General features: G+C 42.4%; 1 protein-coding gene across 2 annotated transcripts; it reads left to right on the top strand.

The window, feature by feature from the left end:
• The first annotated feature begins 17,340 nt into the window (after positions 1-17,340).
• LOC307004142 (E3 ubiquitin-protein ligase TRIM47-like) lies at positions 17,341-39,829 on the top strand. Of its 2 annotated transcripts, XM_079623116.1 has the most exons (6): positions 17,341-18,217; positions 19,986-20,072; positions 20,160-20,393; positions 23,991-24,150; positions 25,505-25,552; positions 37,584-39,829. In XM_079623116.1, exons 1-6 carry the CDS (start codon positions 17,648-17,650, stop codon positions 37,727-37,729), a joined length of 1,245 nt encoding a protein of 414 aa, XP_079479242.1. In that variant the 5' UTR covers positions 17,341-17,647; the 3' UTR covers positions 37,730-39,829. The 2 variants fall into 2 exon arrangements, with proteins under 2 accessions (XP_079479242.1, XP_079479243.1); XM_079623117.1 differs by lacking the exon at positions 25,505-25,552.
• Positions 39,830-61,436: the final 21,607 nt, after the last annotated feature.

Below are 61,436 nucleotides of genomic sequence, written 5' to 3'. Positions count from 1 at the left end.
ATCGGGCTGATCTTAAATCTCCTCCTTATGACTTCATACGGAGGAAATGTTACCTCCCCTTTCTCTGCTTTGCCCGCCCAGAGAATATTTCCAGTCCATGAGAAAATGAGCTAGGAAGTAGGAACGCGTGCACGCGATTTTAGTTTGTCCACGAGAGATATCATGGCTTTTGAGCGAAGCAAAATAATTGCTCAATAATTGGATGTACAAATGAACACCGAAGCCTTTTTTTAGTTACTTCATCCAAGCCCCAGAAGAACCAGTGGATTAATTTTATTTTCTCTGGAAATGCGCCGACACAACTCCCCAAAGTTTTGCATGTCTGCGGCATACATTTCACCGACGACTGTTTCCTCAACTTGGGCCAATACAGAGCTGGGCTCGACGAACGTCTGAAAATAAATCGATCGAGCTAACGTTACCAAGCAACACTTTCTGATGTGTAATTGTTCAAGTTCAGACAGGTAATCTTTCTCTCAAAATCGTTCATACTGCTGTTTATGCATCAGTAAGTCAAGCCAGTGACTAAAATATCAACTTCACATTGTTTCTTTAAGTAGGATGAACATAATCTTATTTAAATTGTGAATAAATTATATACAGAAAGCGATCAAAGAACAATCTTTCCACACAGCGCGATCGAGTTTATCTGGACACTTGCCAAACTCGTTATGAAATCAATGACGCACGTTACACTGCATATGAAGCTCTTACTGTATTTACATCCTCGTGTTTGCATTGGTGAAAGCAGAGAGTGCAGAAACTGCGTTGCAATGATAAGATCTTCATAATCGCGATCAACAACAGACTGTCATCTGCTTGCGCAATGCTCATCACGGCAACATTTTATGTGATGGGAATAGATCTAAATACTTTAAAAACTTCTGACGATTTCTTAATCTCGATAGCTGTAATGGTAAAAAAGTATAATAGCTGTAGTAAAAGTATTTGAGACAGTTTCACATGTAATAAGTAGCTATTTCATATGCAAGCATGTCAGCCAATCACAGCAGTGGCCGGTTACACTAAAGTCTCACACAGACACGCCCCTTCAAACAGAGCGTTCAAATCGGAGGCTAAAATCGGGCTAGGAAAAATGCCTTTTATTTCTAAATAACCCCATGTCATGGGACCTTTAACATTTTATACAGATTAACACATTTATAAAAAGACAATAATAAGGAAATACAATTAATACCAGTTAACAATTATTTCAATAATCTAGTGTAACAACATACACTCGTCACATCCACCCCCACTGTTTTACACTAGATTATTGGACAGACCAACATCTTGACATATCAGTGATGTCATTTCATATAAACCACCTTATGTTATACAGCTTTAAAGCCATCTTGTTAAAGATGACTTCCAGGCGCTGCTCTATGGCGACCGGCAGTGTTTCACGTGCACCGTTTTTTTGTCTGTTTGTTGAGTACGTTTTGTTGGTTTCATATTTTCTTTTCTTAAATTGACTACTGACGTGGTGTATAATTCGTAACAATGGAGTTTCATGGATGGATTGTTGGACTTGTCATCTGGATTTTAAGTATTAATTTAATCAATGCACTAAATGCTGCAGACGGTGTTGTTCGGTACAGCCGGGAATTCTTACTCCAGTGCAGTAAATACGCATAGGCCACATCTTATCATCGCATACCAAATTATCTGCAATCTTCCCAAGACAAGATAACTCAAACTAGGGCTGGGTGATAAATCGATTAACTCGAATGTGTAGCTTACGTCGATATGTTTGAATGAAAATCTTTTTTCTCTTTAATATCCGCCGACGCTCCCATCTGGGCTCCTGTAGTTCGGAACGGGCTCAGCGTGTTTGCCATAGAGCTACACAAGCATGGCAAATGAAAAAGACCACGGCAGCACAAGCATACCCGCCAAAAACATTTACAAACTGAATCTGCAGGGCTGCCAACTCTCACGAATTCACCATGAGACTCATGCAATTGTCACTTTTTACACGCTCTCACGCCACACATCCATTTTCTCACGCAGAGAAAATAGCGAAGCAAAGAGGACACTGACACTGATAGAGAAGGTTACGGTACCATTGATATGAAACAAATTCTCAGCTTTCAGATTCTGTCAATTTAACCCTCTGGGGACCAAAAACGCGCCGGCGCGTTTGCCTCGGTTTTTTTCACATAGCAGCAAAATAGACTTAAAATACTCCCGTCATTTTTTGTCATACAGGCTTAAGAAATATGAAAAAATAAACTGTTAAATGTCTTCTTATTTATGTATTCACTTAAAATCGAAATAAAACATTGTGCTTTTGTAAAATAAAGAAAGTAAACAGGGTGTGGTTTCTGCCTCTCCGTCTCCGTGAACTTTTTTTCAAGACCACGTCTCTAAACAAAACTCAGCGAATACTATTCACTCAGACATGAGCTATATATCTCTATAATCATTTAAGTGTGTAGTTTTAAATGATCTAATTCAAAACTAAAACAAATATTCTCTGTTCATATAATCTATATAAAAAGAGAGAGAGAAATCAGCCGTTCTCATTATCGTTCTGGCACCTCATTACTCTGCTAATGTGACACGCCCATGGAGAGCGCGCGCTATTCAAACGCAGATCTGAAGCAACACATGCAAACCAGTAGACGCCCACAACAGCTGGATAACACACTGTAGTGAAGAATAATAATATCATGATAATCCTGGAAATTTTACCTCAAACGTGCTGGAGTAGCCTAACAACGGATCCAGCTGCAGATCAGTGAGTGCTTTGTTCTAATCGCGATATGAAATGGTGTCTGTAAACCGCAAAAGACTGTTTAGCTAAATTTGAATCGCGTTTCTGTGTTTGAATGAATGACCAGCACAGATGCATGCTGTTGTTTACTACAGCTCGCGCGTGTCTGTGTGTGAATGAATTAACCTTTAGTTTAGCTTTTAGCAAACTATCTATATTGCCTTCTGTTGTAAAGTTTTCTTTGATCGAAGCAGGGACCAGGAGACAGTTTGGATCACGTTCAAATTAGAAGTTCTTCTTTATTGAGCACAGCTGCAAGTTCCAAAATCAGTCTAGCTCTAAACAGTTTACATTGTAGTTATATACCTTCTAAGGGGGAGGGACTTCTGGGACTGGAATTTGACTGGAGGAGTTGATTCTATCAAGCGAAAAACCTGTATTGCATCTGGATTGCTCCAGAACCAATCAGCATATAACACTCTATTGTATTGCTAATCCAATCATCTTGATGCTTCAACGTCTGAGCTAGGAATCAGCATAACTATTCACATGCTGATTCTGTCCAGGAACTCCGGTTCCAAGGGCCATCCTAGAGCCATTAAAGACAAAAGGTGAAAGTCTCAATGATCTGACTCATTTACAAGTTGTGCAGGAATCTACTGCTGGAAACTCAATCATCATCATTTATACCTAAAACAAAATAGATTCTTAAAATTTGTTATCCTTCACTACTGAGATGAGTAAAAATCGACTGAATACGTTGAAATAAAATGTCTTTGTATAAGCAACATATTAAACAGCAAATTAACATTTATGCCCTAATATATATTATAAAAGACGATATGTTACGGACGAAATATGAAAGACAACATTTCGTTTTGGATAGATTATAGAGTTTTTACTGCCACATCAAAACCTAATTTACAAGGTGCAAACAAAATCTTAAAAGGTCAATATAAGCCTTCTCTTTAAATTATTTTTGTGTTTTATTAGTGACAAATTTTGGTTGAGAGGATAGCCTACATATTCCAAAACTTTCTGAAAATACGAATGAGAATTAACTGCACAATTACTAGAAATGTTTACCTTGGATATTATACAATTTGCAAGCATATACAGTTTGTGGAAAAATACACCTTTTTTCAAGATGTTTCCAACCTTGCCACCTGCATATTGCCTTTCCAAACAATCGATTTAAATCGAAATCAGATTTTTTTTTTTAGGCCATATCGCCCAGCCCTAACTCAAACCAAAAGGAAACAGAGACAAGGAAAGAGAGGTGGGATTCGCCAGAGACTAAAAAGAATGGGAAATAAATTACCCTTGCCCACGACTTTATTAATGAATGCCCAGTCCCTGAGGGGTAAAATTAACGAATTACCAGCAAATCTACGCTACTTGCATGATTACAGAAACTCGTGTGTGCTGGCAATCACAGAAACATGGCTGAATGAGAGCACCCCATCAAGTGAGGTTGAACCAACTGGCTTCACGGTGTATCGAACGGGTCGAGACTCGGATATCACGGCAAAGTCACGCGGTGGTGGAGTTTGTTTTCTCATTAGGGACAGCTGGTACAGTCAAGTGGTGGAAAGAGAATCTCTCTGTACTCCTGATATCGAACTACTGAGTGTTTCACTTAGACCATTCTATTTTCCTTGGGAGTTCCCACAGCTTTTTTTTTTTACTGTGGTTTATGTACATCCACTAGCAAATTCAGCTAAAGTCTCTGAAGTGTTATATAAACTTTCACAAAGACTTGATACTCTGTCTCCTGACGCTCCCAAATTTATCTTCGAAGACTTTAATAACTGCCCGTTGAAAAACAGTTTGAGGACTTACTACCAATATGTGAACTGTTGCACCAGGAAAAATAAGACATTGGACAAGTGTTATGACAACCTCCTTTGGATAGATCTGATCATAGCGCTGTTAATCTTCGACCCAAATATCAAAGACTTCTTGAAAGAGAAAAACCTCAGGTTAAGACTGTAAAGATTTGGAATGAGGAGAGTATTATGTGCCTTCAAGGATGTTTTGAGTGAACATTGTCGGAAACATTTGAATCCCCTGATCTGGATACTCACACAAATGTGGTCTCTGATTATATACATTTTTGTGTGGAGTCAGTTCTACCCACGGAAACGTATACATTATTTCCAAATAATAACCCATGGGTATCAAAGAAACTTAAACAACTACTAAATAAGAAGGTAGCATATTATAACAATGATGTTTTAGGTAAAAGGGAAATTAAAAGACAAATTAAGGTAGATAAGGCCCTATATAAACAAAAAATTGAAGCTAAAATGTCACAGGGAAATTCTAAACAGGCATGGGAAGGTATTAGGACGATGATTAGTGTACCACATAAAAGTCAAGAAAAGTATAACACAAATGACAATCACATATGGCAAAAGTGGGGATCTGGAGCTAGCGAATAGGTTAAATCAGTTTTTTTCCCGTTTTGAAGGGCATAGTGAGGATACTAATAGTGATGAAGAAACTTTCTTGGCATCAACTAATTACTTTACCATCAAAGAGGCTGATGTAAAGAAAATGTTTCAGAGTTGCAATACACACAAGAGCCCTGGGCCTGACAACATCTGTAGACGAGTGTTAAAAAACTGTGCTGAGCAACTATTGTTGTGGAAAATTCTAAGTCTTCAAAGTCTGGATCAGGTTTCAAAGAAGTTTTTTCAGCAGAGTCAAAGTTTCAGGTCTCAGGAGAATTAACTTTATTGAGCAGTTCAACAAAGTGAGATGGTAGCAATGCATCTGACTCTACATGGGTCAGTGTTCAGGTCTTATACATTTTTCTTATCTCTTAGCAGTTGCTCCTCCCAACTATTTTGCCACTATTTAGAAGTTCCCATAACCTTGGCCTGCTTCTAACTGTGGCCAGTCTTCAGCGCATGCGTTCTTAAAAATTATATTCATGTTTTTCTATGTACTTTTCCAGTAATGTCATCTCAGGACAAGTTTTTACTTTCCCAGCATTGTTGTCTCAGGACAAGCTTTTACTTTGATACCTTTCAAGGCCATCTTTTCATAACCAACTCAGCAGACCTACATCTTGTTTTTCTCATTTTGCGTCATTGTAACTGAGCTATGTATGTGACCATTGTAACTGAGCTATGTATGTGATTGATGGATTTCTCCCACACTATCCACGGTTTTTACTTCGTTATTCCAAAGATCTCTAGACCAATACATAGTACCAACTATATGGAAAACTTCAACTATTATACCTTTTCCTAAAATTAATAAACCATTAGAGCTTAGTGACTATCGGCCAATTGCACTGACCTCTTTGGTGTTTAAAAGCTTTGAAAGGCTTGTTAAAAGGTATGTAGCGAAAAACAATATATATTGGACCCTTTGTAATTTGCATATCAGTCAAAAAAAGGAGTGGATGATGCAATCTTAACATTGTTGCACAGGGCCGGCCCTGGGCATAGGCGGAATAGGCAAATGCTAAGGGCGCCGCCTACCCCTTGGGGTGCCCGAGCGCCCAAATTATTATTTTTCTGAATATATTTTAAAAAAAATTATTACCAATACTACTTAAATATTATGGATTAAAAAAAGCGATCGTCCGATAAAGACAAAACTACAACATTGCTTTCCCGAATCCCGATCCACCCCGGTCCGACTGAGTGACGCATCAATCTCCCCCGCCCCCGCCCTGCTGAAAAACAAAACAAACATCCGTTACCTGTGTGTGATTGTGAGTGACAGATGGCCGAATTCACTGACACTGATAAGTTGTCATTATGTCAAAAAGACAGAAGCCATCTGGTGCCCAGGGAAGAAAAAAAAGAAGAGAAGAGGAAGAAAAACGCGAAAAAGACAGGTAGGTAATGATGATCAGTTTATCTATGTTGCATTAAGTTAGTTCAACGATACCTGTAAGTTACGTTCGCTAATTTGAATTAGCTTATGACATAGTTAGTCGAACTTGTGCACTATTTTATGGTATTTTTATTTGAATTGGCTAAATTAGTAATGTTATATGTATTATTTTTTCAGGAGATGTTTTACTTTAACTTCACTACATTTGAAAGACAAATATCGTACTTTTTACTCCACTACAATTCTGTCAAGGTCCTTGAGTAGAACGTAGTGACATATAAATCTTTATTTAAATGAGTTCTGCATAAAATGTTGCTATATAAACGTAAATCTTTATTTAAAATGAGTCCTACATACAATGTTGTTATATGTATTATATATATGGATTTATTAAAAATAGCTACATTAAAATTCAATTTAAATAAAGATTTACGTTTCTCCTCTGTTTCATGGTTATAACATGGTTATAACACCGCCCAGCAATTCAGCATCAAGCACATCTCTTCCCTCCACTTCAGCACCGCCCAGCGATTCAGCATCAAGCACATCTCTTCCCTCCACTTCAGCACCGCCCAGCGATTCAGCATCAAGCACATCTCTTCCCTCCACTTCAGCACCGCCCAGCGATTCAGCATCAGTTTACAAAAAGGCTGCACCATTAGACCCTGCTGACTGGCCATCTGTTTTAATTGAGAAGGTAGTCAAGTCAAGTCAAAATTTATTTATACAGCACTATTTATACAGACAAGCTGACCAATGTGCTTTACACAGCAATGAAATATCACACGACAGACAGGACAAGTAAGATTAGAAACAACATTAAGCACTGTTAAAAGCAATTGAATAAATAGAAGTTTTAGTATTCTAAATAAATAGAATAGGTAGAAACAGAGTTTGTCCTCAGAGGACCATATCATATAAAAAGCAATTTCACATTTCCGAAACAAAAAGATGGGAGAAGATGTCAGCATGACTATTTTAATAGAGTCTTAGTCAATGGAGAAAAAATCAAAAGAAGCTGGCTAATGTACTCAAAAAAGAAGGACAGTTTGTACTGCTTCTGCTGCAAAATCTTTTCTCAGAAAGATTTCAAATTGATTAAAGAAGGACTAAAGGACTGGAAAAATGCAAGCTACTTGCTCAAGGTCTATGAGGATAGCCATGAGCACAATACAAACATGGCAACATGGAAGGAATTAGAGGTTCGTCTTGCAAAAGGGTTGACCATAGATAAGCAAGAGATGGCACTCGTTGAGGCAGAGAGAAACAGGTGGCGAGAGGTGCTTACCAGACTAGTGGCAATAATTCAGTCCTTAGCTGAAAGAAACATTGCTCTAAGGGGATCCACAGACACATTAAACAAACCAGACAATGGCAATTTTCTTAAAGAGGTGGAGCTAATGGCCAAATTTGACCCAATAATGAAGCAGCATGTTGGTAGGGTGGAAAGTGGAGCTGGAAGTCACACACATTACCTGGGCAAAATAATCCAAAATGAACTCATAGACTCAATAAGCACAAAAATACTGGAAAAAATATTGGAAGAGATCAAGACCTGAAAGTATTTCTCCATCATTTTAGATTGCACCCCTGATCTGAGTCATAAAGAACAGCTCTCTGTCATTGTCAGGATTGTTTCACTGGAAGAAGAATTGCCACAAATTAAAGAACATTTCATGGGCTTTCTTGTGGCAGAGGAGTCAACCGGTGAAAGTTTGTCTGCTCTCATCCTCAAAAGACTAGAGGAGCTGAACATCCCCTTTGAGGACTGCAGAGGACAATCCTACGATAATGGTGCCAACATGAAGGGAAAGAATAAAGGTGTTCAGGCTAGGCTGCTTCAACCGAACTCAAGGGCCTTTTTTGTCCCATGTGGTGCCCACTCCTTAAATTTGGTGGTAGCTGATGCTGCTAAGAGCTCACCAGATGCCATTGGTGTCACAGTGTCTGGTGGTTCCCTGGGTTTAACACTAGAGGTCCTCAGTTTTCACGGTGTCTAGGCATTTTCACTACATTTCCCATAATCCTGTCTGTCACTGATTGTTCATTTCCTTCAGCTGTTTCTCGTCACCTTGTTTGCACTTGTGTATATATACCCTGTCTGTTTCAGTGTTTGTCACGGAGTCCTTGTTTAATGTCCCCACACTTCCGTTCCTGTTGCTGCCCGTTTCTTGTCCCTGTCTTGTGTCTTTGGATTGCTTATATGGTTTTGACCTCTGCCTGGACTGGATTGTGAGTACGGATTACCCCTTAATAAATACTTACTGCGATTGGATCTCCCTTGTCTCCTTGAGTGTGGATTGTGACAGAAGGACTCCGTCAAACTCAAGATCCAGCGGTGTGTTTGTCCATGTCTCTTCCCCAGCCACCGAGCGGGAGAGAAGACAGTTTTTTGAGGGGACCCGTTTGGCCAAGTTTCGCGGGACCAGTGGAGGCCGCAGTAGAGGAAATGGTCGAGAGGAATCCCAACACCACTCTCCACTCTGGCCCCTCTTCGACCCAGGGCTGGTGATGTCCAGTCCAGAGCTCCGTCCGCCGCTGATTCCGCCCAGCTCAGAGCTCTGTTCACCGTGGTTTCTGTCCAGCCCAGAGCCTGCACATCGCCATCCGAAACGGCAGAGGTGGAGGAAGACCTCCAGTTTCCCCAAAGACCCGGAGGCCGTCCTCGAGCAGCCCGCTGTCGTCCCGGAGGCCGTCCCCTCCGAGCAGCCCGCTGTCGTCCCGGAGGCCGTCCCCTCCGAGCAGCCCGCTGTCGTCCCGGAGGCCGTCCCCTCCGAGCAGCCCGCTGTCGTCCCGGAGGCCGTCCCCTCCGAGCAGCCCCTGTCGTCCCGGAGGCCGTCCCCTCCGAGCAGCCCGCTGTCGTCCCGGAGGCCGTCCCCTCCGAGCAGCCCGCTATCGTCCCGGAGGCCGTCCCCTCCGAGCAGCCCGCTGTCGTCCCGGAGGCCGTCCCCTCCGAGCAGCCCGCTGTCGTCCCGGAGGCCGTACCCGTGCAGTCCGCTGTTGTCCCGGAGGCCTTGCTCATGCAACCTGCTGTCATCCCTGAGATCGTCTCGGAGCCATCCACCATCAGTCCTGCCACAGCCAAGAGGGCTGTCTTCCTTTTTTATGTGGTGGTTGTACTGCAGGCATGGAGGAGACACGTGAGCACTGCCGATCCAGAGACCGTTCCAGTACCAGAGGTCGTCCCCGAACAGCCCGCTATTGTCCTGGAGACTGTCCTCGAACAGCCCGCTGTCGTCCTGGAGGTCGCCCCGGGGCTGTCCACCATCAGTCCTGCCACGGCCAAGAGAGCGGTCTTCCTTTTTTATGCGTTGGCGGTTCTGCATGCATGGAGGAAGCACACTTCTGCCGATCCAGAGACTGCTCACGTCACGTCTGCCGAGCCTGAGCTTCACGTCACATCTGCCGAGCCTGATCTTCACGTCACGCCTGCCGAGCCTGAGCTTCACGTCACGCCTGCCCAGCCTGAGCTTCACGTCACGTCTGCCGAGCCTGAGCTTCACGTCATGTCTGCCGAGCCTGAGCTTCACGTCACGTCTGCCGAGCCTGAGCTTCACGTCACGCCCGCCGAGCCTGTTCCTGAGCCGGTGCCCGTGTCTGTTGCAGTTCCTGAGCCGGTGGTGTCTGTTGCAGTTCCTGAGCCGGTGGTGTCTGTTGCAGTTCCTGAGCCGGTGGTGTCTGTTGCAGTTCCTGAGGCGGTGGTGTCTGTTGCAGTTCCTGAGCCGGTGGTGTCTGTTGCAGTTCCTGAGCCGGTGGTGTCTGTTGCAGTTCCTGAGCCGGTGGTGTCTGTTGCAGTTCCTGAGCCGGTGGTGTCTGTTGCAGTTCCTGAGCCGGTGGTGTCTGTTGCAGTTCCTGAGCCGGTGGTGTCTGTTGCAGTTCCTGAGCCGGTGGTGTCTGTTGCAGTTCCTGAGCCGGTGGTGTCTGTTCCAGTTCCTGAGCCGGTGGGGTCTGTGACTGTTCCTGAGCCAGGGTCTGTCTCTGTTCCGCCTTGGTCTTCACCGCCATGGCCGCCCGAGTGGTCGGCTTCACCCTGGTCGTCTCCACCATGGCCGCCCGAGTGGTCGTCTTCACCCTGGTCGTCTCCGCCGTGGCCACCCGAGGGGTCTTCTCCTCCGTGGCCGCCCGAGGGGTCTTCACCGCCGTGGCCGCCCGAGGGGTCTTCACCGCCGTGGCCGCCCGAGGAGTCTTCACCGCCGTGGCCACCCGAGGGGTCTTCACCGCCGTGGCAATCCGAGGGGTTGTCTTCGTCCTGGTCGTCTCCCGAGGGGTCTTCACCGCCGTGGCCATGCGAGGGGTTGTCTTCGTCCTGGTCGTCTCCCGAGGGGTCTTCACCGCCGTGGCCGCCCGAGGGGTCGTCTCCACCCTGGCCACCCGATGGACTGTCTGCTTCGCCCTGGCCACCCGGTGGACTGTCTGCTTTGCCCTGGCCGCCCGATGGACTGTCTGTTTCGCCCTGGCCGCCCGATGGACTGTCTGTTTCGCCCTGGCCGCCGCTTAAGCCGTTCCCCCTTGTTCCTGTTCCCCTCCATGGACCTGGCCCCCCATCCCACCCCCTGATCCTCCACCTTTCCTCCTCCCACCTGGACTCTTGTTTTGTTTGTTTCTTGTGGTCTTGGAGCGTCTGGTAGCCGCTCCGTAGAGGGGAGGTTATGTCACAGTGTCTGGTGGTTCCCTGGGTTTAACACTAGAGGTCTCAGTTTTCACGGTGTCTAGGCAGTTTCACTACATTTCCCATAATCCTGTCTGTCACTGATTGTTCATTTCCTTCAGCTGTTTCTCGTCACCTTGTTTGCACTTGTGTATATATACCCTGTCTGTTTCAGTGTTTGTCACGGAGTCCTTGTTTAATGTCCCCACACTTCCGTTCCTGTTGCTGCCCGTTTCTTGTCCCTGTCTTGTGTCTTTGGATTGCTTATATGGTTTTGACCTCTGCCTGGACTGGATTGTGAGTACGGATTACCCCTTAATAAATACTTACTGCGATTGGATCTCCCTTGTCTCCTTGAGTGTGGATCGTGACAATTGGCTACTTTGGATATGTAGCAAAATTGTTCAAACTCTTCTCAGCCTCCACCCATAAATGGGATATCCTCCTGAAACACGTCAAAACCACCCTGAAATCATGGTCAGAGACAAGGTGGGAAAGCAGGATAGACAGCATCCAGGCAGTAAGGTACCAGGCTGGGCAAGTCAGAGATGCTCTTCTGGAGGTGAGGGAAACTATTCAAGACCCTGTTGTGAAAGTTGAAGCCCAGTCTTTGGCTGAGGAGATTGGATCCTACCGCTTCTCTATTTGCACAGTCATTTGGTATGATATTCTCAACAAGATCCAGCATGTGAGTAAACAGATGCAATCACCCTCCATGCAGCTAGATGTGGCAGTTGACATGCTGAAAAAAAACAGGGAATCTCTTGACGGCTACAGAAATACTGGATTTTCTAGTGCACAGGCAACAGCCAAGGAAATGTGTGAGGAGATGAACGTGGAAGCTGTAATCAAACAAAAGCGGTTGAGAACCACAAAAAGGCACTTTGGTTACGAGGCTCCAGATGAGCCTATTGGTGATGCACTTAAAAAATTGGAAACAATTTTTTTTAATGTAGTCGTGGATACAGCCCTCTCTTCACTAGATGAGAGATTTCAGACCCTGGGGGAGGTGAATGACAAATTTGGAGTTCTCCTCAACTTTCCCAACATGTCCAAAGATGAGTTGTTAGAGCATTGTCCAACCCTGAGCACAGCTTTAAGCCATGATGGACAGCAATACATTGATGGCAGATAACTTGTATTAGAAATGCAAAACTTTCCACATCTGCCATCAAAAAATATGACAAACATTGAGCTCCTGACTTTCCTGCACGAGAAGAAGCTGATGGAAATTTTCCCCAATATGTGGGACGCTCTGAGAATCTCTGCCACTCTACCTGTGACAGTCGCTGCTGCTGAAAGGAGCTTCTCTAAGCTCAAACTGATTAAAAACTACCTGAGATCTACAATGGCTCAAGAACGTCTCAGTGGACTTTCAGTCATTAGCATAAATCATGTAGTCTCACAACAGCTGTCTTATGATGATGTCATATATGACTTTGCTGCTAGAAAGGCGAGTAAGACTGTAGAACATTTGCTATACATTTGCATAGTTCATTCAAGTTTGTATATAGTTATTTATTTTTTGTGCAGCACTCTTATTTATAATTTATGGAATGTTACATATGCTGTAAGAAAGGCAAGGAAAGCAAAGGAAAGCAATGTTTCTGTAATATAGTTTTTTCTGCACTAACATAATATAATATAAACATATTTATATTGTATCTATAATACGTTGTGTGTGTGTTTCCAAAATATTTTCAAAATAAAGAAAAACAAGACAAAGCTGTGCAGTTTGTTTCTGTGTAAGTTTAATAACAAAATTCCTGGGGCACCAGGTGAAATCTTGCCTAGGGCAGCAAATTGGCCAGGGCCGGTCCTGTATATAACATAAAGCACTTAGGCGTAAAGGTGAGTTTTTTGTGGGTTTCTGCCCATGTAGGAGTAAAGGGAAATGAGGAAGCTTATAAAATGGCAAAGGAGTCGTTGAAAGATCATGAGATCAATATCGGAGTTCAGATGAGTAAAGCGGAAATTAAGGGGCTGATCGGGACTGAAGTGAAAAAGAGGTGGCAGAGGTTATGGGATAATGAAATAAGAGGAAGACACATGTATAGTGTACAAAGAAATGTGGGGGTGGAAAGAACAACTATAAATAACAGGAAAAAGGATGTGATAATTACAAGATTGCGTATTGGGCATACTTCATTAAACCAAAGTCTACATAAAATAGGTAAACATGAAACTGGTAATTGCGATAAATGTGGATATCCTGAAACAGTAAAGCATATATTACTAGAATGTATAGCATACAATAGAGAAAGACTTGAATTAGTTCAGTCACTAAAGGATAGTGGTTTGTTTGTTTGTTTACTCTTTATTTGACAGGGACAATGGACAGTAAAGAAGAACTGTCCCAGAATTAGCCACAGGGCTAAATTTCATCTGCAGTCCCTGGGCAGAAAATATCAAATTACATTACATACAATATAATAACCAACAAAATATAATATACGACACATTATCTATCATTTAACAATAAATACAGCAATATTACTACTAAAAAAATCTCAATATACATCCTATAAAATCACATAATATTACAAAATCAATCCCCCATAATTATAAAACCTTGACAAGACACGAGTGACTAATGATTACAGACCTGACTCCTTTTTAACCATATTTTCAAATGCAGCTTGAACTGTGTCAATGTATGACATTGTCTACTAACAATTGGTAAGTTATTCCAGTTTTTAACAGCTCTTACAGAAAAAGTTGATCGACCAAACTCAGTTAATCTAAAATGTGCTTCACAATCACCTCTTGATGAAGCCCTTGTTTGTCTTAGATTTTCTCTACGTGAAGCTACAAATGCTTTCAAAGGAGGAGGTGCAAGATCATTTACAATTTTATACATTAAACAACAACTGTGAAATATAATAAAATTGTCAAAAGTAAGAAAATTGTGCTTTTGGATTATAAGACAATGATGGTATCTATTAGGTTTCTTGTCAAATACCTTTAAAGCACGTTTGTATAAAGTATATAAAGGTCTGAGAGTAGATTTTCCTGATTGTGACCATGAGTTAATACAATAAGAAAAATGAGGAAAAATCAAAGAATGCAAATAAATTATTGCGGCTTCCAGTGAGAGTTGACTCCGTATAAATTTAAAGTTTCTAAGTTGAGGTGTCACTACGCAAACTATTTTTTTTATATGCTTTTCAAATGTTAAGTGCGTATCTAAAATAACTCCAAGATATGTAAAATATGACACAATTAGTCATTTTTCACCACAAACTAATATAGTTTGGTGTAACTAATAGTGGTGTAAGCAATTATTCACTCAAGGAATTATTGGGAGAAGGAACAAATTATGAAATACACGAGAAATGATTAAAATGTATTAAGGATGCAGAACTGGTTAAAAAGATATATAAAAAAAATTTCTTCCTAAGTGTATTCAACCAAGTAGTGCTCCATACTCCAACCCAGTAGGTGGCGGAAATGCACCTTTAGTTGGTTTGCCAACCGCCATATAAACAACAGAAGAAGAAGGCTGCGTTTACACTTGGCATTAACATATGCGCCCTGTATCTGGATGTTGTCCACATACAAATTGAAAAGACGAGTGTAAACGCGCTTCTGATCGGAATATTATCCGATCAGCGTGTCCAGTTTCGGAGGTAGTCGAGGACGCATTGTGATTGGATCTCAGTGTAATGTAAACGCAATCCAGCCGTCGTGTCTGCATTCACAGGTGGACGTCATATAAATCCCCGCCCAGTCTCCCCACGTGGCTGTCAGAAAATAATGGCCAGATGCAGTTTAGACAATAAATTTAATTTATTTGAACCTTACAATAAACGTCAATATTTAAAACAGTTTATTTAGACTTACATGATACTGTGTGTGTCATTTTTAATTTTAATTGTGCAACATTATCTGAACGAGGCCATCGCCTGTACAATCACAGCTGTGATCATGAGATCTCAATGAAGAGCGTGCGCTGCTTTACCAGAGGGATAATAGGAATAAACATTTTATTTTTTTGTTTTAAATGTTGAATGTTTTTGTTGTTTCAGCATATTTATTAATCTCCCATTTCTGTTAGTCATTGCATGCTTAAATCCCGATGATCAATGATGTGACTTAACCATGGTCAACCCTGGAAATATTCCTTCATTCAAAAAATGTAATTTGATTTAAGGATGGAGATTGCACAGGAAAGTAAAGTGAGTGAGTGAAAGCAATTGGGACATTGCTTAATTTGTATAATCTTTACTCGTATTGGTGTCGTGCTAAAGACCTAATTTAAATATTATTCAGGAAACAGAAATCCGATCAGTTATCCAGATACAGAGGCTACTTAAATGAACAAATGTAAACGCACGGTGTCCTAATTGGCTAATGATCGGATCATGGTATCATGTTAATGCCAAGTGTAAACGCAGCCGAAGAAGAAGAGACACACAGCAAAGACATCATGATGGGTAAAAGCAAAGAACTCTCTGTAGATTTTCGTAATCTTATCGTTGAAAAGCATTTTGATGGGAATGGTTATGGGCGCATTTCCAGAATGCTGAATGTTCCTGTGAGCACTGTGGGGGCCATTATCCGGAAATGGAAAGAGCATCAGTTCACCATAAACCGGCCACGATCAGGTGCTCCACGTAAGATCCCTGTCCGATGAGTCCAAAGAATAATCAGGAGAGTTCTCCAAGAGCCAAGAACCACTCGGGCAGAACTTCAGGAAGACCTTGCATCAGCAGGTACTGTTGTTTCAAAGTAAACTATAAGCAATGCACTGAACCGCCATGGCATCCATGCACGCTCACCACGCAAGACTCCATTGCTGAACAAAAAGCATGTTGAGGCTCGGTTAAAGTTTGCGTTTGGAGAAGCCTGTGGAAAGAGCATTTGGAGAAGCCTGTGGATTATTGGAAGACTATAGCATGGTCAGATGAAAGCAAAATTGAACTTTTTGGCAGTCATTCTACACTCCATGTTTGGAGAAGAAATGGCACTGCCCACCACCCCAAGAACACCATACCAACAGTTAAGTTTGGGGGTGGCAGCATCATGGTTTGGCTGGCCCAGTCAATCACCTGACCTAAATCCCATAGAAAATCTATGGAGAGAACTGAAGATCAAAGTTCATAAAAGAGGCCCAAGGAACCTTCAAGATTTAAAGACCATTTGTGTGGAAGAATGGGCCAGAATCACTCCTGAGCAATGCAGACGACTGGTCTCTCCATACAAGAGGCGTCTAGAAGCTGTAATTACCAACAAAGGCTTTTCTACAAGGTATTAAATAAAGTGTATTCAATGCTTATTCCCTGTCATTTTACTTTATTTATTATGACTCAACTTGTATACTTAAATGTTCTGATTTCTTTGTATGAATTCAATATTTGGCTTGATGGCTACATCTGGTGGAAATTTTGTGTCAATAGCCCACTTAGAAATCCCCTTACTGATAAAAATGCTGATGTGTCAAATACTTATTTTCCCCGCTGTAATTGGCCACAGATGCTGAACACACTGACTTTCACATACAATTGCATTAGGCATGAGGAAACGGTCTACCCACCATTCTTTTGATGTTTGGCCGTACCCCCAGATTGCCAGTGGATGTTTTTTTGAGAGTGTAATTTGGATGGATGACTGTTGATGTGAGTTAATATGTCCAGTCTCTGGGAAAGGCAATTTTACTTGCACAACAAAATGGTTGTGTCAAAACTGTTCATTGGAACCTGTTAATGCCTGTGAACTTTTTACTATTGCCTTTTTTGGGATGTTTCTTTGAATATAGAGTGTGAATTGAGTTCAAACTTAATTTGAATGTGATTCATCACATACTGACTGTCAGAAGACTGACACTGCAGATCCAAATGTCTCAATGTATCACTTATTTAGATGAAGTTGCAGGAGATACCTGTGAGTTAATCTCAGTATACATCAGATTCTTGTCATGTTGCAAGAGAATCTGGTCATGGGTGGAATGATGTTTTATGGTCTATAATGAAGGAGCTTGCTTATGAAAATTAGCATAGAGAGTGATTGTTAGTGTATGTCATAATTGGGACTATGTACCTATATGGCATGGTAAGTGTGAGGGTAAAGCTGATGTAATTTCCGGGTCGCCCTGTCATGGCGATGAGAGGCACAGACAAGAGATTCTGCTTGTTAGAAGTGTCTGATGGGCTCTGTTATATTTTGATAGAGAAACTGAGAAAAGCCGAGAGTCAATCACATCATAACTGCATCATTGTGTGGGATCTCTTTTATTAAGAGGAAAACACAACGCAGACAGAAACCCACTACACTAGGAGTGAGGAACCTGCTTTACACATTTGCACACTTGTTTTTTTACACATCACTCAAACACAGAACCAGGAAACAGGAAACCCTTCAGTTCAGAGAAATTGAAACTGAAGTGAAGTTGAGCTGTTGTGTGTTTGTGTGTCTCATGCAGTAAAATGGCAGAAGCCAGAATTTCTCAAGATGAGTTGCTGTGTTCAGTGTGTCGGGATCTCCTAAAGGATCCAGTGACCATTCCCTGTGGACACAGTTTCTGTGAGAGATGTATTACAGACTGCTGGGATCAGGAGGATCAGATGAGAGTCTACAGCTGCCCTCAGTGCAGACAGACCTTCAGTCCAAGACCTGCTTTAGCTAAAAACACCATGCTGGCTGAACTGGTGGAGAAACTGAAGACTAAAGTTCCTGCTGACTGTTACGCTGGAGCTGGAGATGTGCAGTGTGACGTCTGTAATGTAAGAAAACGCAAAGCCGTCAAGTCCTGTCTGGGGTGTCTGGAGTCTTACTGCCAGAATCACCTTGAAAAACATGAGAGTTTCTTTAAAAGAAAGAGACACAATCTGACTGATGCCACTGGACGACTGCAGGAGATGATCTGCCAAACACATGATAAACTCCTTGAGGTTTTCTGCCGCACCGATCAGAAGTTTATATGTCTGCTGTGTACGATGGATGAACATAAAAACCACGACACTGTATTAGCAGCAGCACAGAGGACAGAGAAACAGGTATGAACTATAAACTAAACACTGATGATATAATGTTGACACTATTTATATTGCCACCATATGATCAGGAAACAGCATTCACACTGCAGACGTCAGCAGAAGTGAACAGAAGCTGCAAGTGGACTTTCACTGCTGAGTGTATTTGTGCTCCGCACTGAACTTAAAGTCGACATGAAATCAAAATTGACCCAATTTACTTTGTTAGCGCATGTTACTAGTCTTGTGATGAACAATTAATCCATGCAAGTTAATACACAGAAAAAAATTGCCGTGGTAATCTTTAATCAAAATCTGAAAAGTTACTTCCGGTCTGGAATGACGTTCCTTTTTTGATGACGTCTGTCTGACGGCTTGGGTTGAAAACGCTTCACCACTCCCTCACACTGTTAGTCTGCTATGAGCGGAGATGGAGAGGAGGAGCGCTAAAGTAAAACCCTGCCCTCTGTTCAATATTCAGTTTCACTTGGAAATACGCCACAACACTGGAGAAAAGTCGTTTGCAACTTCCGGTTCATGGGGACCTTAACTGAAAATATGGTGAAATGTACTGTAAACATATTTAGCACCACAAACTTTTGTAAAACAGGCTTTGATGAAGCAACATAAAATAATATAAAATATTCACAGATTGTTTGACAAAATATATATCTGTCAGGAATAACACAAGTTAAATGCAGCGACAGACAAAAACACTTTCTTTTCAGTAAATCTGTCTCAGTCCATTTAAACTCAGTCGTTTAGAGCCTCACTTCAGGCTTTGGATTCTGTTCTGTTTTAAAAATAATTTTTGATGGAAATGGGATGCCCGTCTCCATTTAAATTAGAACTGATTTCCAATCACATTTTATAACTGATGGCAGTTATTAACAGAAATACTGTTACGCAGCAGGAAACTGTCAGTGTGAAGATTTACTGTGTCAGTTTCACTTTCATGATACTTATGCTTGCAGTGTGAAAGAGCCCTTTTGCTTCATGTAAATTAATATACGATGGTGAAAACTAATCTATCATCCAGCAGCCATATCACCCTGTAGCCCAAGACTGGTTGCCCACTGAAGCTAAGCAGGGCTGAGCCTGGTTAGTACTTGGATGGGAGACCTTCTGGGAAAACCAGGTTGCTGCTGGAAGAGGTGTTAGTGAGGCCAGCAGGGGGCGCTCACCCTGTGGTCTGTGTGGGTCCTAACGCCCCAGTGTAGTGACGGGGACACTATACTGTCAAAGAGCACCGTCCTTTGGATGAGACGTTAAACCGAGGTCCTGACTCTCTGTGGTCACAAAAAATCCCTTTCGAAAGAGTAGGGGTGTAACCCCGGCATCCTGGCCAAATTTGCCCAGTGGCCTCTGTCCATCATGGCCTCCTAATCATCCCCATATATACTAATTGGCTTCATCACTCTGTCTCCTCTCGGATAATAAGCTGGTGTGTGGTGGGCGTTCTGGCGCAATATGGCTGCCGTCGCTTCATCCAGGTGGATGCTGCACATTGGTGGTGGTTGAGGAGATTCCCCCTTCTATGTAAAGCGCTTTGAGTGCTGAGAAAAGCGCTATATAAATGTAATGAATTATTATTATTATCCCTTTAACGACTTTGAACCTACAGCCATTGGTTATTTATTCTACTGTTACTGGATTTAACAAAGACAAGACAATACTGGAGTGTCAGGGCTCTGGCACAAAACCAAGAATAAACTAGACCAAAGTGACAGAACCCTGACAGAAATGTGACAGCAGAATAAACTGACATCTCTGTTATTGATTTGTGGTGCAGAAGGAGACGCAGAGGTTGTTCCAGCAGAGGATCCAGCAGAGAGAGAAAGATCTTCAGCAGCTGAGAGAGGCTGTGGACTCTCATAAGGTGAGTCTGGAGAAGAAGAGAAGTTTGAGAAGTCTCAGTCAGGACTCACTAAAGCTCACTGTGTGATTGTGATGTGTGTCCTAACAGCGCTCTGCACAGACAGCAGTGGAGGACAGTGAGAGGATCTTCACTAAGATCATCTGCTCCATTAAGAGAAGATGCTCTGAGGTGACCCAGCGGATCAGAGATCAGGAAAAGACTGCAGTGAGTCGAGCTGAAGAACGACTGGAGCAACTGGAGCAGGAGATCTATGATCTGAGGAGGAGAGACGCTGAGCTGGAGCAGCTTTCACACACACAGGACCACATCCATTTCCTGCAGGTAACAGAGATCTAGAAGAACAGGGTCATAACTTGAACAAGAGACTCACAGAGAAACATTTAATAAGAGCAGAATGAGCAGTTGACTGCAATGTTGCCAGGAATTCTGTTTGTTGTGTTATATAATAATAAGGTAGATTCTCATCTGATCATATTGCTTTAAAAATAGACTACACTTATGAATGCCTTTCAGCTCTGGAAATCTCTTAGGAAACATGTTTTGAGCTCTTTCTTCTGGGAGATATATTTAGCTGCCAAACTCCACTAGTGCAAAGAACAGTTCAAAACTTCCCCTTCTGATTTCTTACATCAATGTGAAATTGATGTTACCAATTTTTAGTAATGTTCACCAAAGTTGCTTCAGGTGATCTTCAAACCTGATGGAAGTGCAGTTTCATAATTGTTTGACTGTTCCCTTGAGGATCACACCCATGAGTTTCTTCATCTAGATCGCATGGTGCTCTACCCAGATGACCCTGTGTGCCTTATATCACGCCGGCCTCAAAGAGCAGACAGAGTCATGCCTGAGGATGGCCATCAAGAGATATTCTGTGAGTTTGTGGAGTCGGTACTCACCAGCTGTGGTTGCCCCTTTACAGTGGGTGAAGAGGAGGAGGATCCCTAATACAGTGGTCCCAGAGCTAGCATTAATTTACCTACATATTCTGGAATGGACTCCTACCCATGCTCCCACCCTTGAGGTCTCTTCTTCTTCATCGGTCCCACCAGGCCTAATGGACTTTCTGGTTCCGAATAATTCCCTGGCCCTCCTTCCTCTGCTGGTCCCACCCAGCCTCCTGGCTCATTTGTGTCCAGTGGTTCCCATCCAGCCTCCAATCTCCTGCGTTCCAACCATGGAGGCCATCCAAACCCCCGTCGTCCTCGCAAGTTCCGTCCAGCTCCCTCCTTTCTGCTGGCGTCATCCAGCTTCCATCCAGGATTCACCACGGACTTCCGGACCTCTGGCTGCGCCTCGGCCCTCCACCCCTTTGAATTGACAGGGCGCAAATTTTTACTCCAGTTCCTCCTTCGTCCTCCCACCGGATCTGCCTCTGTCTTTTCTATAATTCTTTCATTTCAATTTATGCAATACAGCTAAGATGATGACTGAGGCATTTGATTTAAATAATGGGTAATACTTTATAATAACGTTTAATTATAAGTCATTTTTAAGTTATTAGTTAATGATGAACTAATCATTTTCAAAACATGGCTATACGTCTATAAATGATTAATAAAATATAAATATGTTGTAAATTATCTTAAAAATGTGTAAATCATGAAATAACCAAACAGATCATTAGTAGATGTTTAATGTTATAAAGATGTAATTAGTTGATATATTAATCACTTACAAATAATTGAAATATTGTTAAAATGGTTTTAGTATCATTATCTCAACAAACAATGGGCTTTTATCCAAAGCGACTTACATTGCATTATCCTATACATTTATACATAGGTATGTGCAATCCCCTGGGATCAAACCGACAAACTTGCGTTGTTAACGCAATGCTCTTACCACTGAGCTACAGGAAAGCTATGATCAGTATATGATCAGTATATTACGGTGACCAGGTGGGGACATGTTCGGTTCATTTAGTTTTGTTGTAGCCACATCATATTAACTTGTGGGAGCGTGTAAATTGTAAAGCCATGGCCTCGAGATCCAATGTTGAGGGAAAGACATCTATTTCTCATGGCCACGAGTTAAATCCGTAAACAAGCTTTGCGACAATAGAACCTGGAATTATCAGAAATGGATAGGCCTAAAATAATATTTATTTTTAATTAAGAATGACAAAATATAGGCGGAATTAAGAAATTATTATTATATAATATAATAATTATATTGGGTGTGATGTTGCCTATAGACAGCACTCAAATGCATTTTGTTTTTAGCAATAAATGATAATAGAATATGTAAGAACAAAATAATATAGGCCTACAAGAAAACTTTTTATCCATCCCATCTCAGAGCCGTTTAAATCCATTCACTGATCTTGTCTTTATTTATTTATTTATTTATTTATTATTATGCTTATTTAACACACATACGTAGTGCTGTTTAAAAGTTTGTGATCCTCTTATAGAATTTGTGAAAAAATCATAAAAAATGCCAAATGCTATTTTTATTTAGTACGGTCCTGAATAAGATACTCTATATTGTCAAAAGTTTTGGGACGTCTGCTTTTACATGCACATGAACTTTAATGACATCCCATTCTTAATCCGTAGGGTTTAATATTGAGTTGGTCTACTCTTTGCAGCTTCAACAGCTTCAACTCTTCTAGGAAGGCTTTCCACAAGGTTTAGGAGTGAGTTTTAAGGGAATTTTTGACCATTCTTCTAGAAGCGCATTTGTGAGGTCAGGCACTGATGTTGGACGAGAAGCTCTCAGTCTCCGCTCTAATTCATCCCAAAGCTGTTCTATCGGGTTGAGTTCAGGACTCTGTGCGGGCCAGTCAAGTTCCTCTACACCAAACTCACTCATCCATGTCTTTATGGACCTTGCTTTGTGCACTGGTGCGCAGTCATGCTGGAACAGGAACATCCCCAAACTGTTCCCACAAAGTCGTGAGCATGAAATTGTCCAAAATGTCTTGGTATGCTGAAGCATTAAGAGTTCCTTTCACTGGAACTAAGAGGCCAAGCCCAACCCCTGAAAAACAACCCCACACCATAATCCCCCTCCACCAAACTTTACACTTGGCACAATGCAGTCAGGCAAGTACGTTCTCCTTATTTGATTTCAAGTGTATGAACATTTATGAATGACTTACTGTCAGGAGATTATATCATGATTTACTAAATGTAATTTAATAGATAATTTATTTACATCACATTTGTAAATCGTTAGCACACCACTTATTAAGTGTTTATGTATAGTCATGTTTTGTAAATGATTAGTTCATCAATAACTAAAAACATATAACTGGACATTATTGTAAAGTGTTAGCACTAGCAGATAAAGTTATGATTATTTAAAATATTACATATAAGAAAGATTTTGGTATATTGCTGACCTTTAGATTTTATTTCCACATGTGAATGGATAACTTTCATGGTTTCTGGACAAATGTTTTTATTTATTTTTTTTATGTGGTGACATGGTATTTAGCTGTTGCTGTCATTAATTCTTTTGTAAATAATTTCAATATACACTATATATTTGGATTCATGATCGCAGTCTTTCTAATAACGTTTAAAAATGATATCTTTCTTAAGCTAATATGTGTCTTATGCTTAAATGTTCTCAGCACATGGTGATTTTCAGTGTCATTATGTTAGCGTGTTACAGTAACTATTTCACCAGTGTCTAGAAACAGCCTTCAATGTGACACCACTGACGCGCTTGATCTGTTACAATTATGTTATTGGCAGATGCTTTATCATCTATCATTCATTTCCTAAAAAGTTCACATATAGTGTAAATGGCAAATGCTAGAATTTGTAGCTCTAATGTCATTAAATGAATATGAGAAGGGCTGGATTGAGGAGAGTTACTAAAGATTAACAAGATCCGCACAAATCTGACAGTAGTGCAGGTTATTGATGAAGTGTGGAGGTGATGAGCTCTGATTTCTGTTTTCTGTAGAGTTTCCAGTCTCTCTCAGCTCCTCCTGAATCTACAGACGTAAATGACAATCCCTTCAGTTCTCTCTCCTCTTTTGATGGCGTGAGAGAATCTGTCCGTCAGCTGAGAGACAAACTGGAGGATTTCTGCAAAGAGGAGCTGAAGAAGATCTCTGACAGAGGTAAAGTCCAGGGGTCTCATTTATAAAACTGTGCAAGGATCCTTACTAAAAGTGTACGTGCGCCCGAAAGGCAAAAATGGCGTACGCAAAAAAATATTCAGATTTATAAAAGCGTGCGTACGCCAGAACCTGCACAGAATTCACTTTGTAAATCCCAGTCAGCGGAAGATTGTGCGCACATGCGTCTCCTCCCCGAAATAACCATATATGAGCTTACAACGGCTAGTTTTACTATGCATATCCTCATCTGCATATCATTTGCATATGGTTATTCATCCACGTGATAACGGTACAAGACATTAGGGAAAATTTGAAATACGGATGTGCTGTCACATTACATTAATAAAAATTATTTAGTAGCCTAACCTTTCCTTGTTTTTGAATAAATAAATCAAATAGTGTAAAATACTTTTCAGAGAAAGTTTTTCTCAATCTTTTCCACTGACCAAATAGTAGGCTATTTTTAATTGATTTATATTTCTAATGGAAACAGATAGACCTCGTTGTGCATTATATTTGCACAATCTTCTATTATCATGTTAAGCAATCTCTGTAGTTAAAACATTAAAACACAGCATGCCAAAGGAAAAGTGTTCAAAAGCATTGCATCCACAACAAATATTTATAGACTATTTATATATATATTTTAACTTTTCAGTAAATTTCATGTAGCTAGTTTAAGTGTTTAACTCCATTAATGAGAATGGCATATTTAATCTAAATGTTTATATCAGAAATAAAACATAGTTTAAATCATTGTTTTATATAAACTGTAGCCTATTTATGATTAGGACTCATAATGAAGATTTACAGTTTTACTTCATCTGCCGTTAGATATGCGTCAGTTTCACTAAACGGCCCAACGCGCTCGCTGGCGCGGACATTTAAGGGGTGGATATTTTTGCTTTAAGTGATAGGCTTGGTGAGTCAAATTATATTTGAATTATATTTCTGTATGTATAATTAATTCGAATAATCAAATAATTTTGATTTTCTGTCTAAAAGTGACCAAAAAGACATTTAACTCCAGCTCACCATCGGTGGCGCCAATTCCCTTTGTCTCCAGAATGTGCGTACGCACGGCTCAAAGTTTTCTTAAAGATGCGCACATTCTCCCGTCAAGTTTGTTTTTTTATAGATCACAACCTTTGCGTGGGAACTGGCGTACGTACGTTTCCAGCCCCGTTTTGTGCGTACGCACGCTTTATAAATGAGACCCCAGGAGATTCTGCTTTCATAAATAATCCTCCATCATCTCATTTCATGTAGAAGATCATATTAGAAATATACGGATTCAGGGATCATTTTCTCTTGACATGATAATCACACTCTTCATGTCTGTTGATTTCCACAGTCACTTTTAACAACATTGTTTCCAAGACCAGGACCGACTTCCTACAATGTAAGTCACTAAGAAAACAAGCAGAAAACTCATTGAGTGTGTTCATGTTCTTCCCGTAGAAGGTGAAAGAAAACATGACAGAAAGGTTTTAGAGTTGATCATGTAAATGATGATTTGCACAGGAAATCTGGTAAACTGTACTGAGAAACTGCTGACATATTGAACATGAAGAGTTCAGATACACTGAAAAATAACACCCAGTAACACTTTGTTTTAAGGGTCCATAATTATCCGGTAGTGAAGCATTAACACACCCATAGTTAATGGTTAACTTTACATAAATTAAAGGCATATTTTTCCATTATTTATGCGGGATATAGTTGAGATTAAACAACTCTGACAGGCTGGGGGAAATGTTGATACCCAAGTATGTAATGTTGCCGGTGTGGAGTGGAAGAGAAGAATTATGAGCTGTAGCATCCCAGCCATCCTCAGAAATGGGTAGTATTGTTGATTTATTCCAGTTTATTGTTTAATCAAAAGAAAGAAAAAGAAAATATATATCTAAATAATTTTAAAGGTTTCTTCTAGTGACTTGTAGGGTTTTTGTAAACATAACAATGAATCATCTGCATAAAGACATATCTTATGTTGTGTATCGATGTGTAGCAAGTGGCACAATTGTAATGACTACGCCGGGGAAAACAACCCAAATAAAGCACATAAGTACGTTCCACCTAGAAAGGCGAAAGGCATGGGATTACGTACAAAAGTCTTTTTTTATTAAAGTTAAGAAAGTTGGTCAACAATTATTTAAAACAAGAACAGTTTGTTCTATTTGATGTCCTTGATTCGTCATTGGTTGAATAGAACAAAAAAAAAAGATGAAAAAAAAAAGATGAAAAAGAAAGAAAGAAGAGAATTCACAATAAATCTTGCAGGGGCTGAGGCCTCCTATAGGGAGCGGGCCAGTGTGACAGCAGCTGGTCTACAATAGAAACCTTGAAGCAAAGCCAGTAATGCAGCAGACAACTAGCCCACTCCAGGAAGCCCTCAGCTCCTAAAAAGAAGAAATAAGAAAGAAAACAAGAGGCAGATAATTAATAAATTAAACAAATTTAAATAAGCAAAATAAAAACACATTCAAAATGGATTTACAAAATTAAACGTAACCACTATAAGAAAAAAAAACAACAATTGACAATATATGATGTTTTATTAACAAGGTTCGGGAGAAGCACGTTCAGATAATTAACACAAATGGAGAGCACTCAGCAATCAATGGTAAAAGGTATATATACACTCAGCAGTCTTACCTCATTTCATTGACAGTTTTGCAGCATCCCTCCATCACCCCTTCTCCACGCTTCTAGTCCTAAGCACTTACATACGGGGGGAGTACTCTGGGTTCGGGCCGAACTCCGAGCTCGGAGCCCTCCCTCCGGACAGCACGACAATACGCATTAAACTTTACCCCTTCAAATTATATGTAAGTGTGAACTCGTGAAACTCCAAATAAACAAAGTATGAATACGGCAAATGCACATTAAAGAACAAAAATAAACAAATGCACTGTTGTGAATGCAGAAACTCACACCAAACACTGAGCTAACTGCAATATCATACAATAGCCTTGTTGATAGCAACAGCTGGTGTTCCGATCAAGTTTACGTTAAACTGCGATGCCACCAGCCCAATGGTAGATCCCTGAAGGCACACCGTACTGAAACAAATGGCTATAACTTAAATTAAGTCAAACCAAACTTCCCAAAACAAAGCATTAAACTTACCTGGAAGTAAGCAGCACCACACATGCACACGGATTCTCAGCAACCCAACGTCACTCTAAACAAATAAAAACAATCGCCTAACGTCACTGGACAACACTAGGCTCAAACAGCTAACCCACAATGCTAAAAACACGTACCTCCGTAGTCCGTAGAAACGACGCAAATGGACGGGCTTTCGACCATGACGCACTCCAAGGGCGATAGCTCATTGGCCACATATCAAATGACGGTGAAGTGTTGAGAACGTCACACGACCTCACTACAGATGTTTTGTTTCCATGTGATATTATTGTTTTGTCGTATTCCTGCTGCAAGTGGTTCTATAAATATGGCAAATAAAGAAGGCGAGAGTGGGCATCCTTGTCTGGTCCCTCTGTGAAGTGTGACATTTTGTGATGTGATCCCATTTGTGATTATTGTGGCCCTGGGTGAAGTATATAATATGTCTATCCAATGGATGAATGACTCTCCAAAGCCGAATCTGTGTAGAGTGCTAAAAAGAAATATCCAGTTAACTTTGTCAAATGCTTTTTCGGCATCAAGTGATAAAATTATAGTTTTGGTTTGTTTTTGTTGGGCAAGGCTAATTAGGTTGAATAATCTACTTATATTATCAGAAGCAATACAACCTGTTTGATCATGGTGAATTAACATCAGGATAACTGTTTCTATTCTAGTAGATAACTCTTTGGTAATGATTTTTAAATCTGCGTTTATCAATGAGAGAGGGCGGTAACTGGAAGGGTGCATTGGGTCCTTGTTTGGTTTTAGCAAAAGTGTCATAAATGCAGTTTTAATTTCTGTGATAACTCTGAGGGATAACGTAGATAGAATTGGCCAGAAGTGTCTATAGAATTCAGCTGGTAGTCCATCAGGTCTGGGTGATTTGTTATTTGGCATTTAATCTAGTGCTTTATGGAGTTCGTCATGAGTGAGGAGTGTATCTAATGCATTTGCCTGTTCTTTTGACATTGTTGGTACATTTATTCATTTAGCAGACTCTTTTATCCAAAGTGACTTACAAATGAGAACAATAGAAGCAGTTAAATTAACAGTAGGACGACAAAATGCAAGTGCTATGACCCTTCTCAGTTTAATCTAACACAGTTTATTTTATTTTTTTTATAAATAGAATAGATGAGAAAGTGTTAGTATTAATGGAACAAGTGCTGCCGAAAAAGATACGTCTTCAACCGTTTCTTGAAAATGGCTACGGACTCAGCAGCTCTGGTTGAGTTGGGTAGATCATTCCACCAGCAGGGAACAGTCATGGTAAAGGTCCGATAAAGAGATTTTGTGCCTCTTTGAGATGGCACCACAAGATGGCACATAAGTCTGAAGTAATGAGTTCAGGTACAGGGGAGCAGTGCCAGTGGTTGTTCTGTAGGTAAACGTCAGTGACTTGAATGTGATGCGAGCGGCAACTGGCAACCAGTGCAATTTTGTGAGGAGAGGAGTGACGTGTGCTCTCTTCGGCTCGTTGAAGAACACTCTAGCTGCAGCATTCTGGATCAGTTGCAGAGGTTTGACAGTGCAAGCTGGGAGGCAAGCCAGGAGAGCATTACAATAGTCCAGTCTGGATAGAACAAGCGCCTGAACAAGCAGTTGTGTAGCTCTGATAGGAAGGGCCTGATCCTTCTGATGTTGTACAAGGCAAATCTGCAGGACCAGGTAGTTCCAGTAATGTGGTCGATGAAGTTCAATTGATCATCAATTACAACTCCAAGGTTCCTGGCTGACCTTGATGGAGTTATGGATGACGAGCCTAGCTGGATGGTGAAGTTGTGATTAAGTGCTGGGTTAGCCGGGATTACGAGTAGCTCTGTCTTCGCAAGGTTTAGTTGAAGGTGGTGGTCCTTCATCCAGCCAGTGATGTCTGTCAGGCAGGCTGAGATGCGAGCGGCTACCGTCGGATCATCAGGCTGGAATGAGAGGTAGAGTTGTGTGTCATCAGCGTAGCAGTGGTAGGAAAAGCCATGTTTCTGAATCACATATCCCAGTGATGTCATGTAGATGGAGAAGAGAAGTGGTCCAAGCACTAAGCCCTGAGGCACACCAGTAGCTAGATGTTGTGACTTTGAAACCTCACCCCTCCACGACACCCTAAAGGATATACCTGAGAGATAAGACTTGAACCACTGGAGTGCAGTTCCCGAGATCCCCTTCATCTTTAGGATTGACAGGAGGATCTGGTGGTTAACTGTGTCAAAGGCAGCAGACAGATCCAGCAGGATGAGAACTGAAGACTTGGAAGCTGCTCTTGCCAGTCTCAGAGCTTCAATTACTGAGAGCAGAGCAGTCTCAGTTGAGTGTCCGCTTTTGAAACCAGACTTGTTGTCCAAGAGGTTGTTCTGCGTAAGAAAGGAAGAGATCTGGTTGAAAACATCTCGTTCAAGTGTCTTCGATACGAATGAAAGAAGGGATACCGGTCTGTAATTTTCTACATGTGCTGGATTTAGAGTGGGTTTCTTAAGCAGTGGGGTTACTCGAGCTTGCTTAACCCTCTGGGGACCAAAAACGCGCCCCGCGTTTTGCTCGTGTTAATTTTGATCTTTCATTTTCGTGTTATACATCAATCGATCCTGTTCAGTTTCTATTTTATTCTCTATAATCACAATAAAAATAAAGTGTTTTGCTTTTTGCCAAATAAAGAAAAATGAACATGATGCGAGTTCTGCACTCTCTCTTTCAATGAACTCCTGTTACTCCTCTGTAACTCTGTAACTCCGCAAAAATTTAGTCAAACAGGCAAACATACCCACCGGCATAAAGCTTTAGATCGCATCTTTTAAATTAAGTAATTTATATAAAAAACTAATATTCTCAGCTTCTGTAATCGGTATGAAAAGAGAGCGATTCCAGTCGAGCTCATTACGAGCTCATTGACTTTAATTCGTTCACGCCTACTCACGGAGCGCGCTATTCACAAGATAATGTGTTAAGCCATCTATGCAAAACAGGTAAACGCCCCCAAGCAAATGCTTTAAGTTTCATCATTCAGTCACCTGCGCGTTGGGAAGATGGCACGATACAATAATATTCTTCAACTTTTTAAAAAGCTATCACTATCTCTGCCTGCAACTCGGAGTGCGCTTAGCAACACAGTCAGAAATCAGAAAGAGTAAGTACATATTTACCCACTATTTTACAGATGTTAGTTCAATTTTGTTTATACTTAGTGTTAATACAATATGAGCCTGTATGACTGAATGATTGTTGATGATGTTACATATGTTTTGTGTTATCAGCATTGCTAAATGTCCATCAGTTTCCATTAAAACTTTTCAATTACAGATTTGCTTAAATGTTTTGCGCTATTATCTAAATATCGATAAAAAACTATTGCAAAATGACGGCGTTTCCATTAATTTATTGTAACATTGATTTATTGTAACATTGAAGTGAACAGACACATGATGAATGATGACGGTAAAGTAAGCAAAACAAATGAAATAAAATAAAACTAAATGAAATGAAAACGAAAACGGTCAACAGAAAGTGAGCGTCCCAGCTACTCACCCCCTTCCTACATACAAACCACAGACAAACTAACAGGTAATATATGCACCTGTAACAAGTGACGTAAACCGAAACAAATTTCAAAATAAAAGACATCAACCCAAACCTGGCACCTACATTCCAGCCCCTGATTATTACACCCCAAAACTGTAATAATCATGACAATACAACACAATCACGCAAAATATACATCACTGAATATTTACCTACATACATAGAAATCGCTAAATCTTATTTCACAAATAAACAATGTATACACATGTGTATGTGTAAATGTCCAATTCTTCAATGTGTGAACAGTGTCCGTAATCAAAGGAAGTAAAACATGTCCATCAAACGGTCTTTAGTCAAAGTCTTCGGTAAGTCATTTGAGAGCTCTCATAAGTCAGTCAGTCAGTCAGTCGGTCATAGAGGAGTTAAAAGTCCTCCGTTTCCAGAAGAAGGCAAACTTTAGTAATGGGTCTGGTCAAGCAGGAACTCTTGGTCTTGATTCTTACTTGCCGTGTCAATCCCTTTTTATCCTGTGTGATCTGAACAATCTTGCCCATTATCCATGAGCTCCTTAGAGCAGTATCATCCACTACAAGCACAATATCTCCCACTTGAAAATTGCGTTTCTTCACCAGCCACTTCTGGCGTTCTTGTAGTGCAAGTAGATACTCCCCAATCCATCTCTTCCAAAATAGATCCGCCATATATTGAACCTGTCCCCAACGCCTTGTCCAGACGCTCACCAACTCTGATGACATCTGAGTGAAGCACAGGATTAAGTCTATAGAGTTCACATTCCGTTTTACCAATCCATCTTTCCGTAGACTAGCCAGTTCCTCAGAATATCTCTTCTTTTGGCAAAGACGGATAATCTCCAATTCAGCTCTTTCCAGCTCATCAGTAGACAACAATTTTGCAGACGCATTGGATTTTAATTTTTGTATCTCTTTCTTAACAACAGTCTCTCGTTGCAACTTGTCCATATCAGAGTAAGTAGTCATCAACCTTTTCCTTTCCTTGCTGAGATCAATTAGTATGTTCCTGAGTCGAAGGATCCAAGCTACGCCCTTTTTTAATTGCATCCATGAAGAGTAGCATTTAAAGTATGGCATAAAATCATACTCTTGATGAACTTGCACAGTATTCACCAGAACACTCTTTTTCACTTCTGGGTCACAAGACGACATCACACCTACATCAGTAGGATCCACAGGCCACAACTCTTGTGGTTGAACAAGAAATGGAGGACCAGAAATCCATATCTGGTTCTTTAAGAATGAATCAACCTTTAGACCTCTGGATGCTAGGCCAGCTGGATTGTTGGAAGAATTCACATACCTCCATTGTCTGATCTCAGAAACACTTCGAATTTCAGCAACTCGATTGGCTACAAAGCATTTGAATCTAGAAGTCTCATTTTGGATGTACTTGAGGACAGAGGTGCTGTCGGTCCAAAACACAGAATCCTGAAGTTTCATCTTCAGCTCTCTCTTCCACAACTTGTCCATGCAACCAGCAAGTGTGGCAGCTGTGAGCTCCAGACGAGGGATAGTGATAGGTCGTAAAGGTGTCACTCTTGCTTTACTCATTAAAAGAAAGGAATGGGCACATTGTTGATCATTATGAAGTAGTAAATACGACACCATGCCATAACCCTTCTCACTGGTGTCCGAAAAGTGATGCAATTGGGCAGATATAACTTCTCCAAACTTTTCCAGCTTTAAACACCTGCGGACCTCAAATTTTTCCAATTCATGAAGTTTCTCCAACCAACTCGTCCATCGCTGAATGTACACTGTTGGAATAGTGCTGTCCCATCCAATTTTTTCATGACACAGATCTTGAAGTATCATTTTGGCACGTAGAATCACAAGAGACAGAAAGTCAAGAGGGTCATAGATGGAACTAATGATAGAAAGAATTCCTCTTCGAGTAAGAGGTCTCTCCTTGATGGTCACCTTGAACTTGAAGACATCAGACTCAGCACACCACTGCACACCTAATGCTCTTTCCAGAGGTAGCGTGTCATGTTCCAAATCCAAGTTCTTAACTTTCTTGTCTCTGTCTTCTTCAGGGATGGCATTTAACACAGTGCGGCTGTTACTTATCCATTTGGTTAATCGGAATCCACCTTCAGCGCACATTTCTGTGAGCTTCTGGTACAATAGAACAGCTTCTGAATCTGTAGGCACAGAGACAAGACAGTCGTCTACATAGAAGTTATTAAAGACAATGTCCACGGTCTTGGCATCATACAGATCCTTATGGTCCTCTGCACACTTTCTCAATGCATAGCTAGAGCAACTTGGAGATGAAGTTGCTCCAAATAAATGCACAACCATTCTGTATTCTTCCAGATTGGCATCAATGTTTCCTCCAGGCCACCAAAGAAACCTCAAGAGATCACAATCATAAGGATTTACCTTAACCTGATGAAACATCGTTTCTATGTCAGCCATCATGGCAACGTACTCCATTCTGAATCGCACAAGAACACTCACCAGCGAACTTGTTAAATCTGGACCTTGCAAAAGATGATCATTCAATGATGTTCCTTGATATGATGCTCCGCAATCAAATACCACTCTGATCTTTTGCTTTTTAGGATGGTACACACCATGGTGAGGTATGTACCATAAGCGTCCATCAAGTCGTTCCAGTTCAGCTGTGGGAACCTTTTCAGCATGGCCTTTAGCGATGACACTCTCCATAAAGGTAGTATAGTCAGCATGAAAAGAAGTGTTTCTTTGAAGCCTTCTTTGAAGATTCAGGGCACGTTGTTCCACGATTGCTCTATTCTTGGGCATGACTACCTTTTTGTTTTTAAGTGGAAGACCAATGTAATAATGCCGATTGGTCAGTCTTGCTGACTGGGAAACAAAATCCATGAATTTATTATCTTCCATTGACAATCCTTGCTGTTCTTCCTGAGCACATTCAGGAAAGTCACCCTTGAACTGTTGCTCCCATAACTCATCCAGTTTCATAACTGTGATCCTATTGACAGTCACGTGAGAATCTTCCTTAACAGCATACTCTTCCTGTCGCTTGATTGGTCCATTAACTGCCCAACCAAACATGGTCTTAATGGCATATGGTCCACTGTCTTGACAGCGAATAATCTGCCACGGCTCCAAAGCCTCTGGCACATTAGCACCAATCAACAACTCCACACCAGCATCAATTGAAGGCAAACATAAATGACTTAAATGAGGCCAACAAGCAAGATCGTTTTGTGTGGCGATGTTGGTTTTACTTACAGGCATGGTCTTCTGCGTGTATATCTCTGGCAAAGCACAGTAATGCTCTTGATTCAACCCTGACACTTCCAGATCCTTCAGAAGATAACAGCAAACGGATTTGTCCTGACTCATGGTTCTCATTAGAATGTTAACCTTCTTTGTGGAGAGATTGAGCTTGGACATCAAACTCTCTGTGCAGAAAGATGCAGAGCTCCCAGAGTCCAGAAAAGCATAGGTGGTCACAACTTTACTTCCTTTCTTTGATTTCACACATACAGGAACGATAGACAATGCACAATTTTCTTTACCAGCCCCAGTAAGAGCACTGGACTGGAGCGAGACCAAACCACTTTCCACGGTTGACTTTGGCTCATCTTTATACTGAATGGCCCTTCTTTCTGATGGACAAATATGAAGAAGACTTGGGTGTTTGAGATGACATATTCTGCATATACTTCTCTCTTTACAATCACGGCTGAAATGTCCTATACATAAGCAACCGAAACAAATCCTCTTTTGCGTCAGGAAATTCATCTTTTCTGCATGAGATCTTTCAACAAGCCTTTTACAGAAGTCCAATGCATGCGCTCCATCACAGAAGAGACAGGTTTTAGCCTTCCAAACACACTCCTTTGCACCAGTTGCATTGACTGTGGTGGCAAAACTACTTTTAGGTTTTTGAGGCGATTTGGTATTCAGGTTTCTACCTCCAATAGGCAGGGCATCTTAAATGTTTCCAAATACCGGATCGGTAACGATTTTCACCTGTCTTTCTAGGAAGTCCACAATATCAGAAAAGCAAGCTGGATGGTTATGTCTTTCCTGTAAATCATATGCCACCATTCTCCATCTTTCTCTGAGCTTATAAGGAAGTTTTGCAAGAACAATTTGCATATTAGAGGCAAGATTCAACTCATTCATGTAACAAATATTTTGCATAACATTGCAGCAACTCCTGAGAAATAAGCTGTAGTCCTGCAGAGCCTTAGCATCCTCAGGTCTTATAGCTTGCCATGAGAGCGCTCTTTTCATGTAAGCTGAGGCTATACGTACCTCATTGCCAAAATGCTCCTTGAGCAAAGCCTTAGCCTTTATATACCCTTGTGAAGGAATCATCAGTTGACAGATTTGAACAAGATCCTTAGGTTGCCCACGAGTGTTCTGCTCCAAGAAATGCAAGCAATCTGCATGGCCACTTGCTTTCTTTTCCACCACCTCTTCGAATGTTCGCATAAAGTCGTGATAACGCAATGGATCTCCATCAAAGAATGGGACCTCCCTTGGTGGAAGTGAAGATAAGTTGTGTTGCTGAACTAATAAGGCAGCAATTTCATTTTTTTTGTCAATAAGCTTAAGGATACTTCCTCCTTCCAAACCATCCTGTAATCTTGATCCAGCCTGCATTCCAGGTCTATGTCCCTGTCCACCATCATGACTGATACTGGGTAATGTAGAATGTGTCAACCTTGTGTTAGAATTTACAATCTGTTGCTGTTGTCGAGCTGACGGAGTTGGAAAACGCATAGGATTCTCTGGTGCTGCTTGAGCCTGTGTATAAGATACAGGTGGCTGTAGTGGCATTGAATGTGAACTTGAAGGTAAAAATGGATCCACATTTGGGTTAAGATAACTGGTTCCAGTATTTCTTGCCCTTAACGCACTGGCATCAGAAGAATTTGTACAATCACTTTTTTCTGATCTCACGTTGCTATACACTTTTATCTTGGCCATGGATACAGCAATTTTAGTGTCCAGTTCCATTTGTTCTTTTCTCCTCCTTAAATCCTCCTCTTCCTTATCCAATACATGTTTCCGTGACAGCATTTTTTGATGTGCCAACAAGGCTGCCATTTCGGCCTTAACTTTAAGATGAGCAGATACAATGGAAGATCGACTGGTTCGAGATCCTTGAGTTGTTGTCGTTTTTCTGCTCACGTTAGAGACACTATCAGTTGGTTGTATTTGATTCTGCACGTCACCATCGTCTAGATCACCGTTCGGATATTCACTTGGAACATGCATTTTATGAGATGATGAAACTGGTTCAGCAGAAGATGGATTATTAGAATCACAACTCAGTTGAGGTTCAGCAAGATTATCCATTGCTCTTGAATCATGAATGACAGAAAGTGACGGGCAAAGGTTTGCATCACGTTGAGTAGAATTTGGTTCACTTATTGCATGTTGCCTCAGATTCCTAGCTTCATTCAACCATCGTTCAACATCTTCCACAAATCCATCATTGTGCTTAGAAACAGCATCAAACCACTCATTTTGTTTGTTTTGTTCATCAGGAGGAAGAAAAGGAAGTACTTCTTTGTGCAACACAGATGCATCATCTTTCAAACATTTCAAAGATTCCACCATTGAAGACACTTGCAAAGCATTCATCACATTCCATGAGATCTTTCATTGATACAATCAAGCTCTTCATTTGATTCACCTTAGCCTTGCGATCCTTTTGCAATGCCTCAATTTTAAGCGCCAATGCCTTTGCCGTAAGCTTAGGCTCTCTTTTGCTGCTCACAGCAGCGTGCGCAGACTCATCTGCATCCATTTCACACACCACGCAATCCCAGTAATCCAAACAGCGCCGTAATTCAACGCGCAGATCAAGCCAACAACTTCATGAATGGGCGCAGCACCACAGCGCGATTACGAGTGCGTAGTAAACTCGACTTCATTCCACAACCGCATTCCATCCACACACAAACACTGCACGGCCCGAGACCATAGCGTCTTCTCATTCAAATAAACAGCAATGCTGCAGCCAAACATAGCAGAACCGAGCACATACCTCTTCTGCCGTCAGGATACAGAAGCGCGATCTCACTTCAATGTGTGCGTCGGCGTTTCACATGCGGTGTGCGAAGAAATCCTTTCCAATCCACGGTAATCAAATCCAACAGCGAGCCTTTTCTGTTGACTAAATATAGCGGCAGCCAGTAACCGCTAAGAGGCTGAGTAGAGGGAGTAAAAGATGACGCGTTTCCATTGCAGTCCAGGTGATTTATTGTAACATTGAAGTGAACAGATGATGAATGATGACGGTAAAGTAAGCAAAACAAATGAAATAAAATAAAACTAAATGAAATGAAAACGAAAACGAAAACGGTCAACAGAAAGTGAGCGTCCCAGCTACTCACCCCCTTCCTACATACAAATCACAGACAAACTAACAGGTAATATATGCACCTGTAACAAGTGACGTAAACCGAAACAAATTTCAAAATAAAAGACATCAACCTAAACCTGGCACCTACAGTGGTTATGTAAATACTTCAGTGGTTATATCCATCACCTTATCACATTACCAAATCTACAGCCCAGTTTAAGTTAATCAATTTAATCCTGAATAGTGAATGAAGTAAACTTCCGTTTTACATATTCAAGTGGATTTTACACAATGCAATTAGGTAAAGACAAAATGTTCAACAATTGTGTGATTTTAACTCATTTAATTGTTTAATTGTTTTAATTGTTTTTTACAGTGTACATTAAAAGATCAGATTCATAATTCCTGATTCTGATATGTTTTATCTCCATCAGATTCTCATCAGCTCAATCTGGATCAGAACACAGCACATAAACGCCTCTGTCTGTCTGTGGAGAACAGAGTCCAGAATCCAGTTCTAAACCCGCACCCGCGCCCGCGCGCCATGCAGTGCGCGCGCCAAACTCCCCACAGACCCTAGGATATGCATCAAAATCTTGTTTTTTTGTCTCTCACAGAGTCCTGTGAGAGACACTCTCACAGTCCAGTCGTATCCTGATCATCCAGACAGATTTGATGATGTGCCTCAGGTGTTTTGTAGAGAGAGTGTGTGTGGATGCTGTTACTGGGAGATTGAGTGGCATGGAGAATATGTGTTTATATCAGTGTCATATCAGAGCATCAGCAGGAAGGGACGATATAATAAGTGTCGGTTTGGATCTAATGATCAGTCCTGGAGTTTGTTCTGCTCTCCCTCCAGTTACTCATTCAGACACAATAACACAGAGACTGAACTCCCTGTAAAGCCCATCAGTCATAGAATAGGAGTGTATGTGGATCACAGTGCAGGAACTCTGTCCTTCTACAACGTCTCTGACACAATGAGCCTCATACACACAATCCAGACCACATTCACTGACACACTCTATCCTGGGTTTAGGGTTTATTCTAGATCATCAGTGAAACTGTGTTGATGAATCAGATTAGACTAGAGAGATTCTACCCATAATGCTTTGAGCTGCATGATCAGTGACTGTCACACGCTGGCTTGACTAGATAATCCAAGATAAGAGGCTTGATGCAGAAAAACATTGAACACTTGTAGCTCGGCCACATAAGGGATGAATATTTACATTGCTGTGAATTATTAAAATTATTCAAATAATGCAGCTGCCAGTTTATAATTGTTCTACCTGTGTTTATTGCCCGGACATGTGGTTGACTTCCCGTTTACTCACGGTTGCGTAGCTCCAGCAAATCCCCCGTGACGTCAGCCGAATCAGCTGAATGACTTTACTTCCGATAAAAGAAGCCGGAAAACCGGCATTCAGGAGCAATGTTGATGGTGTTCAAAGGAATTAGCGATCGATCACACGGTCATTATCATTACTTGGACAGTAACTGCTTCACATCGTGCTCACGGACTCAAACGTATCAGCCGGTGAGACCGATTCAACACACACACCTACAGGACACTGTACGAGAATATTACTGACAATTCCACTGCTCTTACACATTGCACTTTTGTACCTTATTTTTCTTTGTACGAGATGTGTATGTATATATTTATTGGTACAGCTTGTTTTTCTTCTTCTAGATTATTGTAAATACAAATTTAAAGACGGGTTAAGATTAGAGCCGGGACTTTAACGCGTTAATTAAGATTAATTAATTACACAAAAAATAACGCGTTAATTTTTTTTAACGCATTTTAATCGCACTTATTTTTGCACCGCGGAACGTTTCTCACTGGATGAGTTTAGGCGGACCGATTATACTGGAGCACCAATAGCGTTCATAACCGTCTATGTTCATAACTTGATAACTTCAGACAACAACAAACCACAGTGAACATGAACAAAGAAGCTGACGAGACCGCTTTGGTTGGCCCCGTGGATGGGACATTTTGTTATAAAAAACGAACGGATGGAAGCGTCGATAAGAGCATGGTTGTGTGCAAGCTATGCAACAAGGAATTCGGAACGGCTATTGCTACACTTAATGGCAAAAATAGCACTGGTCTGCTGGACTTGGTTGAACAAAAATAAAAAGTATTTTGTTGCTTAAGCTTATGTATTCAGTCATTATTCAATGGTATACTAAAAATCCATTTGAAAATTTTTACTTCTCACTTCTCAGAATTTTTACTTCTCAGGTCAAATATTTATATGCGATTAAAATGCGATTAATTTCGATTAATTAATTATAAAGCCTCTAATTAATAAGATTAATTTTTTTAATCGAGTCCCGGCCCTAGTTAAGACCATAAAGTTGTTTGTGTATTATCATCTATAAATCTAGGCTGAGTGTTACACACTTATAGTTAATAAAGGATAAACATCAGCAGGAAACATTAAAACGAGACAAAGAACATAATGACTAAGGGTTTAACCCTTAGGGAACACGCCGGTGTAATTTGCTGGATTTTCTTCACATAGTAGCCCAATAGATTTAAATTACTCCATTTATGGTCATACAGAAAAAAGAATCTGTGAGATGTCTACTTTAGTATGTGTCCACTTACAATCAAAACAAAATATTGTGCTTTTGTAAAATAAAGAAAATAAACAGGGTATGTTTTCTGCCTCTCTGTCTCTGTGAACTTTTTTTTGTTAAGTACGTCTATAAACTGAAACAAAACTCAGCAAATAATTGTCACACATGAGCAATATATCTTTAAAAACATTTAAGTGTGTACTTTTTAAATTTTCTAATTCAAAACTGTAATGATAAGTAAGACGGAAGCAATTACAAGTAAAATGATGATTTATTGAACCGTAGGTCACACAGGAAAACTCCGAACAGGATGATCGCTTGTTGATGAAAGTCAGACCAGAAACACAGACAGCAGGGGCCTATACCATGAAGCCGGTTTAGGTGGCTAGCCAGCTATGTTTCAGCTTAGTTTCGGCCAACCCTGGGTTTTAGGTACTATGAAAGCAGCTCGGCTTTAATCGGTGTTCGTTGCCATGGTATCTTACGCTGCACGGCTAGCCTGCTCCGGGGCAGGTTAAGTTCTGGATTCGAGATCTCAGACTGAAGTTTGACCAATCAGCTCTGAGCAAAGAAACATATAGGTGACGTAACTAATTCCCAGTGTCTGTTGCAATGGCTTTACATTTTCTTCCAAATCCTGTGGACATCTCAGCGCAAATTGTTAGGCGAGCACATCGTAGAGAAAGAGTTTTTAGCCGGACAAAATCCCCTTGCGTTTCCTGATAGTTTGTATGAAAGATACATATTTTCTGCGGAAGGAATATCTTATCTTTGCGAACTTCTTGAGCCGCACATAAAGAATTTAACATGTCGAATTCATTACTGTACCGCAAATGGTATTGTGTTGCGTTTTTTTGCACGTGGTAGCCTATACTTGCACGATCGGTGATGCACAGAACCTAGGGGTTTGTCGAACTATTCGCAAGGTGGTCCTCGCTCTGCAGGAGTAATAGTTTCATTTATAATGTTCCCCGGACATATATCAATCAACCATGTCCATAAAAGAGGGCTTTTATAAAATTGCGGGTAAGATATATTGATAGAGTGACATCACATGAACAAATATTTTATTTTTTCAAAAAGCTAATTTCACAAATGTAGGCTACTACAGTACATGTTAAGAATTATTTTAAATATTTTTTAATTATTATTCGGTTAATCTTATGGATTCCCTAGAGTCATTGGAGCAATAGCCTGCACACATGTTGCAATCTCCACTTCTCTAAGAGAACATTAGGCAGATTATGTTAATAGAAAGTCCTTTCACCCTTAATGTTCAGGTAGAGATGATGTGAACATGTGAAAATATTATTTTCTGTGAGATGAATCTTTAAATTAATAGTAACATTAACAGATATAACAATGATCTACTCTCTGTGAGTCTGTGTTGTGTCAGCACTTTGAGGAAAGCAAGTTAAATTTGGTACAGTACAAAACACTGTTAATTTGCAACCTACACAATAACCATCATGATGACCCTCAGACAGGGCCACTTGACCACCCGCCCAGTGCATTCACCTCAGCACCTGTCCCAGAACACAGAGTGTCTTCATCATTTCCTCCACCCTAATAAATAAAAGTATAGGCCAATATAAAGCATAACTGTTATAAAGCAGGTTATGTTTCTGGTGTTGTGTCTGCTGCATACTGACCTCTGTGTGGGAGACTGTGTGTGTGTGTGTGTGTGTGTGTGTGTGTGTGTGTGTGTGTGTGTGTGTGTGTGTGTGTGTGTGTGCTGGCTTCAACAGGGACACTGCATTTCCCTCGACTGCAGAACATACAGTCAGACATATTTAAAACTTAAAATAGTAATGTATCTCACACGTACCCAGTGTTACTTGCTTAGAGGAGCCAGCACAGGGTCAGATTGTACAGCACCTGTAATCCCATCCATAACCGGCCGTCCCTTATTCCTATCAGAGCCAACAGTGTATTCTGGAGGAGTGTCCCTCCACTGGTTTTCTGAATTTCACTATTTTTTTTAGAACTAGAAGTGTTTGTGATCAAATGTTTACAAAAATAATAAAAGGTTGTGTGTAAATACTTACTACTTTGAATTATATTTTTATATTTTGTCTTTATCTGCTGCCAAGAACGTTTGGAGTTCCATCTAAAAATCAATGAATATTAATCTTTATTAGTAGGCTATATACATGCGCAGTTTGTATTATAAAAATATAGGCTATATTTCACACACACATTCATAGCCTATACATAATTTTACATGAATATAGAACGTATTTGTTTAGCTTACACATTAACGCAATCAGCAATCTTTCAACAGTCTTCTCTTGCTTTCTTGCTTTGGCAGCAGAGACCGTATTGTTTCGAGCTTGTAATACATATTTAAATTCATCGTAATTCTGAATGATTATCTCTTGCTCCTCCGCGGAAAAAATATATCGCTCTCGCTCTCTCCATATCGAACGTGATTGGATGTTCGGTGCCAACGTCACTTTGGTTTGTGCACGCGCTCGTGGATTAATCATAACTTAAGATCAAAGCCTGAGTTGACAGAGAAAGTTGATGAGCTGCGTCATGGTACCAATAAAGCCTGATTGCATCGGTTTGGTTTTGTCAACTCAAAACTAATCCTGTAACTCCGAGTTTGTTCAGCTATCTTCATGGTACAGGCCCCAGGAGAGCGGTGATGCAGGGACTGAGACGGGCGATCCAGAGGTGAGTGAAGCAGAGATGATGAACCAGAGGTGAGAACGGGAGTGAAGCAATCCGGTATCCAGTGAGACGGGAAACACAAGGGAAACAGGCAGGAACACAGGAAGCTTCAACAACGATCTGACAAACACAAGACGAAAGACAGGGCATTAGGTAAGCTGGCTAGATGGTCTGCAGCTGATGATGATAATAAGTGGTAACGCCCACATGAAACAAATCAGCGAAAACGAGACACAAACACACACAAACACACAAGACCTGGGGCCTGTACCATGAAGCCGGTTTAGGTGGCTAGCCAGCTATGTTTCAGCTTAGTTTCCGCCAACCCTGGGTTTTAGGTACTATGAAAGTAGCTCGGCTTTAATCGGTGTTCGTTGCCATGGTATCTTACGCTGCACGGCTAACCTGCTCCGGGGCAGGTTAAGTTCTGGAATCGAGATCTCAGACTGAAGTTTGACCAATCAGCTGTGAGCAAAGAAACATATAGGTGACGTAACTAATTCCCAGTGTTTGTTGCAATGGCTTTACATTTTCTTTCAAATCCTGTGGACATCTCAGCGCAAATTGTTAGACGAGCACATCGTAGAGAAATAGTTTTTAGCCAGACAAAATCCCCTTGCCTTTCCTGATAGGTATGAAAGATACATATTTTCTGCGGAAGGAATATCTTATCTTTGCGAACATCTTGAGCCGCACATAAAGAATTTAACACGTCGAATTCATGCACTTACTGTACCGCAAAAGGTAGCCTATTGTTTTGCGTTTTTTTGCAAGTGGTAGGCTACTTCACTTGCACGATCGGTGCTGCACAGAATCTAGGGGTTTGTCGAACTATTCGCAAGGGGGTCCTCGCTCTGCAGGAGTAGGCTAATAGTTTCATTTATAATGTTCCCCGGACATATATCGACCATGTCCATAAAAGAGGGCTTTTATAAAATTTCCGCTAAGATAGCCTATAGGGTGACATCACATGAACACATTTTTTTTTCTTTCAAAAAGCAAATTTCACAAATGTACTACAGTACATGTTAAGAATTATTTTAAATATTTTTTTATTATTATTCGGTTAATCTTATGATATGATTCCCTAGAGTCATTGGAGCAATAGACTGCACACATGTTGCAATCTCCACTTCTCTAGGAGAACATATGAGCCAGATTATGTTATTAGAAAGTCCTTTCATAGCCTTCATGTTCAGGTAGAGATAATAATTGAACATGTGAAATTATTATTTTCTGTGAGATGAATCTTTAAATTAATAGTAACATTAACAGATATAACAATGATCTACTTTCTGTGAGTGTGTTGTCGTGTCAGCACTTTGAGGAAAGCAAGTTAAATTTGGTACAGTACAATACACTGTTAATTTGCAACCTACACAATAACCCCCTATCATGACCCTCAGACAGGGCCACAGAACCGCTTCAATGTGGCCCTCAGTAAAACCAAAGTGAAGTTAGAGATGACCTTTGGCATCCTACGTTTCAACTGTCTTCGGCGTTTCAACTGTCTTCAGTTACTGGAGCGAGCATCACAGATGCATGTGCCATTCTGCACAATATATCCACCATAGAAAGGAGCGAGAACCCCCACAAAGCTTCTCCCCGATGAAACTGACCCGATCACACTTGACCACCCAGCTGGTGCAGCTGTAGATGCAATCACCATACAATATTACACTTAATAAAAGCACATTGAAACTGCAGATAGGTCTCAAACTGTTTTATTGGTTTTGTGGGATGGGGAGGAGAAAGAGAGCAAGAGAAAGTTGTATTAATAAATATTCATGCTAAAGTGTTACTTGGTTAAATAAATTCACATACTGAGATCAGTTTAATCCAGCTGTTTGATCTCCAATTTATTTATTTTTTAAATGTGGAGCCTCCTCAGCTCACAGTCAGGCTCCTTTAGTGTGCAGTCTAGCTCTATAGGCTCCTTTAGTGTGCAGTACAGTAGCTCTATAGGCTCCTTTAGTGTGTAGTACAGTAGCTCTATAGGCTCCTTTGGTGTGCAGTACAGTAGCTCTATAGGCTCCTTTAGTGTGTAGTACAGTAGCTCTATAGGCTCCTTTGGTGTGCAGTACAGTAGCTCTAGGCTCCTTTAGTGTGCCGTCTAGCTCTATAGCCTTTAGTGTGCAGTCTCTATAGGCTCCTTGCAGTCTAGCTGAGATGTGTAAGGGCCAGTCCCTGTTTTATGCCACACATTCAAATGTTTGCCTTAATAAAAAGCCCAGAGCATTCACCTCAGCAACTGTCTCAGAACACAGACAGAGTGTCTTCATCATTTCCTCCACCCTAATAAATAAAAGTAGGCCAATATAAAGCATAACTGTTATAAAGCAGGTTATGTTTCTGGTGTTCTGTCTGCTGCACACTGACCTCTGTGTGGGAGACTGTGTGTGAGACTGTGTGTGTGTGCTGGCTTCAACAGGGACACTGCATTTCCCTCGAGTGCAGAACATACAGTCAGCCATATCTAAAACTTAAAATAGTAATGTATCGCACACGTACCCAGTGTTACTTGCTTAGAGGAGCCAGCACAGGGTCAGATTGTACAGCACCTGTAATCCCATCCTCCATCCATAATCGGCCGTCCCTTATTCCTGTCAGAGCCAACTCAGTGTATTCTGGAGGAGTGGCCCTCCACCAGTTTTCTGAATTTCACCCTTTTTTTTTCCGGTTTGCCTCAAACAAGTGTTTGTGATCAAATGTTTACAAAAATAATAAAAGGTTGTGTGTAAATACTTACTACTTTGAATTATATTTTTATATTTTGTCTTTATCTGCTGCCAAGAACGTTGAGTTGCATCTAAAAATAAATGAATATTAATCTTTATTAGTATATACATGCGCAGTATTTATATATTTAAAAAATATAGGCTATATTTCACACACACACATACATTCTTAGCCTATACATAATTTTACATGAATATAGAACGTATTTGTTTAGCTTACACATTAACGCAATCAACAATCATTCAACAGTCTTCTCTTGCTTTGGCAGCAGAGACCGTATTGTTTCGAGCTTGTAATACATGCTTGAATTCATCGTAATTCTGAATGATTATCTCTTGCTCCTCCGCGGAAAAAATATATCGCTCTCGCTCTATCCATATCGAACGCGCGATTGGTTGTTCGGTGCCAACGTCACTTTGGTATGTGCACGCGCTTGTGGATTAATCATAACTTAAGATCAAAGCCTGAGTTGACAGAGAAAGTTGATGAGCTGCGTCATGGTACCAATAAAGCCTGATTGCATCGGTTTGGTTTTGTCAACTCAAAACTAATCCTGTAACCCCGAGTTTGTTCAGCTACCTTCATGGTACAGGCCCCTGGGGTCCGTTCTTCGTACGTTGCTTAAAACATCCGAGATCAAACGAGACATCCAAGATGATATAATCGGCCTAATCATGATCTGGCTAATTGGGTTCTTCGAACACACCAGCCGGTTATGATTAGTATAGCTGGATTGAGTTATCTGAGATAAATGCACGTGCATGCGCTGGTTTAAAAGGGGATATGTATCGATAGTAGAAGCATTGATCAGCAACGCTGCTATTGGCTGCTCACCGTGGCCAAAGAGCACGCACAGTTTTTCTCCGCAGCAGAGCAAAAGCTAGTAGTCGAAGTTTATGCGGAATTTTAATGTTAAATGAAAACGCCAGGGAACACATCAAAGTCTGTAAAAGCCAGGAGATGGGGCTGGCAAATAGTAGCAAACAAATTAAATTCAATAATGGGGACCATGTTAAATGTTTCCATCACTTGTTACAGTATATACATTTTTGTATTTTAATTTAATTTCATAATTACTTTGTTCATTGTAATGTCAGAGCCACCACCCACTAGAACATTGGAACAAGTAAAAGTGAAAATGGTAATCTTTACTAAGCTACTTATACTGTTCTTGGTCTCTTTTAAAAATACACCGTTAAATGATGCACATGTGTTGTTCATGTGCAGCAACCAAGAAAAAGGCTATAAAAATTAATAAAAAAAACAGGTGGTGGTCACTTACTCCCCGACAGAAGGGCTGGCCCTTGGATTGAATGTGAATTGACCCTATTGTGGGGGGCATCTCTTCCTTAGACCCACGGCAGGGACCAGTAGCAGCAACAGCTTCATTACTGGTAAATTAGCTTTTAATTATCTTAGTACACTGTAAAATAATTTGTTGCTGCATTAAATTAAGTAGGCCTATTATCCAAATGGCTGGTCTAAAGCCTGAATTGCTTTACTTTATGAAAGTGAACACTGCATGTAGGCTAATGTAAAAATATCTCTCTAAAAGAACACACAGAGTACTATTGCTGACCTTGCATAATATCTCTTATTGCAGGCAAAAGATGGCTTGATCACTGGCTTTTCTTTACAAAGAATAATTGAAATAAAAAAGGAACTAAGCATATTTGTCTTGTCTTTTATTAAACATTTAGTGAATTTTAAAAATGGTGTCCCACAATTCTGTCCCGTGCCGCTTTGCTACTAGGTCCGTCCAAGTGCACTGGTGGAGGTCATCATCAGGCTGGAGATCATTAGGCTGGAGGTCATCATCAGGCTGGAGATCATCAGGCTGGAGGTCATCATCAGGCTGCACCTCCACCACAGGGATCCTCTCCTTTCTGATGTGTAATGATGTGTAATACGGCACATGTAACAATAATGTCACAGTCCCTGTCAGGTGCAACCCTCAGATTTTTCAGACACTGAAATTTTCCCTTTAGTTGCCCATGCTCAATTTAAAACTGTGCCCTTGTCCTGGCTAGAGCTCCATTGTCAGGGAATGGGGTCATAAAATACTGCCTGCAGGTATAGCCCCTGTGTCTCCAAGCATGTTGTAATCACCTACATAATGATAAAAATATAGTTATGTTAGGCTCAGAATACGTGTAGCCTATGTAATACAGTGTGCTTGATATTTATATTTTCCGTTTCCATGTTCAAATAATGTGCTACATGTTACAATGTGACTGATATGGTATAGTGTCACACACCGCCAAGACATTTTAGTCAGTCAACTGCATACTTTTTGATTCCATTCCTTTTTTTTTTTTTTGTAATAATATTACTAATATGATATATTTAGAATTGTAATAGTAACTTACCTGCACATTTACACTGTTCACAAAATCCTCTTCATTGAGGCCTTGATGGGAACGTGTGTACAGTCTCGTTAGTGAATCACGTCAGTGAAGCCTGACACAAAGGCTACTGTAAATCATACTTATTGGCTAAGTCATGATTGCATGATCTTCATAAAAAAATATAATGTACCTGCATTGGCAAAAAAAAAAAAAAAAATCTGCTTTACAACCTTGGGTCTGGAAAAACCATAAAAACCCCTAAAAAAAAGCTTGAGCGCGAGGTAAACTTTGTGAATGGCACGACGGGCAGCACTTTTCACCAAGTTCACCGTATCACTCACAAAGAATCTCAGGGAAATGCACACAGTTTGTGCTGTTGTTAAAGCCCGACTCCGACATTAAATGTGTTGTTCAACAAATTAATGATACAAATGACACTCACGAGTCACGAGAAAACTAAAGGACTTCCCGGATCACCTCCGCTTATAAAGCCGGGATCTAATCCTGTCAACATGAAATAAGCCTGCTCGCGAGCAGGCTTATTTCATGTTAACAGGATTAGATCCCGGCTTTATAAGCGGAGGTGACCCGGGAAGTCCTTTAGCGCAACGCGATAGCGTACTTTTAGAGAGATATAGTTTTTCTTGTGACTCGTGAGTGTCATTTGTATCATTAATTTGTTGAACAACACATTTAATGTCGGAGTCGGGCTTTAACAACAGCACAAACTGTGTGCATTTCCCTGAGATTCTTTGCGAGTGATACGGTGAACTTGGTGAAAAGTGCTGCCCGTCGTGCCATTCACAAAGTTTACCTCGCGCTCAAGCTTTTTTTTTAGGTTTTTTTTATGGTTTTTCCAGACCCAAGGTTGTAAAGCAGATTTTTTTTTTTTTGCCAATGCAGGTACATTATATTTTTTTATGAAGATCATGCAATCATGACTCAGCCAATAAGTATGATTTACAGTAGCCTTTGTGTCAGGCTTCACTGACGTGATTCACTAACGAGACTGTACACACGTTCCCATCAAGGCCTCAATGAAGAGGATTTTGTGAACAGTGTAAATGTGCAGGTAAGTTACTATTACAATTCTAAATATATCATATTAGTAATATTATTATATAAAAAAAAAAAAAGGAATGGAATCAAAAAGTATGCAGTTGACTGACTAAAATGTCTTGGCGGTGTGTGACACTATACCATATCAGTCACATAGTCACATGTAGCACATTATTTGAACATGGAAACGGAAAATATAAATATCAAGCACACTGTATTACATAGGCTACACGTATTCTGAGCCTAACATAACTATATATTTTTCATTATGTAGGTGATTACAACATGCTTGGAGACACAGGGGCTATACCTGCAGGCAGTATTTTATGACCCCATTCCCTGACAATGGAGCTCTAGCCAGGACAAGGGCACAGTTTTAAATTGAGCATGGGCAACTAAAGGGAAAATTTCAGTGTCTGAAAAATCTGAGGGTTGCACCTGACAGGGACTGTGACATTATTGTTACATGTGCCGTATTACACATCAGAAAGGAGAGGATCCCTGTGGTGGAGGTGCAGCCTGATGATGACCTCCAGCCTGATGATCTCCAGCCTGATGATGACCTCCAGCCTAATGATCTCCAGCCTGATGATGACCTCCACCAGTGCACTTGGACGGACCTAGTAGCAAAGCGGCACGGGACAGAATTGTGGGACACCATTTTTAAAATTCACTAAATGTTTAATAAAAGACAAGACAAATATGCTTAGTTCCTTTTTTATTTCAATTATTCTTTGTAAAGAAAAGCCAGTGATCAAGCCATCTTTTGCCTGCAATAAGAGATATTATGCAAGGTCAGCAATAGTACTCTGTGTGTTCTTTTAGAGAGATATTTTTACATTAGCCTACATGCAGTGTTCACTTTCATAAAGTAAAGCAATTCAGGTGTCATGATCTGGGTGCTTTCTCTCACTCTATCTCACACACACACACACACACACATTCACACGCGGTCTAGTAACGCCCATTCACATACTCACACGCTGAACCATTTACGCACATACCTCTTCAATCTACTTTCATGTCTTTCAGCTGATGCTCTTTACCAGTCTTGGCCTATTACTCTCATCACCTGTCCCTCCTTTCTCACTGATTGCTTCCCTATATCCTGGCTCTTCTTTCTATCAGACCTCGCTGGAGTATTGCATTTGCTATTGTGATCAGTATTTTGTCTGACGCTATTTTTGTCCTGTCTCAGTCCTGTCGCTTGGACCCGTGTGTGTCGGTACCGAACCCAGTCCAGAGAATCGCTGTCCGCCTCGTCTGCCTCCCGGACGCTATCACTCACGGGGAATTCAGCCACGCAGCTCCAGTCTAACAAGACCTTTTTGTTCATCTGTTTGCTTAACGCGCTTCCTGTGTTTCTAACTACCTCGGGTAGTCTTTTGTTTCTTTTGAGGCTGCATATTTGTCAAGACTTGTCAAGCTCTAATTAAAGTGACTGTTTCTCCAAACCTGCTGTGTTGTCCGCTTACCACCATGACAGAATACTCCAGCCAGCCATCGGACCCAGCAGCGGAGGATCAGGTACGGTCAGCGGTCGAACTCCAGGGTGCTATGTTGGGAAAGCACGAACAGGAACTCTCCGCGGCTCGACATGCCGTCGACACGCTGGCAGTCCAGGTTAATGACCTCACTCAGCAGCTTCATCAGCTTCGCTATAATCCACCTGTTTCTCCGGGCTTGCCAAACGGGCATGAGCCGCGCATCAATAATCCGCCAAACTACACTGGTGAGCCAACCCAATGCAGAGCTTTCCTAACACAGTGCGAGGTTGTGTTTTCTCTCCAGCCCACCACCTATGCCAGAGACCGGTCCCGCGTAGCCTATGTCATATCTCTTCTATCTGGAAGAGCACGCGAGTGGGCCACGGCGGCCTGGGAGGCTGAGGCAGAATGTGTCGAACGTTTCCAGCTGTTCAAGGAGGAGATGATAAGAGTCTTCGATCGCTCAGTCTACGGGGAGGAGGCTGCTCGGGTGCTGTCCACGCTTCGGCAGGGTAGACGCTCGGTGGCTGACTTTTCCATTGAATTCCAAACCCTGGCCACTACTTGCGGATGGAACGAGCCCGCCTTGCGCTCTCGTTTCCTCGAGGGTCTCAACGCTCAAGTCAAGGATGAGGTGTTGGCTCGAGAGGTGCCCAGCCGCCTAGATGCGCTGATCGAACTGGCCATTCGCATCGAGAAGCGTTTCGACTTACGACGCAGAGCCCAAGGCATGGAATCTTCGCTTCTGGCATCGACGACTCCCGCCGCCCATTCCGTCGTGGAGGACGAGACAGAGCCCATGCAGGTGGGAGGTATTCGCATCTCTTCTAAGGAGAGGGAGCGAAGGATCATCCACCGTCTTTGTCTCTACTGTGCTTCGGCTACACACTTTGCCTCTTCATGTCCGTTAAAAGCCTCCGCTCGCCGGTAAAGGGAGGGCTACTGGCGAGCGCGACTTCTCTGGACTCTCCACCACATTCCTACACCACCTTTGATGTCCACCTGCGATGGCCGGGGTTTTCTGCTACCTGTAAGGCCCTCATTGACTCTGGTGCGGAGGGATGTTTCCTCGATGAGACTTGGGCGCGCGCTCAGGGTATCCCGCTCAGAGAGCTTGAGGGAGCCACGCCCCTATTCGCGCTTGATGGAAGTTCCCTTCCTAGAGTAAGACGAGAGACTCTCCCATTGACACTCACGGTTTCTGGTAACCATCGTGAGACCATGTCTTTTCTTATTTTTAATTCTCCCTTTCATCCTGTTGTTTTAGGCCATCCGTGGCTTATTAAGCATAATCCTCAGATTAATTGGTGTAAGGATTCTGTTGTGTCGTGGAATGTCTCGTGTCATGTTAACTGTTTGACTTCTGCTCCTCCTTCCGTCTCTTCTGTCTCTGTTATTCAGGAGGAGCTCGGGGATTTGTCCGGGGTTCCGGAGGAATACCAGGATCTCGGGATGGTGTTCAGCCGGGCACGTGCCGCCTCTCTTCCCCCTCATCGGCCCTATGATTGCGCAATCGACCTCGTTCCCGGTAGCACTCCTCCTCGCGGACGGTTATATTCTTTATCTGCGCCCGAGCGTGAGGCTCTTGAGAGTTATCTATCTGAGTGTCTAGACGCGGGTACTATCGTTTCTTCGACGTCACCGGCGGGGGCGGGGTTTTTCTTCGTTAAGAAGAAGGATGGGTCCTTGCGTCCTTGCATAGATTATCGAGGGCTGAATGACATAACCATTAAGAACCGTTATCCCCTACCACTTATGTCTTCAGCTTTCGAGCTCTTGCAGGGCGCAAGGATCTTTACTAAACTCGATCTCCGCAACGCCTATCATTTGATCCGCATCAAGGAGGGGGATGAATGGAAGACGGCGTTTAACACCCCCCCTGGGGCACTTCGAATATCGGGTTTTACCGTTCGGTCTGGTCAACGCTCCCGCCGTCTTTCAAGCGTTGGTCAACGACGTTCTTAGGGATATGCTTAACGTTTTCGTTTTCGTGTATTTAGATGACATACTCATCTTTTCCCCCTCCATCGAGATTCACGTTCAGCACGTTCGGCGGGTTTTGCAGCGTCTGTTGGAGAATAAGCTCTTTGTGAAGGCTGAGAAGTGCAAGTTTCATGCTAACTCTATTTCCTTTTTGGGTTCGGTTATTTCTGCCGAAGGGGTTAGCATGGATCTGGACAAGGTCAGGGCTGTCACTGAGTGGCCCGTACCTGATTCCCGAGTTGCACTTCAACGTTTCCTTGGGTTTGCTAACTTTTACAGACGCTTCATTCACAATTATAGTCAGGTCGTGGCCCCCTTGACTTCGTTAACCTCTTCTAGGACCCGGTTTGTGTGGTCTAGTTCGGCTCAGGATGCGTTCGATCGTCTGAAGTCTCTGTTCACATCTGCGCCCATTCTACTTTACCCCGACGTTTCTAAACAATTCATTGTTGAGGTGGATGCTTCCGAGGTGGGGGTCGGGGCCATCCTCTCTCAACGCTCGACCGCGGATGGTAAAGTACATCCTTGCGCGTTTTTCTCACACAAGTTGTCGCCGTCCGAGCGCAACTATGATGTGGGAAACCGCGAATTGCTCGCTGTACGTCTCGCTCTCGAGGAATGGCGTCAGTGGTTGGAGGGGTCTTCGGTTCCGTTTGTCGTTTGGACAGACCATCGTAACCTTGAATATATTAGTTCGGCCAAACGTCTGAACGCTAGACAAGCTCGGTGGGCGCTATTCTTTACACGGTTTGATTTTTCCATCTCGTTTCGTCCGGGTACTAAGAATGTTAAGCCTGACTCTCTTTCACGACTTTACGACCCCACTGTTGAGACCATTTCCGACGTTCCTATTGTACCTGCGGAACGCGTATTAGGCGCCGCCGTTTGGGGTATCGAGAGGCTTGTCAAGCGCGCATTGACTCAGGTTGTTACGCCTCGCGCATGCCCCCGTAACCGCTTGTTTGTACCTATCTCGACGCGCCGTGCGGTGTTGCAGTGGGCCCATTCGTCCAAATTCGCTGCCCATCCCGGCGTTAGGGGCACGTTAGCCTCCGTTCGTCAGCGGTTTTGGTGGCCCACTTGCGAGAAGGATACGCGGCGCTTTATTGCGGCATGCACGGACTGCGCTCAGACCAAGTCAAGTAACACCCCCCCAGCCGGTCTCCTAAGACCCTTACCTATTCCGTCTAGACCATGGTCGCACATTGCGCTTGATTTTATTACGGGTCTTCCCTTGTCTTTAGGTAATACGGTGATTTTAACCATCATAGACCGTTTTTCTAAGACCGCACACTTCGTCCCGCTTCCCAAATTACCTTCTGCTAAGGAGACCGCCCAGTTATTGGTAGAACACGTTTTCAGACTTCACGGTCTCCCCTCCGATGTCGTTTCTGACAGAGGTCCCCAATTCACTGCATTATTCTGGAAGGAGTTTTGTAGGTCTATTGGGGCTTCTGTCAGTCTCTCCTCGGGTTTTCACCCCCAAACGAATGGGCAGGCGGAGCGCGCCAATCAATCTATTGGTCGTATTTTGCGCGCTTTGGCTTTTCGGAATCCTGCGTCCTGGGCAGAACAACTTCCCTGGGCCGAATACGCTCATAATTCCCTGCCTTCGTCCGCTACGGGGCTATCTCCATTTCAGGCCAGCCTAGGTTACCAGCCTCCTCTTTTTTCCTCCCAGGAGGTGGACTCTAGGGTGCCGTCCGTGCAGGAGTTCGTTCGTCGTTGTAAACGCACATGGTTAGGGGTCAGGTCCGCGCTCTGTCGTTCCCGGAGACAGACTTGTAGAGCAGCCAATCGCCGCCGCATTAAGAGCCCTAAGTATCGTTGCGGTCAGAGGGTCTGGTTGTCGTCTGCCGACCTTCCACTTCAGTCCGCGTCCCGTAAACTCGCTCCTCGTTTTATTGGGCCTTTCCGCATTTCTAGGGTTCTTAGTCCTGTCACGGTCCAGTTAAGACTTCCTCGGTACCTACGTCGCGTACACCCGGTGTTTCACGTCTCACGAATTAAACCCGCCGTTCGTTCTTCCCCGCTCGTTACCACACCTCCGGTGCGCGTCGAGGGAACACCTATTTATACGGTTCACAAGTTGTTGGACGTTCGACGCCGGGGACGAGGTCGGCAGTTCTTAGTGGACTGGGAGGGTTACGGTCCTGAGGAGAGGAGCTGGGTACCGTCCCGGGATATCCTGGATCAGTCACTCATTGATGACTTCCTCCGGTCCCGCCAGTCCTCCTCCTCTATTGCGCCAGGAGGCGCTGTTGAGGGGGGGGCACTGTCATGATCTGGGTGCTTTCTCTCACTCTATCTCTCACACACACACACACACACACATTCACACGCGGTCTAGTAACACCCATTCACATACTCACACGCTGAACCATTTACGCACATACCTCTTCAATCTACTTTCATGTCTTTCAGCTGATGCTCTTTACCAGTCTTGGCCTATTACTCTCATCACCTGTCCCTCCTTTCTCACTGATTGCTTCCCTATATCCTGGCTCTTCTTTCTATCAGACCTCGCTGGAGTATTGCATTTGCTATTGTGATCAGTATTTTGTCTGACGCTATTTTTGTCCTGTCTCAGTCCTGTCGCTTGGACCCGTGTGTGTCGGTACCGAACCCAGTCCAGAGAATCGCTGTCCGCCTCGTCTGCCTCCCGGACGCTATCACTCACGGGGAATTCAGCCACGCAGCTCCAGTCTAACAAGACCTTTTTGTTCATCTGTTTGCTTAACGCGCTTCCTGTGTTTCTAACTACCTCGGGTAGTCTTTTGTTTCTTTTGAGGCTGCATATTTGTCAAGACTTGTCAAGCTCTAATTAAAGTGACTGTTTCTCCAAACCTGCTGTGTTGTCCGCTTACCACCATGACATCAGGCTTTAGACCAGCCATTTGGATAATAGGCCTATTTAATTTAATGCAGCAACAAATTATTTTACAGTGTACTAAGATAATTAAAAGCTAATTTACCAGTAATGAAGCTGTTGCTGCTACTGGTCCCTGCCGTGGGTCTAAGGAAGAGATGCCCCCCACAATAGGGTCAATTCACATTCAACCCAAGGGCCAGCCCTTCTGCCGGGGAGTAAGTGACCACCACCTGTTTTTTTATTAATTTTTATAGCCTTTTTCTTGGTTGCTGCACATGAACAACACATGTGCATCATTTAACGGTGTATTTTTAAAAGAGACCAAGAACAGTATAAGTAGCTTAGTAAAGATTACCATTTTCACTTTTACTTGTTCCAATGTTCTAGTGGGTGGTGGCTCTGACATTACAATGAACAAAGTAATTATGAAATTAAATTAAAATACAAAAATGTATATACTGTAACAAGTGATGGAAACATTTAACATGGTCCCCATTATTTAATTTAATTTGTTTGCTACTATTTGCCAGCCCCATCTCCTGGCTTTTACAGACTTTGATGTGTTCCCTGGCGTTTTCATTAAACATTAAAATTCTGCATAAACTTCGACTACTAGCTTTTGCTCTGCTGCGGAGAAAAACTGTGCGTGCTCTTTGGCCACGGTGAGCAGCCAATAGCAGCGTTGCTGATCAATGCTTCTACTATCGATACATATCCCCTTTTAAACCAGCGCATGCACGCGCAATTATCTCAGATAACTCAATCCAGCTATACTAATCATAACCGGCTGGTGTGTTCGAAGAACCCAATTAGCCAGATCATGATTAGGCCGATTATATCATCTTGGATGTCTCGTTTGATCTCGGATGTTTTAAGCAACGTACGAAGAACGGACCCCTGGGGTCCGTTCTTCGTACGTCGCTAACTCACTTAGCTGGATTTGATTGTTGCCGATTTGGCATGATCTTGGATTGTTTGGTTCTTCGACGATCATCCTGGACTTGCTGTTATAGCAACAGGTGCGCAATCTTAAACCTGCTCGCGAGCAGGCTTATTTCATGTTAACAGGATTAGATCCCGGCTTTATAAGCGGAGGTGATCCGGGAAGTCCGATAGCGTACTTTTAGAGAGATATAGTTTTTCTCGTGACTCGTGAGTGTCATTTGTATCATTAATTTGTTGAACAACACATTTAATGTCGGAGTCGGGCTTTAACAACAGCACAAACTGTGTCCATTTCCCTGAGATTCTTTGCGAGTGATACGGTGAACTTGGTGAAAAGTGCTGCCCGTCGTGCCATTCACAAAGTTTACCTCGCGCTCAAGCTTTTTTTTTAGGGGTTTTTCCAGACCCAAGGTTGTAAAGCAGATTTTTTTTTTTTTTTTTTTTTTGGCCAATGCTTGCAGGTACATATTTTTTTTATGAAGATCATGCAATCATGACTTAGCCAATAAGTATGATTTACAGTAGCCTTTGTGTCAGGCTTCACTAACGTGATTCACTAACGAGACTGTACACACGTTCCCATCAAGGCCTCAATGAAGAGGATTTTGTGAACAGTGTAAATGTGCAGGTAAGTTACTATTACAGTTCTAAATATATCATATTAGTAATATTATTATATGAAAAAAAAATGAAAAAAAGGAATGGAATCAAAAAGTATGCAGTACTTTACCTATACCATATCAGTCACATAGTCACATGTAGCACATTATTTGAAACGGAAAATATAAATATCAAGCACACTGTATTACATAGGCTACACGTATTCTGAGCCTAACATAACTATATTTTTTTCATTATGTAGGTGATTACAACATGCTTGGAGACACAGGGGCTATACCTGCAGGCAGTATTTTATGACCCCATTCCCTGACCCACAACCCGGACAATGGAGCTCTAGCCAGGACAAGGGCACAGTTTTAAATTGAGCATGGGCAACTAAAGGGAAAATTTCAGTGTCTGAAAAGGCTGAGGGTTGCACCTGACAGGGACTGTGACATTATTGTTACATGTGCCGTATTACACATCATTACACATCAGAAAGGAGAGGATCCCTGTGGTGGAGGTGCAGCCTGATGATGACCTCCAGCCTGATAATCTCCAGGCCTGATGATGACCTCCACCAGTGCACTTGGACGGACCTAGTAGCAAAGCGGCACGGGACAGAATTGTGGGACACCATTTTTAAAATTCACTAAATGTTTAATAAAAGACAAGACAAATATGCTTAGTTCCTTTTTTATTTCAATTATTCTTTGTAAAGAAAAGCCAGTGATCAAGCCATCTTTTGCCTGCAATAAGAGATAATATGCAAGGTCAGCAATAGTAATCTGTGTGTTCTTTTAGAGAGATATTTTTACATTAGCCTACATGCAGTGTTCACTTTCATAAAGTAAAGCAATTCAGGCTTTAGACAAGCCATTTGGATAATAGGCCTACTTAATTTAATGCAGCAACAAATTATTTTACAGTGTACTAGTGTGACCAAGGTAAAGGGGCGACTCTCCCCACTTACCACCCCGAGGAGCAAACCACACCCACCAATAAAGTTCAGAGGCTTGTCAATTGAGTTTAAAACAATGAATTTATTAAAGTCTCCTAATTAAAATGTCTGAGCAACTGCCTTCCTCCACGAGATGTCTCCTGGCTTTAGTCCAGATTTCTTCCACACTCCCCCACTTAAAGGGTGTTGCCACCAAGCGGGATTAGATGCTCCCTCAGCAGGTAACTGGCAGTACGGTGTCACAGGCTTACTCCCGGCACTCTGTTAGATGCTCAGTCCGTCACAACCCCGTCAACGATGCCTGGGGAAAAATCCACAGCACACGTGGAATACTCTTAAAACAGGAAAACACCGCAACACACCCAGGTTCAAGTGAGGTCTCACCACAATCTTCACACCAATAATCAGCAGGCAGTTGACGCAGAACAGTGACAGGCAGGCAGCACTGGGATGGGCTATCCCGTTATTTACGTGCCAGGGAGAACACGTACTGGATGGTAGGTTCGCAGTTGTATGCCTGGAGCGGAGAGCTGGGATCCTTAAGCTGCAATACAGATTCAGTGATAACGAGACAGTATGGACTACTACAATGAGGCTGGTGGATCGTAGGCTTCAACACCAGCAATACAGCAGTATGCACATCCAGTATGGAAGTCGATAGAACAGTACAATGAGGCTGGTGGATCGTTGGCTTCAACACTAGCAAGACAGCAGTATACACATCCAGTATGGAAGTCGATAGAACAGTACAATGAGGCTGGGGGGATCGTTGGCTACAACACTAGCAAGACAGCAGTATGCACATCCAGTATGGAAGTCGATAGAACAGTACAATGAGGCTGGTGGATCGTTGGCTTCAACACTAGCAAGACAGCAGTATACACATCCAGTATGGAAGTCGATAGAACAGTACAATGAGGCTGGGGGATCGTTGGCTACAACACTAGCAAGACAGCAGTATGCACATCCAGTATGGCAGTCAATAGAACAGTACAATGAGGCTGGGGGATCGTTGGCTACAACACTAGCAAGACAGCAGTATGCACACCCAGTATGGAAGTCGATAGAACAGTACGATGAGGCTGGTGGATCATTGGCTTCAACACTAGCAAGACAGCAGTATACACATCCAGTATGGCAGTCAATAGAACAGTACAATGAGGCTGGGGGATCGTTGGCCGCAACACTAGCAAGACAGCAGTATACACATCCAGTATGGAAGTCGATAGAACAGTACAATGAGGCTGGGGGATCGTTGGCCACAACACTAGCAAGACAGCAGTATGCACACCCAGTATGGAAGTCGATAGAACAGTACAATGAGGCTGGTGGATCGTTAGCCTCAACACTAGCAAGACAGCAGTATGCACATCCAGTATGGAAGTCGATAGAACAGTACAATGAGGCTGGGGGGATCGTTGGCTACAACACTAGCAAGACAGCAGTATGCACATCCAGTATGGAAGTCGATAGAACAGTACAACGAGGCTGGTGGATTGTTGGCTTCAACACTAGCAAGACAGCAGTATACACATCCAGTATGAAAGTCGATAGAACAGTACAATGAGGCTGGGGGGATCGTTGGCTACAACACTAGCAAGACAGCAGTATGCACATCCAGTATGGAAGTCGATAGAACAGTAAAATGAGGCTGGTGGATCGTTGGCTTCAACACTAGCAAGACAGCAGTATACACATCCAGTATGGAAGTCGATAGAACAGTACAATGAGGCTGGGGGATCGTTGGCTACAACACTAGCAAGACAGCAGTATGCACACCCAGTATGGCAGTCAATAGAACAGTACAATGAGGCTGGGGGATCGTTGGCTACAACACTAGCAAGACAGCAGTATGCACATCCAGTATGGAAGTCGATAGAACAGTACGATGAGGCTGGTGGATCGTTGGCTTCTACACTAGCAAGGCAGCAGTATACACATCCAGTATGGAAGTCGATAGAACAGTACAATGAGGCTGGGGGATCGTTGGCCACAACACTAGCAAGACAGCAGTATGCACATCCAGTATGGCAGTCAATAGAACAGTACAATGAGGCTGGGGGATCGTTGGCTTCAACACCCACGGTCAGTCCCAAACTGGACGTTTACTCAGACAAAACTTTGCTCACAATAACGAGGGGGAGACGGAGGACGGCCGATCATATATTGGCAGTACCTTTCTAGCGTTCCACAACTCAATCCAGCCACTTTATGTAGAAATGATTACTTAGCTTATCGTAGCCCAGCCGATCGCTCTCGTCCCGTCCGATACGGTCTTCCACAGCCCCAGACAGTCCGGCTTCCGATTCACTCGTGCTCGTTGTCCTCTCTTTATTACAGCCTCTACCGCTGCGTCTCCAGCGTGTCTAAGCAGCACTAACTCTTGATCGGGAATCCAGAGTTTGTCAAGAATCCGTCGTCTCACCCCACAAAGTTTTCTTCCACCCCAAAGACTGTATGTCAGCAGCTTATAAACATATTGTCGAGCCTTGTTAGCCAATCATTAAACCACACACTTTCCCGCTGCACACCTGTCCATCGTCAGCGATAAGGACATCACATATGAATGCCGGCTTTGTTTTGGTCCGTCTTTTAATGCCTCCTCCTTATGGGAAACAAAACTCTGGAATTTTAGTTCCGCCCCACAACCTGTGGTCACCTGGTGACATCCTCCCCCACTTAAATGTTCTCGTCCCGAGGACCGTGTTTAGGTAGCCCAGCTACCATACCTCTCGGGAGGTCTCCCTTGGTTGACTCGCCGGGCCCGTCTGGGTTCAGGCTCGAGGTCGGGGTTATTCCCTCCTTCTGCTGGACCCATGGTAACTGGAGCCCAAGCCCATGCCATCAGTGGTTCTGGTGTGGGTGCCAGCTGTCCTTGTGTCCTGAGGGGCACTTCAGGGTAGTTGGGGCATGGCCGTAACAAATTACGATGTAATATTCGGTCTTGTCCTGATCTCCCCTCAGGTCTCACCTTATAGACTGGCAGGTCTGGCCTAGAGCGGCTCACCACCACATATGGTGTTTGCTCCCAGCGATCGCTGAGCTTTCCTTTCCCTTGCCGACGGTTGTCTAGGACCAATACCCGCTCCCCAGGAAGCAAAGGTGCATCTCGGGCCGTCCGATCATACTGATGTTTGTTCCGCGCTGCTGCAGCCCCTAGATGTTCAGAAACTTTGTGATAAGCATACTCAAGTTTTTGATGATGTTGACTCACCCACTCTGTTAGACTCCGTACTCCTTCAGCCCCAGCTGTGCCCAGGAGTAGATCAATGGGAAGGCGCACATGCCGTCCAAACATCAAGTAGGCGGGGGCGTAACTGGTGGAGCTATGGACGCTGTTGTTATATGCCTGAATCAACGAGGGGAGATACTCCACCCACCTACTCTGCTGGTCCACTTCCAAAGTCCCCAACAAGCTCAGCAAGGTCTGATTGAACCTTTCACACCCCCCATTCCCCTGGGGGTGGTACGGTGTGGTATGTGTCTTTTTGCACCCATAGACTTGACACAACTCCCGGATCACCGCCGACTCAAAATTTGGCCCCTGGTCGGAATGCAACACTTCAGGGCAACCAAATGACTGGATCACGTTGTTCCAGAGTGCTCTCGCAGTGGTCAGGGCAGTCTGGTCCACCGTAGGAATGGCCCACGCATACTTAGTAAAGAGGTCGGTTACGACCAAGATGTTCTGATATCTGTCCGTTGGTCGCCCCAGGGTCAAAAAATCTGTAGCTAGGATGTGGAGAGGAGCTTTGGGCACCACTGGGACCAAGGGGGCCCTATCACTGGGCCTGGTCTTTCGGAGGGTACAGCGAGCACATCTCTGGATAAATTGATGCACCGAGACCTCCATCCGTGGCCAATAGAAAGAGCGGCGAAGCAAGGACAGCGTCCGCTCCTGGCCCTGATGGCCCATCTGCGAATGGTAGGCTTCTAGCAAGGACTCAATCTGGGTCTGGGGAACCACAATTTGGGAGAGCGTGGCGTTAGTCATATGTTCATGGACACTGCGGCATACCACT

Source organism: Phoxinus phoxinus (assembly GCF_949152265.1).
Source record: "Phoxinus phoxinus genome assembly, chromosome: 9".
Lineage (NCBI taxonomy): Eukaryota > Metazoa > Chordata > Actinopteri > Cypriniformes > Leuciscidae > Phoxinus > Phoxinus phoxinus.
Note: the sequence above shows the minus strand (reverse complement) of the source record. Positions and strands in the feature narration are given on the sequence as shown.

Bases quoted from the DNA above. Each gene is read 5' to 3' on its own strand.
- LOC307004142 (XM_079623116.1), top strand. From the start codon at position 17,648: ATGGCAGAAGCCAGAATTTCTCAAGATGAGTTGCTGTGTTCAGTGTGT. The intron at 20,073-20,159 runs GTGAGTCTGGAG...GTGTCCTAACAG, and splicing joins AGGCTGTGGACTCTCATAAG to CGCTCTGCACAGACAGCAGT. The intron at 25,553-37,583 runs GTAAGTCACTAA...TATCTCCATCAG, and splicing joins CAGGACCGACTTCCTACAAT to ATTCTCATCAGCTCAATCTG.